Raw genomic sequence first — 67,703 nt, forward strand, 5'->3', positions numbered from 1 at the left:
CATTATTCAGTGTCTATGTCGATAAAAAATCTGGCGGTTGCCTTGGTGGCGTAGTGGCTATGGCGTTGTGCAGCTAAACCCGAGGGCGTGGGTTCAAATCCCGACCGCGGTGACCGTATTGCGATGGGGGTGAAATTCAAAAGCGCCCGTGCCGGGCATTGTGTGCACGCGTTAAGGAACCACAGGCGGTCAAGATTAATCCGTGGTCCCCACACTACGGCGTGCTTCCATGAGATTGCGATTTTGGTACGCAAAACTCCATAATGCAACAACTGGATGAGCGCATAACCCGTTTTTCAAACTTTTTATCAATGCGTGAAATTCTCTATGGTCCTCGAGTGTAACCCTCTTTACCAATTACTCTATATGACTTTCTGGAGGCCTATGAAGTATTCATGAAAGCATAAGTATCTCAAGAATACCGGTCAATTAGAAAAGAAACCCCTACATGTAGCCAGTTAAAGCGCCTAGGCCTGCCGGAAAAGAAATGGGCGCCAACACGCGGCAGGCGAGGAACAGGCTGTACATCTAACGACGGCGGTCGGCGTGGTCCCGCTCTGGAAAATGACTGCAAGGCTTCAAGGCTTAACGCAACTCACGAGAGAAAACCGGCGATCCAAGTAATCGGACAAGAAGCATCTCCGCGCCCTCTGCACGAAGGGTTCCTCGTGCCTCTGAACTGCGATCGTGCGCGAAGCGGCACCGCGGGGAGCTCCGAATGGGATTCTGTCGCGTCTCTGTGGCGCGTCGTACAGCGTCATCTAGGAATGCGGTACGTGCACGAGCCTGTCGGACGGCAATCACCGCGCAGGCCTGTCTGCGCTCGACGGCCGAGCACACAACAGGCGCAGCCATCTGGCACGCGAGGTGACATCGCGTCGCGCCGGGCCCGGGCTCGGAGGTCGCCCGCAAAACACGCCGACGTCATGCGGATCACTGCCGCAAACGCCTGGAAACTCCGTCACTCATTAGACCGACCACGCACTTGTCCCGCCCCTCTTCCCCAACGCTATTTTTGGTTGCTTTGTTTCTTCGGCAACTGTACTGACGCTTTTCTCCGATATTTTATGGCTGACTGTTATGATACTTTTTTTTTTGTAGTCGTTGTTTTGTTTCGAGATAGGAAAAATTCAAATCGATGCCACGGTGAAACTATTCCACCCAAATGTGATTGTTCTAGCTTTATTATCGTTTCACAGAAGTAAATAGTCGGAATTAAGAACAGCTATGCAGTTAAAGGCAGTCATGCATGGGGCACGTGCTGCGGTCGCGAAATACGACTATCACCGCTATTTGCAGACGTCGCGTAAACTTTCGGTCATATTAAGCCGTTTTTTAGCAAAGCGCTATCGGCCACCGCAGCACACGACTGCGGAGGACTAGGTGCGCATGAGCCTGGTCAGCTGGGCATGCGTAGATGAAATCGTGGTTCTGCTGATCGCAGTAGTGCAATGCGTACTGCGGTATGCGAAAATAGGGTGCCTCGACGCCTAATAGGTGTTTGGAATTAAGGCAGCCTATGCGAAAAAGTTCTCATTCAAGGCGCCGATTTTTCTTTCAGTAGGAAATAGCAGGGATACCTATGTAGCCTAACTGTGGTAAGATTTATTAGTATTATAATTATTATTATTATTATTAGTAGTAGTAGTAGTAGTAGTAGTAGTAGTAGTAGTAGTAGTAGTAGTAGTAGTAGTAGTAGTAGTAGTAGTAGTAGTAGTAGTAGTAGTAGTAGTAGCAGCAGCAGCAGCAGCAGCTGTTAATGTCGAGGCTGCTGGTGCTCTTACGTTGTGCGGTGACGAAATATGATAAGCGATCATGACGCGCATGTCCCAAAAATTTGTAGTAACCTACTGGAACAATGTTCTTTCGTTGAATAAAAACAAATGCAAAAATCGAATCCTTTCCTTAGCGACCCTTTCACTGCTTGCGCCCTAACGTGTTAACTGCACCTTCGTATTTCTGTAGCTTTGGCTTATATATTATTCCAGGAGATTTTTACAAATATTCCGCTACGTTGCATTTTAATCTACGTGTCTGTTACCACAGTTGAATTCTCACACCTATTACAATTACTCCGTATGTTCTACAAATAAATGGACAAGTAATTGCTCACGAAACGAAGCACCGTTTTCTTGGAGTCATCATCGACCGTGATATTTTTGGACGCCCCATATTTCATATGTGAAAAAGAGGTTGACTGACATAGCCCCTGTATTCAAATTTCTTGCCACAAGGTCTTCGGGTGCATCTGTGCAATCTATGCTGCAGCTGTGCCATGTATTATTTATGGGCTTCCTAAGGTACAGCCTGCCCATGCTGGGAAGCGCCAGTAAAACGAACCTTCGCGCACTCCAGAGTATACAAGCTCAAGTTCTACGGACGTGCCTCGGCTTCCCTAAGGGTGCATCCACAGCAGCCACAAGCTCCATAGCGCGTGCCCACCATATAACAACATACATTGCAGTCGGCGCTCTAAGAGTGCACATTTGACATCTTGCTCGCCTGCCAACAACTAGGCCGCATGCGAGTTTCAGCCGTGTCGTGACTACTCACGGAGCATCGCTACCATCGAATTACGTCCCAGCAGCATGGCCTTCGCTGCCACTGTGGTCTCTGCACTCACCTCGAGTATGCCTTACCATTCTAGGTATCAAGAAGAAGGCACGTCCACCGCGAGCGCTTACATGTTTACACCGAAGGTTCGGTCATGCACTCCAGTTCAGCAGCTGTAGTATTTGTCCCAGCAAAATCTACAGTGATAACGCTTAAGGTGAAGGCTTTGAAAGCGTTGTTGCGCTTCTTGCAGAGAACTGGTCTCAGAGACAGACTTTAGCACTGCGGCATTCTCCTTTCTTTTTTCACCATTTTTTTGCTCTTCTTTGCTCTTTTTGTAACATCTCTTTTGTATTACCTTTTATTGCGCTTACCACCTTTCCCCAGCGCAGGGTGACCAGTCGGCCTGAGGATGGGCTAACCTCTCTGTGTTTCCGTCTATTCCTGCTCCCTTCCTTCCTTCCTTCCTTCCTTCCTTCCTTCCTTCCTTCCTTCCTTCCTTCCTTCCTTCCTTCCTTCCTTCCTTCCTTCCTTCCTTCCTTCCTTCCTTCCTTCCTTCCTACCTTCCTTCCTTCCTACAGTGATGAAATTCAGGACATCGCACTTGACATCAACGATGGCTGTCGTACTTTCAGCTCTGCGTGCAGCAATTCAATTGATTGACCAGGAAACGCCCCAGGAATAGTCCATCTTCTGTGATTCCAAGGCCACCCTCCAGAGATTGCTCTCTATATTACGCCGTGAACCCAACGAGCGACTTGTCGCGGACACACCTGAAATTTACCAACGGACAGTTGAGGCAGGACATGACATCGTATCTCAATGGTTGCCAAGTCATTGCGCCATCCATGAAAACGAGTAAGCAGACACAGCGGCTCGATTTTCACTTACCAGTGCAGAGTGCGTCGCTATCCCGCTCTCAACAAGAGACGCAGCGGGAAAGGTCAGGGCGCCTGCTCGCGAGCTTACGTTCGCGCAATGTAATTGGGCAAACCTTAAAGACCAGCGCCTTTGTTCCCTAGATGCGATTCCCGCCACAGTGACCGCATTCCCTCGAGGGTGGAATACAAAAATGATCGCATGCCTTTCAATGGGTGCACGTCAAAAAAAAAAAAAACGTCAGGTGGTCAAAATTAACCGCAGCCATCCACTACGGCGTCCCTGTGCAGTTTCTGGAACTTTAAACCTTACAATTTACTGTGAGAGAGCGCAAGGAATTCTGATAGTTTCGCACTTTCTTTTGCTGATTTCCTGAACTCCATTTTACGCTTCTCTCGCTCGTATTAGAATATTCAAAAAAATAGTTATAGAATTCGGCATTGTCATTCTAAAAGGATGGCAGCCTCTTCAGAGAATCGTTTTCGGCGCGGGTTGAGGCGTGTAGGCATCGAGGGTATGTTTCAGCACTCTCGCTGCGCATAATTAGAACATTGCAAACAGATCTGGTCGCTTGCCGAGGCACTCGTGACGCGCATGTCTGTTTGAAGGGAGTGCGCGATTGTGTTCCTGGGAGAATAACGGTCAGCCTTGCCAATGACAGGACAAATTACATCCACGAGCCCGGAGAGTCCAAATGTACTACGCATTATTCAAATAGTCGTACTAGGACTTGAACAAATGTGCCGTACTTTTCATCATAGGTCTTTATGAAACTTCCTTCCCCTGTTCTCCCAGACAACGACGGCAACGCGGTTCCCAGCTTCGCATCGGACAGGCCTTGAGCACAAAAAAAGGGCTCGGATTGCCTACCCAGTGGGTCACTGAATATGCTGCGAATATTGTTTGACGACATGCCGACATCGAGCTACGCAGTGGATTTTTAGCCCGACCTCCTCGCTGATGATACAGTCAGGCGAAGGTTCTTCTACGTTGCTTCATTCATCTATGATGTGCTTAGTAGACGCAGCTGATTAGTGAAGACAGAATCGCATCTTGACATATTTATTTTTATTTTACAGAACTTAAATTTTACAGGCCATTTACGGAAGCAAAGGTCTTGGGAGCCTGGGCTCACCGTTCATTAGCCCAGAAAGCCATTGGAGCGCTTCTTCAGTACCTGAAGGCAACAGACTTGAGTGTCCGACTATAGACATTCTGCATCTAGCTTAGTGCATGTAAAAGTGCGATAAAGACTCATGTCTTCTCTCTCTCTTTCACACCCCCATCCCCCTCTCCACGTGTAGGGTAGCAAACTGAACTCAGTCTGGTCAACCTCCCTGCCTTTCCTCTCTCTCTCTCTCTCTCTCTCTCTCTCTATATATATATATATATATATATATATATATATATATATATATATATATATATATATATATATATATATATATATCTTGGTCTGAATCTTAGCGAGCGAGGTCATTCGAGGTAAATTTACGACGTTTCGGTTGGTGAAATTAAAAGCGTTTGTTGTACAGCGGGAAAGTTCCGTGCACTTGCTCGGGAGCTTACGTTAGCCCAATGGAATTCGGCAAACTTGAAAAACCAGCGCCTTTGTTCCCTGGATCCTAATCTGAAACTCCGCCTTCCACATGGCTCACCACGACAGGAAGTAACTCCCATTTGTCGCCTATGGCTTGGAGTAGCTTTTACCAATGCGTACTCTTACCTCATCGGAATTGCCACAAGTCCGGAAAGTGAAGTTTACGGGTGCAAAGAGACGATAGCGCACCTTCTGTGTGATTGTCGTCGTTTCTATGCACAAAGTCCTCAGCACAAAGTTCGACAAGATTGACAACTGTCCCATTACGGAAGGCATAATTATTGGACCCTGGTCCCAGCCGACGTCGGCATGAACTGCTTTAAAAGCGCTAGTGCGTTTTTTAGAGGAAACGGGACTCATGAAAAAAACTATAGAATGTGCGAACTGATGCGTTACCTTTTTTTTTCTGCTCTCGTTTTCCTACCTTTTCTACCTTATCCCCATCCCCCTGTGCGGAATAGCCAACTGGACACTTAATCTGGTTTACCTCTCTGTCCTTCACCCCTTGTTTTCCTCACCCCTATACCCCTATTTTTCAAGTTTAACTTTTGTTCGTTACAAATTTATTTATTTATTTATTTATTTATTTATTTATTTATTTATTTATTTATTTGTTTATTTATTTATAGCGTTTAATTTATAACTGTGGCTTCCGAGATTTGTAAGCAGCTAGTGGTATAAGTGTGTGTCAGGAAAGCAAAAATTCGCAGAATATTTGTTTCTTCATCTGGAAGCCTTAGTGAAGAGTACTGCCTTCGAACATATATCTGGATATATCTGGATACATATCTGGATGTATTTCTGAGAATATATCTGGATATTTCCTACCATAGCAAGGAAGGCACTTCTGCAAAAAGAACTTGCCTGATCACAACAACCCACTCGATCACTCGCAAGCGTTCGCGATCACACCGCTTGAATTCCTAAGGAGAGAGCACATCATCGGCTCTCTCTCTCACCTCCTCCTCCCGCGCATCTGAAACGTGCCTTTCTCTCTTTGGTTCCTTCTGTACTGCAGTTTCTCACACGTGGTGATGAATTCAAACCATCTGTAAGTAAGTGCTTCGCGCGCACTCTCGCGCTGGGCGCTTGTATGGTAGGCAGTACATTTTTGTGAGTGTACGGTTACATTCGAAGTGTGATCGGCGCCAGCAGCGCAGTTCTTTCTCGCCGGTCTTAGTTGCATCCCTGCAGCGGCTAAGCTTGGACGGTCCACGTGGGCAGCAAGGCGCCAAGAATGCGGAAGGCTGGCTTAGCGCGGTGCACCTGACCAAGCAGGCCAGTCCTGCAGGTAGGCTCCCCCTGCGACTTAGGAGTCCTGCGGGCGAACACGCTTTCCCGCCACGGGTGCCTGTTTTCGTGCAGTCGCCGGGCGCAACGGCCCGTCCGCAGACGACGCGCGCGTGAGTCAGCTGAAGCTGGCAGCAGCTGCGGCCGTCAGCGTCGCCGCTATTGGGCCCCGGCTGTCACGCAGGCCCCGGCGCTAGACGCAATGTTGTCAGTGCGCGTCGCCAGGACGTGCTGGCACGTGTGCGCGGAGCCCCAGGCGGAATCGATCGCGGTGCGTTGGTCGCGTGGCCCGGGACCTCATGACGCGCGCGTTTACGTCACGGACCCGAATCGATGCGTGACGTCGCAGCGCGTCTTATGTCTGCCTGCGCTTCCCCATTCAGGGCTGTAGAGACGTCACCGAACGCGGCGCTCGGGATTGGAGCCGTGACGTCACGACCCGTGGTTGCGTCATGACCGCTCCCTTTCGGCTCACGGCCGCTATAAAAGCTCGCCGGCGGCCGGTGCGCCCGGATTTTGACGCAAGTTTGCCGACCTCTCAGACACATTCATGCAGGCAGCCTCGTCTTCGCTCAACGGGACAGCTCGCGAGAGAGGCCCTCTTACAGCGTACGTCGGCACCGGTCATCTGTAACCAGCCTCCGGATACCAGCCATACCGTTTGCAAGCTCGTCGAGCACCGAGCACACTGCCGCACTGACCAGCAACCAGTGAGTCACTTCCTTCCGGCTATTCGGGCCGGCCCGGGCTGCCTCACCCGTGGTCGACCTGTGCGGCTGATCCTTGACCTCACGCTTAGCCGGTGGGCAGCGCCGAGTCCGCGCGACCCGCGGGACTCGTGGCGGCTGCTCGCCGGCGTGGGTTCTCTCTATTGCATCTTGCATTACGCGTCCACTGAAGTTCGCTGCTGCCTTGTAAATAGCGTCTAGGTTTGTAGGATTATCCAGATTTGTTGAATGCAATTATTCGCTTCTTCGGTTGACGCTCTTACGGCCGTGTGTGTTGTAGCTTGTTGACATAAGCTTACGGTCTAGACCAAAAGGCGACACTTAGGAACTTGTGCTGAGGATACATTCACTTGCGTGAGCCTCTTTTCGCGCTGGTACCCTTCAGTGGCTTTGCATCGGCGCATCAGTGAACATGAGTCTTGTCTGTTGTATATTTATGCCGAACGTTATAGTGTAGATGAGCTTGAGTGAGATCCGCAGAAGCGTAGTCGGAGCAGCTGCCCTAAGCAGCGCTGCAGTCACCGCCAGTGAGCTCGTGGCCATCTCTAGGTTGTGCGGCCGCACTGGGGGCAGCTGTTGTGGCCTGGTTGCCCGACGGCCCGGAGTTAGCTCGCCACTGCGCCCGCTGACGTCACGTTGACGCCATTGTGACGTCACGCGAGTATTGTGGGAAGGGAAGCGTCAGAAGGGTCCAATAATAGTGTAGCGCCGCGCGTGACGTCAGCGGCCGTTTCGATCGGTCTATTTCGGGATGCTTGTACGGCCTCCTCGGGCGCCCAAGCCTCGCCGATGACGTGCACACGCTGTGACCTAGTTCTGGCGCTGCGGTCCCTTTGGCGAGTCCGCCTCTGCGCTGCTTTCCCTTCCGGCCGACGTAGGCGCCCTCGCTCCTTTTCCTCCCGCCGCCGACCCTCGCGAATGCCGCGCGGAAGAGCTGAGCTCGCGCCCGCCACACTTTTGTTTATACCGATGCGCGAGAGGTCAGCGAGTACGGGTAACCTTGACCTTGAGCATTAGTTAGTGAACCTGAGGACACAAAATCCGATCGGAGTGTGCTGCCAGCTTTTCAGTGTTGTTAGGAGTTCGTGCAAACAAAAAGCTTCCTAGTACTTGTTTGGCTTACGCACTCACGGTCACATTTACGCACAATCTGGCATAGCTGCATTTGCTCCCCACCCCCCATTGATTATTGCAAAGCATTCGCTTGCATTTTCCGAACCATACAGATTTTCCCACTGTGTCGGTGACAGTTAGGGTATCTTATTATAGAGATTGAGGCGAATAACGTTCATACAGGTTTGTTACCCCTGCGGACGAGACGACATAGTGACGACCTTTTAAACACTGAAAGCGTCAACAAAGCGTCAACAACATGCCGTATGCTTTTCATATCGACGTTTATGCAAGCACTACTAAGATTCATACGTCCTTTTTCTTCTTCCCCTTGATTTATACTTATGCGTATACTGGCGCACCAAAACCACTGACTGTTGGCTTTCGATTTTCCGGCTGTATTTTCGTTCTGATATTTGCTAATAACTATGATAGCGCATGCGAAGGGAATTTCTGTCTCATTTATCGCTTCACGCGTGGCATGTTGATTGGTTGATCAAGTATTGGGGTTTAACGTCAGAAAGCAAAGCAAGAGCTGTGAGAGGCACCGTAGTGGAGCGCTCCGGAATTATTTCCATGACCGTCTGGGCTTCTTTAACGTGCACCTTAAGCACGCGACGCGAGGGTTCTTGTATTCCGCCCCCATAGGAATGCGGCCTCTGTGTACAGAAAATCAAGCTCGCGACCTCGTGCTCAGTAGTAGAACGTCACAGCCACTGAGCCACGGTGGCGGTTCAGCATGGCATGTCAGCAATGTGCGTCGGGATGTTACCGTAGTCATTCTTCACAGTGGGTGAACACTCAGTTCATAGCCTGTTTTCTTGACATCATATAGTTACACGAAAAATACATACTGCCCTGTTTATTGCTAGTACACTAAACTAGCCGCTAGGCTAAGAGTACTGGCACGCCTGCTTTGCAGGTATGTTGAGCACTTTTGAATTAAATACACCCCAACTGTTGACGTGATGCTATTGATCTTAGCCGACTAAAAGTTCGTGGTTACTTTCGCTGTAACGTAGCCAAGTGCTCAAGTTGTGAAATATTAGCTCAGACGGGAATGTCCTAAAGTTATTATGGTTAGCCTTAGTCAGGGAGCGTACCCACCGTGGTAGCTCAGTGGCCATGGCGTTGCACTGCTCAGCACGAGGTCGCGCGTTCGTTTCCCGCCACGGCAGCCGCATCCCCAACGGGTGGAATACAAAAACGCTCGCATACTTTTCAATGGGTGCACGTCAAAAAAAAAAAAAAGGTGGTCACAATTAACCGGTGCCATCCACTATGGCGTCCCTGTGCAGTTTCTGGAACTTTAAACCTTACAGTTTACTGTGAAAGAGCGCAAGGAATTCTGATAGTTTCGCACTTTCTTTTGCTGATTTCCTGAACTCTATCTTGCGCTTCTCTCGCTCGTATTAGAATATTAAAAAAAATAGTTATAGAATTCGGCATTGTCATTCTATATAAAAGGATGGCAGCCTCTTCAGAGAATCGTTTTCGGCGCGGGTTGAGGCGTGTAGGCATCGAGGGTATGTTTCAACACTCTCGCTACACATAACTAGAACATTGCAAACAGATCTGGTCGCTTGCCGAGGCACTCGTGAAGCGCATGTCTGTTCGAAGGGAGTGCGTGATTCTCTTCCTGGACGAATAACGGCCAGCCTTCCCAATGACAGGACAAATTACATCCACGAGCCCCGCGAGTCCAAATGTAATACGCATTATTCAAATAGTCATACTAGGACTTGAACAAGTGTGCCGTACTTTTCATCATAGGTCTTTATGAAACTTCCTTCCCCTGTTCTCCCAGACAACGACGGCTGCGCGGCTTCCAGCTTCGCATCCGACAGGCCTTGACTATGCAGCGAATACTGTTTAACGAAACGCCAACATCGAGCTACTCAGTGTATCTTTAGCCCGACCTCCTCGCTGATGATAGAGTCAGGCGATGCTTCTTTGACGTTGCTTCATTCATCTATGATGTGCATAGTAGACGCAGCCGATTAGTGAAGACAGAATCACATCTAGACTTTTTTATTTTTGTTTTACAGAACTAAAATTTTATAGGCCATTTACGGAAGCAAAGGTATTGGTAGCCTGGCCTCACAGTTCATTAGCCTAGAAAGCCATTCGAGATCTTCTTCAGTACCTGAAGGCAACAGACTTGAGTGCCCAACTGTAGGCATGCTGCATCTAGCTCAGTGCATGCGAAAGTGCGATGTAGACTTGTGTCTTCTCTCCCTTTCTTTCAATCCCTCATCCCCCTCCCCACGTGTAGGGTAGCAAATGGGACTCGGTCTGGTTAACCTCCCTGTCTTTCCCCCCTCCCTTCTCTCTCTCTCTCTCTCTCTCTCTCTCTCTCTCTCTCTCTCTCTCTCTCTCTCTCGGTCTGAATCTTAACGAGCGAGGCCATTCGAGGTAAATTTACAACGTTTCGGTTGGTGAAATGAAAAGCATTTGTTGTCGTATTTAAGTCGACACGCTTGGGCTGCCTCACCTGCGCTAGAAGATCGTACTCGCCTCTCTCTCCTAAGTGCCATTTACACCCTTCACACCTCTGTCGGTATCCAAGCAAAGGCACGCCTGGATTACGTCCAAGCTTATACGTTCTTCTTCCCTTCTTTCGAGCACGCCTGTCCCCGTATTCGCAAAACTTCTCTACTGCAAGTGCTGTTCGCGAGGGGCCATCGCCTCCGCGACGTTATCCTTATCGCGGCGATCGCTCTGACGAGTGGCGTGCGCTCAAGCGGCCGGCAGTGTGCAAGTAGTGTTTTACGTATGCGAATTTTTGTGAATGCGGGCCTTGGGACGAATTTCTTAAGCTTTTCTCTCGTGAGAACTTTTTGCCATTGGCCTGCCGCCTTAGCTAATCCGTTCGCCTTGGTGATTGGCCGACACTTGTTTTCACAAACAGTTTTAACGTGAGAACGTTTTTGTGAAGTAGTCACTTGTTCATTCTTTCAAACGCTCGGGGAGTAAGGGGAGAAGGCGCGAAATTATCGCAAAAAAATGATGGAGTTGCATATTTTCAGCTCATTCAGAACGGTCATCACTTTACCTCCCCCTTTTTCCCCAGCGTAGGGTAGCAAACTGGATCTACCCATCTGGTTAACCTTCCTGCCTTTCCCCTTTCTTCTGTCTCTCTCTCTTTATCAACAATGGCATCGTTGTGAGATACAACCATGCTCACAAACCTCTTTAGGCGGGCACTAGTGACGAAGGCTATGACGTTATAGTACCGTCAATTAACGTATTCTTTATTTATTTATTCTTCTGCCTAGTTAGTGCGTAGTTCAATGGTTTTCATTGTTCTTGTAATACTAATGTTGGACTAACTGGCAGCATGGCTGAAGAAATTAGCCCTGGCCAAGGTACTCTACTTTACACGCTACAAGCTTGCCCGGTTTTTAACTACTGGCCAATGCTACCGTTGTAAAAAAAGCTTACAGACCGTGAACAGGGCGCGGTAGCCTACCCCAGTGTCACTATGGCATCGACAGGAGTGCTGCAATATGTAATCAGTATGTTTCGTTTGGCTGCGTGCTGAAGAAAATCAGGGGGCGTATTTTGTAACATTTATTTTCATTTTCAGTTCTTATTCATATTCGTCGTTGGCACGCATGAAGACACGCGCCCACTGTCGCCAGGATTGGTCACTCGGCGGGACGTATGGTAAAAAATTAATAGAGTGGGAAGAACAAAATCTTCACAAAATACGGCCCCAGTACTCGCACTGCGATTGACCCGTCACGGCTCTCTACGGACTCGATCGAGTCAAAAATTGAAAAAGAGTTGTGTGGTAGTGGTAACACAGGTGATGCGAAAATTTGAGTGCCCGACCCTTGGTTTCTTAATACAAGGTATAGCATACGGTAATCTTCAAACCGAAACACGACCAGTTGTGTTCCGGAGCGACAAGAATGTCTCTAGGTGCCATGCAAATATTATATTACAAAATTTCTAGTCAAAGTTTCCTACATTACAGGATCATGGAGCAATGTGGTTCGTATATCCGGATTTTCTGACATGTGTGGCCGACAGGTGAGCACCACTAAACATTCGCTGCGAACAAAATGGCAAGTGTCACATTTACTACGATTCATCTATCCTAATAAATTTAGGTGCTCTCATGAGTTGAGTTATTGATAGCCGTCACATACTTATACTAATTGATAGCCAAGGACATTATTTCAATACAGGTAAAACTGCTACTTGGGGAGAGCTCGTTTGCATTAAGCCAAAAGCTTATTGACACTAGAACCCCGTGCACTTTGCATTTCTCTTTAACGGTGCACGGGCAGTAGCGTCTGGTATGATGATTTACTGATGTTCTAAGCTCCGTGACACCATTTATTGATGCTTCAGATCTTTGACGGTGGTAAAAACTGTGCTTAACTTAGCGTCATAACCCACCCAGCCAAGCATGAAACGTTTCATCTGGTGTTCAAATGGCGCTGAAAAATGTTTGTGGGCAGCTATAATCTCATTACCTTCGGGCGAAGCTGCAATACAGTTCTTTGACACTTGTGCACAACGACCAACTCCTGAAAGGCATAAATATTACGTTCAGTAACAACTGTGGTAACACGATTAATTGTTCCTTCCTCTCGAAATGGGGGACTCGCATAAGTAACGTGCATCTGGGAGCAGCGGTCAAAACTTTGACTGCTGCTCGTGAGTCGAAGGCTTCACCATTCTTATGGCTTTTTTGTCCAACACCGGTGCGGGATACATTGCACGATTATCAGCGGCCCTGCAGAAAGACAGAGATAAAGAGAGCTTACTTGAAGGAAGGCAGACAAGTCGGCATGAGCGGGAAAACTCTAGCCTGTTGCTCATGCATGGGCGCCAGGTTCGAGCAGTGCACCTTGAAGGGACACTTGATACTCATAATGTTCACTGAGTAACTAAGCATGACATACAATTCTCATTAGCAAATATATTCCGTTCACTTGACAGTGCATATCATAGTGCATATGTAGCGTGGCGCGGGACGGAGACAGAGATATGCTGGCTGGGATAAGAAACTGGGCACGAATTCACAAAAACTTCTTGCGCTAGAATTATTCGTAAGAAAAAATGGCAGGCAATCCGGATGCAAGACACATTATTAGCGATGGCGGGCGGCCAACGGCAAAGAACCCTTACGAAAGAAAAGCTTTGTGAATTCGGTCCCAGGAGCTGTTAGCGTTGCCAACGGCTTCGCATGGTGGTCACGATGTTGTGTGAAAGATGAAGCGACACAGATGGCGAACGCGCAAACACACAGGCGGTAGAAGCACGCACTCATAAGCACGTACGGCATTAAAGTTATACTCGCTTCGTTAAAACCTCTAACAACGTTAAAACACTAGTAGTGTCTCCGTTACATGACACGCACAGGCGGTGCTTAGGCGCGAGATCAACAGCGACACTTTGGCAGTAGGTCAACTAAAACGTTCAGAAGATACGGTGAGACATGGATGTCATATATAGCTGCAAGGGCTGGCTGAAAGTCTAGTGGTTGAGAATAGTGAACGTAAGATATGGTGAATAAAGTTGCACAGAATTAACCTTTCGGTCAGACAACTCCGCCTTACCATAAAGTGTTACTGATACAAAGTACAGCATGATTTTGGGGCAACGAAGAAGAACTTAAAGCATGAAACTGGTTACAGTAGTGAGTAGTGGGTAAGGGAGGAGGTATAGAGCGAAACTTACTGCCGTGTTTTGCTCGTCATCACGCGATTCTGGGACAAATTTCACGAAGCTTTCCACTGATGAGAAAGCTACTTTTTAAAGCTAGAAGCTGGTAAGTTGGCAGCGCCACAGGCCCAGCTTGAACTACGACATCTTGAGTCCTGTTCTTACCTCCCCTAGACTCCGAATATTTCGGCATTAAGAAGCTTGCCACATCTCGGCACACGGAGGGCAGCGGTGCTAGTTTTACGCTAGATGTTGGGTCTCTGTTTATCGAAAGAAAGCGTACGCGAGGTTGCTCTCTTCACGCTGCGTCCCGAGCAGGCGAGCCACAAGCAAGAACTTACCACCGCACATGCCGTTCAGTTTCTTTCGGATAATGTTAAAACGGAGGAGGCGACTACACTAAACGAGGAGAGCCAACTGTAATACGCTTTCCCGCTCTCAGAACTGTGCTTTGCTATACTACGAACCTCTGAATTTTAATGCGTTCTTCTTTGACGTGAGAGAAGCGCGGCGGCGTTTCCTGAGCCGATCCGCCTTCAGCAAGAAATGTGGTATTGTACTGAAGTCACATGTTCGTCGTCGACGACTCCGTAAGAGTGATGCGCTCTATTGCCATTCATAGTCCAGCTCTAAGAACAGCCTCCTAAATGTAGCCAGAAGGCGAAGCATGCTAGTAAATTCCTAGCACACTAGCTAGCCTGTTTGTTGGTATACTGGCTGCACAAGTGAAGCAATAATTTGATGAGTGGGAGCAACATGCTACAAACCGCTACGAACCGCATATCACCTTTAGAATCCGTAATTCTCTGGCAGCTTTCAGACTCTTCAGGCGATGGCCACCAAGACGTGCTGGTCAGTATTTATCATCGACTACTTCCTTTTAGAACCATGAGCCAATTTTATTATCTACTCAGCTAACCACAAACGGAAGCACTATTTAGAGACTCTGCAGTAGAGTGAGGCCAAAAATATCAGGGGCGGATTCGACAAGCTGCACGCAGGCAAGAGTGGCTTGTGATTGGCCCGAAACCTCGCTTTTGTTTCGTTGGCTGCCACGATTGGACACCGCCCACGCTGCAGCCAATGAGGTGCTCACGCGCGAATGTTGTCGGGAATCTGGCTCCCTTCTCTACGAAATGGGGAGAAGGGAGCTCGGACGGAACCGACTTGGATCTCGTAGTTCCGACGCCGGTTTTGCACTTCCGTCGCCGGCTCCCTTTTCCTTCCCGCGTTGTCACTTCCCACGCACGGCAGCAGCTACCGCGCATTTGCCGGTCCGCAACGGCGAGAGGGCGCCGAGGGAGAGAGATCCGCGACGCGCACGCCTCTCCGGTTCTAGTTTCGAAGTCGCGCCTGGAATCTTTGGGCGAATTCTTCTCGCGCTGGACGATCGCCTATCGGCAGGGACATTAGAGCAATGTGACTCCAGCGTGCTCGCTATCTGCGGCCGCACGCGATAAAGGTGCCGCTCGCGTGCTGATAGCGCTCGCTCGGCCGGCGCGATCGGCTCCACGCAGTCTGCCCGCAGTCGGCGCCGTTCCGAGGTGCCCCTCGCCTCTCGTGGCCCTGCCGCTGTCGCCGCGCTTTCTCGACGCGGCCGATTTTTTTGCTGGAGTCCGTACGCACAACAGTGTGAGTATGTGCGCGCACGTGTTGCACGCACCGCCGACGCTTCGGAGAGCTGTCCAGTGCTCGCGTTATGCGCGAGCCGCCGGGCTGTCGTCGAGTGCCAGGCGGCAAGCAAAGCGAACACCGCCGCTTAGTTGAGCGCAAGACTGCAGATTTGCACCAGCGGTCGACCACCGCAATGTTGGGCGTGTCTTCGCGAGACATTACGCGTCCGGGTCAGTTCGCGCGACGCAGATCGTGCAAGAGCAGGCGGCCTAGGGATGTCAAATGCGGCCACTCCTCGAGGAATAGCTTTTACGGACTAAGATCATCTTGAATTCCCCCCCCCCGCCCCCATCTGGTTTCCCGTTGAAAGCAGCTCATGTGAACTGTAGCGCCGGCTTTTCAGCATGGACACATCGATCTCACTCTGAATGCAACGCTTCATGAGATTAATTTGAACCCGACTGTGGAGAACGAAAGAAAAGTAATACGAATTAATGTGACGTATTTCTTGTGCTCGCTTAATGGATACACTCGCCAATGTGCTAGCAACTCTGGCGTTTCTTGCATGGGTAACGTAGTTGAAACGAAATTCGGTATGCTCGAGAAAAATTGTCATCGCCTGTCAGTTGCAGGCAATGGCAGTTCTGGAAGAGCTGGTCCAACGTCGCCGTTGGTCTGCTTTAATTCGGTTATCACAACGCAGCTTCCACCATTTTTTTTCTGATAAATTATGCTTCAATGTTTCTGTGAGAGGTCAGGTTTGTTTACGTCGTGCTTATCGCGATGTCAATATTTTACCTATTGTGTCGTCTATGTAGTGTGTCCTTGCTGACTGCTCGTCATGCTGTGTTCATATCATTATGCTGTTTACTTTAACACCCTGTTCATTATCTTAATAAACTCCCTGATGCTAAATAAACCTGGGGACTGTAAAAATGTCACTTATATTTTCTGCTCAGGTCATAGGTTGGCTGATTTATGAATTGTTTTGCATGAGACACGTTAATAACGTTAAACGTTATAGCGTTCTCCTCCAAATAAGGCAACTTCAGTAATTTATTCCTTTCATGTTTTTTTAGCCACATTGGTAATTAGACCTAAATGCTGTTGGTGGCTATAGTGCAAAGCATTTTTCAACGCACACAAATTTTTTTTGCTCTGAGCAGTGATGACGTCATACAACCGTTATTCACAGTGTGCCGTTTCTTGATAGTTATGCTGAGCGTATACTTCTAACATGTTATTTTTGTATCTAGATGCAAAGGTCTTTGAAGCTGATGTCACTTTTTTTTTTTTTTTGCAAACATACTGAATAGCCAAGGATGAAGAAATGCACACTGTGTTTTGTCTTTAGCGGTTTCTGCGCGGTCTTCACATAGCTTCGCTGACGCCAACCAACAGCTGTGTCAGAACAATGCTGTCTCAAAGTAGAAGAAAATGAAGAACAGAATACTTTGAGGGACTTTCCTGCTTCTATCGTACATCTCGACTGGCGCGCGGTACACCTTACTCAGCGTTTACGCGAGGATCATGCGCCTACAACGTTAACCACCTGCGCTCACTATAGATTTGAAAAGATAGCTACATTTTTTGCCAGGCATCTGGTACTGGTGGCTTATACGGAAGCTGCAAACCATTACAGTGAGATAAATATGCTCATGTTGTATAGACTACGTCCAAGTCCTTGAGAGAGTGCTTTTGCAATTGGCTACTCCTTTGCAGACGGACAGGACCGTATCTCTACTCTCTCAAACAAGTGGTGCGTCATGTGGACAATGGATTTCAATTATACAACAAGCCGAATCATCCCGTGTCAAAATGTTAGTAGAACGTTCTCGCATACAGCCACCACTCTGTCGTTACCATTACCGCTCCTCACGGTGCTCCGAGGTGGTGCCTGGCTGAAACGGCAATGAATGACCAGCATAGCAAATAACTAGCTCCAACACTAGTACTGGTGTGGTCAACGCCGTCTCTAGTGCTTACTCGTAAATTCCGAAGTTGTAATCGCAATGCTGTAAACTGATGGCTTGTTCTATGCGTTAGGCTCAGATAGGCCCGTCAGCGAAGCTGCTATGTCGTATCCAATACCCGAATTCACAAAGGCTTTTGTTTGCAACAACCTTTTCTGATTGGTCGGCGGCCTTCGCTAATAAGTTCGCTGTCACTGTTGGACGGTTTTTGTTCTTGTGAGCTTTACTAGCGTAATAACGTTGTGTCCCTATAGGTCCAGAAGTACATATGGTTGAAATTACAACTGTAGTGGTGGTGTACAAATTGTCTGTGAATTAAGGTCACCTCGCTCTTTCAGGCATTTTCAGGCTTGGAGTGACGCCTGACACCGGAAAAAAAAAATGCCGAGAGCCAGTGGGGCTATACTAGTCCAGGTGTAATCAAATTAGGAATGCCCACTAAGCTTCAACACACGACACTCCCTTCGCAGAACAGGAATTGGCCTCCCTGGTGCAGTATTCGGCCACGATATATATATATATATATATATATATATATATATATATTCAAGAATGGTCATGTGTACAACAGAATATCTGCCAATATTATACATGGATGGTTATATGAAACTGTATACTCAACATGTTACCAGGGGCAGGAGCCTCTGTTAGGCCTTGAGCCGTTAGCTCCTGCTCCACTTTCGCTGTAGAAAGAAATGAAATAAAGAAAGAAAGAAAAGGAAATTATCAGGCATTCCGTGGGATATTATTGGCCTTAGTGAGGCTAGAAGAACTGGGGAGGCTTATACAGTGCTGACTAACGGCCCCGTCCTCTGCTACAGAGGACTTCGAGATAAGAGACAATAAGGAGTACGATTTCTAATCCATAAAGACATAGCGGGCAATATTGGTGAATTCTACAGCATTATTGAGAGGGTATCAGTAGTCCTAACAAAGCTGAATAGGAGGTATAGAATAAAGGTAGTACAAGCCTACGCTCCAACCTACACTCACGATGACGAAGAAATAGAAGTTTTATGAAGATGTTGAATTAGCGATGAGAAAAGGGCAAACTCGGTGTACTGTAGTCATGGGCGACTTCAATGAAAAAGTGAGACTGGTGAGCAAACAATTGGCAACTACGGCATCGATTCTAGGCACACTAGAGGAGAGATGTTGGTAGAATTCACGGAAAGGAATAAGCCGAATAATGAATACCTTCTTCAGGAAGCGTAGCAATAAGAAGTGGACCTGGAAAAGGCCTAATGGAGAAACAAGAAATGAAATAGATTTCATACTCTACGCCGATCCCAGCATAGTGCATAATTAGAAGTGTTAGTTAGGGTAAAGTGCAGGGATCATAAGTTATGAAGAGAGAAATAGTCAAATTAGTGCAGAAGAAACAGGCTAACTTAACTTAAACGCAGTAAGGTTTAAAACAGACCAATCCAGGCTGCAGCTTGCAAACAAATATGCAGCTTTGGAACAGAGAGAGAGAGAGAGAGAGAGATGCAAATGAGGGAAAGGCGGAGAGGTTAACCAGAGTTAAAGCCTCCGGTTTGCTGCCCTGCACTAGGGAAAGGGAAAGGGGAAGTAAGGACGGAAAGAAGAGCGGAGACAAAAAGAAGGGCATGAAAAATAAAGCTTTGGAACAGAGAGATGAAAATGACACAGAGGTAATGAATGTAATCAAAACTAGGCTGATTTCAGGAGCAGCAATTGAAGTGGGTGGTAAGGCGCCAAGGCAACTAGTAGGTAAGCTCTCCCAAGTAACAATGGACCTAATGAAGAAGCGGCAAAGCATAAAAGTGTCCGATGCAAGAAATCAGATAGAATTTGCGGAACTGTCGAAACTGACCAACAAGAAGAAAGTAAGGGATATTCAAAATTATAACGTGAGAAAGACGGAGGAAGCAGTAAACAATTGGCGCAACATGAAATCAGTGAAAATAAAACTTGGCATAGGACAAGCCAAGATGTATGCATGAAAGCTAAGCAGGGTAATATCAGCAATTTCGAAAATAGAGTAAATGCAGCGCAAGAATTCTGTACTGACCTGTACAGTACCCAAAGCAGCCAAGCTATCTTCATTCGAAGTAGTAATGAACAAGATACAGAGGCTCCTTCTATAGCTAGCGATGAAGTTCGAAGTTCGATTGCAAGAGATGACTCAGGGAAAAGCGGCAGGAGAAGATGAAATAACAGTCGATTTAATCAAAGATGGAGGAGATATCATGCTTGGAAAGCTTGCGGCTCTTTATGCGCAATGCCTTACGACTTCAAGTGTACCAGAAAACTGGAAGAATGCCAACGTATACTAATTCACAAAACGGGAGACGTTAAAGAATCGAAAAATTATAGGCCCATAAGCTTGCTTTCGGTATTGTATAAAATATTCACCAAAATCATTTCCAATAGAATAAGGGCAATACTTGACTTCAGTAAACCAACAGAGCAGGCTGGCTCCAGGAAGTGATATTCTACAATGTATCACATGCATGCCATCAATCATGTAATCAAGAAATCAGCAGAGTACAAGCAACCGCTCTATATGGCTTTCATCGATAACGAAAAGGCATTTGATTCAGTAGAGGCACCAGCAGTCATAGAGGCATTGCGTAATCAAGGAGTATAGGAGGCATACGTGAATATCTTGGGAAATATCTTCAAATATTCCACAGTTCCCTTGGTTCACCACATGAAAAGTTGAAAGTTATTTATGAAGAAAGGGGTCAGCCAAGGATAGACAATCTCTACAATGTCATTCACTGCACGCTTAGAAAAAGCATTCGAGCTGTTAAACTGGGAAGGCTTAGGAGTGAGGATCCATGACGAACATTTCAGCAACCTTCGGTTTGCAAATGACATTGTTCAGCAACACTGGGGATGAATTACAACAAATGATTGAGGATCTTAATAGAGAAAGTGTAAGAGTGGGGTTGAAGATTAATATGCAGAAGACAAAGATAATGTTCTATAGCCTGGCAAGAGAAGAAGAGTTCAGGATCGCCAGTCAACCTCTAGAGTCTGTAAAGGAGTACGTTTATCTAGGTCAAACACTTACAAGGGACGCTGATCAAGAGAACGAATTTTACAGAAAAGTAAAGATGGGATGGGAGTGCATACGGCATGCATTGCCAGATCCTGACTGGAAGCTTACCATTATGACTAAGACGAAAGGTGCACAGTCAGTGCATCCTACCAGTGCTAAAATATGGGGCAGAAACTTGGAGACTGACAAAGAAGCTCGAGAACAAGTTAAGGAGCACGCAAAGAGCGATGGAATGAAAAATGTTAGGCGTCACGTTAAGAGACAGGAAGAGAGCGGTGTGGATCAGAGAGCAAACGGGGATAGCCGATATTCTAGTTGAAGTTCAGAGAAAAAAAAAGGACCTGGGCAAGCAATGTAATGCGTAGGATTACCGCATCAAAAAAGTATCGAGGATGATTCAATAGAAGATGAGCGTCGCCTTGCCTATGTTGCAATCACGGATAATCGGTGGACCATTAGAATTACAGATTAAGCGCCCAGAGAAGGGAAGCGTAGTTGAGGATGGCAGAAAACCAGGCGGGGTGATGAAATAAGGAAATTTGTAGGCGCAAGTTGGAATCGTTTGGCGCAGGATATGGGTAACTAGAGATCGGATGGAGAAGCCTTAGTCCTGCAGTGGACATAAAAATAGGCTTATGATGATGATGATGCTTGTCCAATTGTTAGTGTATTCATAGACGATTAATATTTGACTGGTTTATTCGTTGTCATCGTCAAGTACAAGAATCGTCAGGCCCAATGGAAAATAAGCTCCTCGGGGTTCACGCTCTGTATCTGTAGCTAATCCAAATACCCGAACGTGTTTAGCTCACGATAGAAAAAAAAAACTATGAAAAGGGAGGCGCAATGGCGTCATATTCGACGCGCGAAACTGTAAAGTGTTCTTGTCTCGATTGTGATGGCGGCGCCCTGCTCGACTCTCCCACGCAGCCCTCGCGGTGTCTGAGCCGGAAGACCAGCCCAGCCCGAGTGCAGCTGCAAGCTCAGCGGGATCGGAACCCAGCACGGAGCTCGAGTCTGCCTCCCAGGCTCTGGCGACAATTGGGGCTGCACCGTCAGAAACCATGCTGCTCCTTGAATCACCGCAGGTAAGGCGCCCCCTACTTTTACTGCCTGCGCTCGCGGGCGTCCTGCCAGCAGCGCCGTTCCTCGCGAGAAGTGTTTGCCGTGGCCTGATTGCGGATATTTTCATTTCGAGTGGGGTGTCTTTGACGCCTGGCAAGAAAACATTGGCTGGTCCTATTGCGAAGAAAAAGAAAAACATACGCGCTTAAATAGGCTGGGTTTGAGCGCGAGTGTAGATATACTGTGGTTTCGCGGGCTTGAAGCAAATTTGTTTAATTTGTGGGTCTCTTCTTTTTCTATTGGTGTTCTCATATTGTCGATGAAAGGTACTCCAGATTCCAAGCGATGGTATGAGGGATATATATATAGTAAGACTGCCAGGAAGAAGATATTATTATTATTATTATTATTATTATTATTATTATTATTATTATTATTATTATTATTATTATTATTATTATTATTATTATTATTATTATTATTATTATTATTATTATTATTATTCAGAGATGAAAGTGATGAGGTGGAAACACTGGATTTATGCGAAATCCCCCCCCGTAAAGTCGCGGGTTCCGGTACTTTGCTTTAGAGGGTGTCCTAACTATCATGCACCAGGATTTTAAGATATGCAAATGCCACGTGGCTGGACAGAACCAAGGTGATGCTGCTTGCCGTCGCTTGGAGGTACTCAGATTATTTGGTGCATTCCGCCTAATTACATAATTAGTCTTAATTAATCAGTCGGGTTCTCAAATATCGTAATTCGATTAGAAGTGTGAATGAGAGAATTGTTGAGCAAGAAGGAAAACTCGCGATACAGTTTTCAGTTGCTCAATACGTGCTACATAAACGTGTTTTTCCGAGCGTGAAAGAAGCCTGCGAATACACGCTAAATTGCCGCATCACTGGCCGCTCGAGGCACATTACGTGTATTCGTGGGCTTCTTTCACGCTCGTAAAAACAATACAAAGGGAAAATGAGACATCCCCCCAAAACGTAGCCAATTGCTACAAAGGAAACCCATACGGGTTCCTCGAAAGAAAAGCCTCGCAATTGAAGGAAAATTTGTCCTGATCCGGGACTCGAACCCGGGGCCACGGCCCTTCCGGGGCAGCCGCTCCACCTTGCGGGTTTCCGCAGATACTATCACGTAGCACGTATTGAGCAACAGAAAGCTGTATCGAGAGTTCTTCTTGTCGCTCTACAATTTCCTCATGGACACTTATAATCTAATTACGATATTTGATAAGTTGATTAATTAATTAACACTTTTTATTTAATTAGTCGGAATGCAAAAAGAAAGTAATCTGAGTATCTCCAAGCGACGGGAAACAACGACATCTTGGTTCGGTCCAGCCACGTGGCATTTGCGTATTTTGTGGTCTTGGCCCAAGACAGTTGGGACAGCCTGCATATCGCATGCGGGGGGGGGGGGGGGGGGGTTCGTTTGCGTGCGCGTATTGAGTCAAAACTTCGGTGCCTGCCTGCCTGATTTAGTGACGTCGTGCCCATGCGTGTGAACTGCAAGCCGGAACGAATGCCCCGCGTGCTGCCGCCCAGTTTCGTTTTCTGAGTCCTTGTCCTTGTCCTTTCTGAGCGCTTGTCCTTGTGTGTCTTTCTTGAGCGCTTGTCCTTGTCTGTCTTTCTTGTGTCCGTGGTTTTATTCGCGCTAAGCTACTGCTTCCGATATGGACGACCAACTAGCCCAACAGTCAACTCTTCTAGAATTCATTTTCTCGCACTGCGCGGGGACTGACGAGGCCCCTCGAAGATTGTTCTGCAGGCGGGTGCTGGAAGGCTTTCTGCAAGGGGCCGCCGCGCCTGTAGTTGGCCCCACGTGCCGCTAATGACGGGGCCCGCGGCGTAGGCGTGATATCGAACGAGCGGCATTCATATTGGAACATATCCAACGTGTCCGCCGATACTGCGTTAGGTGTGCGCAACCCCGAGTGCACCTCGTCATTGTTGCGCTATCGGCGAAAGCAGCGCAAACACGGACGCGCCGTGCGACCGCCCACTTCGATGCGCGTCACTCGAGTCCCCTTGGGTGTGGAGCAGCGATGCTCGAGGATGCCGCTGAGGCTCGTGCAAGCGGGGGGGAATCTCGGCGCGCAAAAAAAATCCGGACAATAGTTAGCAGAGGCGCGCTTCATCCGTATACGCGTTGCGCGCAGGGTATACCAGAAAAATTTAGAAAATTTTTACCAGGGTCACTAACAGTTCCATCTTCTATGTTATGAAGGAATCTGGAATTTCAGAATAATCAGACTGTCATGGAAAGAAAGATAAATCATTTTAAAGAATAAACAAAAAAAGTGGGGCACCGTGGTTACTGTGACTTGTCCGTCGCTCTAGGTCAGTGCTCATAGCCGGGTGTTGGACACCACTTTCATGCCGTGAGATCAGTCGTTTGCATTCAGTCACGCGCACGAACGAAGGACGCTGAAATGAAAAAAATCGTGGGCGTTTCGTTTTGCAGGCTAGGTGAGTGTACTTTAAGTGATGAGTAACTATTCGCAGCCAATAATAAACTAATGTCATGTGATTATATTGAATAAATTGTTTCCCTAGCCATTTGCGCCACGCATTTTTATAAGGAGCCTGAAGGTACATCTAGCCTCAAAACGAAAAGACGCTGTCGTGTTAAAATCGCTGAGGGAAAAAGAAATTGTGTGCGTGTGTTTTACTCCCATATAGTTTCTTCTTCGTGCCCCCCCCCCCTTTCTTCATTTGTCCAACAAAGAAACCCGATGATGAAGAGTGTAAAGGTATAACGCAAACTATAAAGCAGCAGACAAGGTGTCAGGCCGGAAAGGTGGCGCTGTGTAAAACGCATATTTTCAGGCTCTGCGGATTCTCAGATAGCAGGCGGGAACGCCAGTTTTCATGTCGCTGGTAAGATGGAGCGTAGATGTTACCATTGCAGTCGCGAAAACACCCCAGTCGTACTTTTCTTTCTCTTTCTTTTCCTATTTTTTTTTACTTTTTCTTTGCGTGAAATGTGCACCTGCATTCGACATGGGGAAGACAAATCGCTAGATAGCACGCATGTCTCGGCGGGAACCGTTTCTTAACGTTTACACCTGACAAGCGCTAAAACAATGTTTCGACACAGGTCATCCGGAAAGCCGAAGACGCGTTCGTAAAGCCTTAGACCAAGGCTCAAGATGCAGAAATTACTGCTGCAAGGACGCCCGACCGATTCGAACATAGACGGTCATGCCGGCGACGTGAATCTCCTCGTGGCTGTGTGTACGTGGTCATCTGCCCTTACGCACAGCCCTAGTTAATAAAACACAGCGTAAACTTTCGCTCTCATTTTCTCATGTTCCCGTACCCTAGCACGGGAACATCCCATAATCCAGTGCAGCTACTTGACAGATGTTTTATTTACTGCACTCACTCAGTCATTATTATTCACATTGATTAGATCGGGGTGTGTGTGTAGGCGGGGGGGGGGGGGGGGGAGCTAAGGGAGGGTTACCATCGTCGAGCCAGGCTGTTACTATGTGCCACTGTGTTTCGATTTTAATGATTCGGCACTAATGAGGGAGATAGTGCTTGCGGAGATGAACAGGCGCTATTTTCTGCAGCCCTTCAGGGAGCACGGTTCAGCGTCTTGTAGTAGCGAATGTGACGCTTGCTGATACGCACCACAAGGCATGATGCTCCTGCGTATGTCATTGACAATTTTTTTTATTATTATTATTCAGTTACTTCTCAGATTGAGCGCTCTCGGCAATTCAAGGCTCCTCACTATGTTTGTCACTGGACATGATCCCTCGTCAGTCTTGACCGTGCTGGGCACTCGAGTACTCCCATGCGCACGTCCACCTCAGACGCGCGTCAAGCGCACATCGCGTCGTATTGCCGCGGTGACAGCGCCCGTCCCTCATTGCTCACGGCAGGCACCTGCGGCTCTGGCCGCGTCGGAGATTCAGGGCGCCTTCAAACAATGGGCTGCCTTACGAGCAAGCGGTGCTTCGGTTTCCTGTACAAACGTGGCTCGAATTTGTGTCTTCTTTCCATTGTCGGGAGCTGTTCGTTTTATTCTCTGCCGTCAGCCGTCACGATACGAACGTCGCTGTCGCTGCCGCAGCGTGCGGAGCCGCGACTTGTCGGGAGTGAATTTTCGTCACACTAGATCGATGGGCCGATGCCTCTTTTCACTTTCTTCTCCGCACCTGCACATTTTGTTACGCACGAAAGTCGGTCGGAAAACGAGAAATCTGTTCCTTTCGTTGTTCGTCTTGATTTTGTTTTCGTCTTTCTTTTCCCCAAGGATACCGACGGGTTAAGTGACAATGGTCAGTGTCTCGGAAAGTCGGCCTTTCTTCTTGCTCGCCTTCGATCCCGAGGTTTGCCCGCCATATCGAAAGCGTTACTACCAAGTGCATGCGGTGCCCCCCCCCCCCCCCGCCCCTCCCTTCTAGATACAGTCTTCGACTTCGCCTATTATTTTTCTTGTGTCTATTTTTGAGCCGGTTGCATTGTCTTTTTTCCTTTTCCTTTTTTTGCAATTGAAACAATTTGACTGAAGGCTGCAGCCGCTGTTGATGTATGGGCTCCGCGCAGCGCAGCAAGCTCTGCGCTGGCAGCGTCGGCGACGCGGTAAATACTGGCTACGCCACGTGCACCCCCGCTGCTCCCTCTCCGAAAGCCGCCTTGCACAGCAAAACGCCTTCGATACAATGCGGCGCGATGAACAGCTGCACTCACTTGACGCCACGCCCAACGCCTTGCCAAAGAAAACCTCACAAATGAAAACACTCTCTCGGGGTGCTAAGCCAATGACGTCATGTACTGCCAGCACCTCTGATAGCATTACGATAGAAAAGTACCTCTCGAGCAGCCCGGAATCGCACCTTGTCTGACGCTCAACCATTGTAACGCCACCTGGACGATCGCTAGCTCAGTCTCGGGCCGTGAACCTTGAGGGAGTACTGACACCTATTTTAGAAGTTGTAAGAACTCTTCCACAAGCTTCTCGCGCGTAAAAGGACGACGCTTAGCAAGTACGAACGTTAGGAAACGCTTATAAAAAAATTTAATTTCACACTTTTGAAACGCCGGTCCTGACGTCATCGACATTACCGCGACATCATTACAGAGGTATGAAGATGTTGACCATTAAAGAACAAAAATAACGATACTAGTGTACACGCTTCTTGCGGCTGCTCTCGCGTGTGGAAGCCGCAGCTATCGCAGAAGCGAAGCGAGCCAACGTATCGTGACGTCACGACGCATCCATTACCTGAATACCGAAACTGGACTGAATTCACAAATCTTTTCGTGATCTTTGCCATTGGCCGGCTGCCTTCGCTAATGATAGGTCCAGCATTAGGATTGGCTGAAATTTTCTCTTACAAACAATTGCACCGTATTAGATGTTCTTGTGAATACGGGCCCTCGTTCGTAGATTTTCTTTTAAGGTGGTCTGACACTTGCCAGAGTTGTTTCTTTGGTGTAGCGGTTTGTGATCTTCAGGTAACGATGAAGTCGGAAATTTAGTGTCAGTGCTCTCTTAAAACTCTAACTTTATCTGGGAGCCCTGTTTTATTGGCGTTTGCCACATACTAAAGAAATTTTAGTCAGGTTCAAGTGAGTTATGTTTTTTTATTGACTACATATTTTTAAACAACTCACATAAGGGTCAAGTCTGGTTCCAAAAACCTTGATATGTAGAAATACGTATAGGGGTAATAAGTTTTGGCCGGCGTTTAAGAGTGTGTCAGGTGGGTGGTGGTAACAACTTTATTGAGACTGTGCTCAGTTATGATCTGGCAGGCCCGAGTCCTAGGATGGCCCCTCACGAGGAGCGACCCTTTCGGCCCAGGCAACGAGGGCTTTTTGTCGTTTTTCATCCGGCGTTCTGAGCAGCTCCTCCCACGTCTGTTGTGAGGGAGCTGGCAGGAGCGACCTGGGAGGGGGGTAAGCCCTCGCACCCCCAAAGAATGTGATTTTGGGTAGCCAATGTTTGATTTGTGCAGTTTTGACATATTGGGTTCCATTGCCCGTTGGTAATTATGGCTAGCCAGTGTGGGCTGGGGAGCGATTTAGTTTTGATACCGCTCTCTAATTTCCGCTCTCTGGACCTGCCAGCCAAGTCTCCATAGTACGCGTTTTTGAGCTGAACAAGTTTCTCAGGGTGTATAATAGATGTTATGCCACATTTGTTGACGAACTTTGATAAGCATTTTTTGGCATTTGAAAAATTGCAGCTCTTTCTTCTTATCTACCGCCATGAATGCGCACATCTGGAGTCATGCATAGCTATAGGTGAGCCCAATGCCCCTCTGACTTTTAGTAAAGGCACATTCACACCGGCGACTTGAGGAGGTCGCGCGACCAAGTTGGTCGCTTTGCGACCAGTTGCAAATGGTCGCAAACGGTCGCCTTTCTCGAAAAGCGACCATTTTGGTCGAGTCGCTCTCTGCGCGATTTTTCAGTCGCGCGACCATGGTCGCAAAACTGATAAACCAATCAGCGGCGCACCGGAAGTGATCTTTCGTGTGTCTACATCCGGCCTCCTCCGGCGTCGCATTCAAATTCCGCGTAGATTCCGAGAGTTCTCGCTGAGAACGATAATCTCCGGGATTGCGACTTGCGGGTCGCGCTCAGCCGGGCTTGCCGGTGTGAACATCAGTCGCCTTCGATCGCTTTTTGATTGCGAGTCGCAAATGGTCGCGCGACCTCCTCAAGTCGCCGGTGTGAATGTGCCCTAATGGTGAAACTGTTTTTCGCCATCGCTGGCACCATCGTAGTTGTCTCTTTGTATGTCTATCTTTGAGATTGTTACAATGCACGTAGAAACGTACAAAAGCGATATCCGATATCCGCGCCCGCCGAACGCGGTGGCAATGGCGGTGGTCGAGGAAGCGGAACTTGTAAAATTAGAGCCTTGATCGTGTCTATTCGGAATACATTTGCTGTAGGTGTGTCGTGATACATAGCATGACAGAATGTTTGACCATAACAGTTCCTGAACTACACGCCAAACCTTTTCTTTGTTACGACGTTTTCGCATGTCTGCATCTGTTGTGAGATCGCCACTGCCTCTCTCCCCCTCATACTTATTTTTCTAACTCCCGTTCCCCATGCTATAATATGGGGTAGCAAACCGTATTATATGTTCTGGTTAGCCTCCCTGCCATCCCCCTTTCTTTGCCCCGTCTACCTTTCCCTCCGAATCTAAAAAGTATGCATGTGCGCACCGAAAGAGAAAGTGGTTTATTCCTTCGGAAGGAGGGGGCTTCCACTGCGTCTTAAAGCCGCTATCTTAGTCTGCCGTAGATGGTGCATTAAAATTTTACGTACCCTGTCAACAGAAAAGAGCGAAAGATTATCCCTTTGGAGAAAGGGGGCTTCCACCATGTCTTACATATAGTACGTGTCGCCGCTGGTGTCTCAGTCAGTCATAGATGACACATTTAAGTCTTGTGGCTCCAAATGTAACACCACACTCATTGTGCAGATTTCGGAGAGCGTTTCGCAGCCATGTATGCTGCGATGATCAAAGAGCTCTATGACTACAACATATACCGACATGGGCCTCGCCAAAGGTTCTTCCGGAGGCACGTGGGAGGCTTACGGTAGAACCGACTTGTGAATGGCTCTCGTTTCAAAGCAATACGCCGATTGTAATTTGCGTATCTGCTTGAGGCGACCACCCCGGGTCGCGATTTCAGAGTCTTTCTACCCCAGCAGGTCAGGTAAGACATGCACAGGATGTTTACCAGCCTCAGCGTTCGGCCAGACATCGCCTTGCACTCGAGCGTGGCTTTGTATATGCTTGCGACGGCAGTTGTCGCAATCGAAATTTGTTTGACATCCTGGTGCCTCGGTGAAGGAGGAGTGCCCTCTCCTCCATTTATCCGTTCCCATTTCCTCGCTAGGCTGCGCGAGCCCTGAGAGGTAGTCTCTACGTTTGCGCTGGAAGGTCGTCCTCGCGGACGCCTCGCGCTGCTTATCTCCATTAAAATGCGCTCAGGAATAAGAATAGGGAGCCGGGACTGGAGAGGGTGCGGCCGCCGACTACGCAGGTGGGTTCACATCGCTTCGGACATCAGAGGTTTCACTATCGTTCTAAAAGAAGCGCATGGCTATCGAATGTTTACGTTGCCGCGGCGACGATAAGTTGAGCTGAAGTGAGAAATTCCATTCCCAGAACGTCAACAGATAAGCGTGCCGCGCACGAGTGCAGAGCGAGAGGTGTCACGCGTGCAGCCAGCGGGCGGCCGTGCCTGCTCGAACGCGTCCACTTGCATCACGCCGCGAGCGCTCGCCATGGAGTCCGCCCGCCACTCGAGGTCGCACGGAGCGCTCCGCTAATCGCCGCCCTGCCGACACCCGCCTCCGCTTCACAATTTACCCTCTCCCCTTTCTTGCGGCGGAGTCGCTTACGAGCGTGGTTCACCTTATCTACGCTTCATTCTACGTCCATTTTTGTCACGCTGAGTGCTGCAGAACTCCGAGCACTCGGACAACGGACGATCGTGTTGGTGACGACAAGCGATAAACAAAAGACACTTGTTGCCGAAGACGGGACACGTGGGTCGCAACCCTGCATTCGACCACAGGCTAAATGTGCGCAGTCCTTTCTTGCGCTTCAACAGCGCGTAATAGTCCATACACTCTTAAAAGAGTTGCACCCTTCGGAGTGCATAGTTGTCCCACAACGATAATCGTCATCTGCCTTGCTTGCGTTTCCTTTCTTCAAAACGCTGCGCTCGTTACTTTCCTGGCAAGAATGCTCTGTCATGCTGATAACGCGCATGCCGTTCGTGACTGGGAAGTACCTGGCTCGCAGCGTTTAAGAAAGGAAATGCGGACAAGACATGACGATTATCGTTGTGGGACAAGATACCACCCAAAGGGTGTAAACGTTTTTAAGAGTACACCCTAAAAAAGTTTACACCCTTTCGGGCTTATCTTGTCTCGAAACAATAATTGTCATCTGCCTTGCTTGCGTTTCCTCTCTTAAAAACTCGGCGCTCACTACTTTCCTGTCGAGAATGCTGTGTCAAGCTGATAACGCTCAAGCCGTTCGTGACTATACCGGGCTCGCAGCGTTAAAGAAAGGAAATGCGGGTAAGACACATGACGATTATTGTTTGGGTACAAAATACAACTCAGAGGGTGTAAACGTTTTTTGAGAGTGTAATATTCAGAATGGCATGCAAAGGTTTTACGTGCCAAAATCACGATCTGATTATGAGGCACGCTGTAGTGGGGTGCTCCGGAATAATTTGGACCACGTGGGGTTCTTTAGCGTGCACCTAAATCTAAGTACACGAGTGTTTTCGCATTCCACCCCCATAGAAATGCGGCCACCATAGCCGGGATTCGATTCCGCGACCTCGTGCTTAGCAGCCCAACACCATACAGCCACTAAGCAACCGCGGCGGGTTGCAGCCTCGTTGCCTAACCGTATATTAGGCCGTATGGACTTTTTTTTTTTTTTGTCGACTCGCTTTAGTCTAACGGACAGGCGCTCGTCATTATTTAATTAAAAACAAAGTTGCGCCCTAAATTTTTTAGAGGCGCTTGCATTAATAGATAACGCCGAGTATTAAACAGCTCAACAGTTTTAACGAGCAAGCTAATTCCACTCATGCCTACAAACTAATAATTTATAGTTGAACTCGAACAAAAAGACTTAGAAAAGCGCATCTGATGATCTGTTTTATTTGAATTGGCACGGGGTCTGTGCCTTAATTCTTTTCCTCGTGACTTGTCGAGTTCAACGATAATTTTGCCTTATTACGCCTATCATGACCAGATAGCCGATGCGGACGCGGTATATGCACCATTATATACTCCATAAAACTTACCAGGAATGTTTGCACCTGATCAGTCAAAGTTCACTGACGTCTGCTACAACGACCTGTATCAGTTAACACTCATTAACTTCAGTTCAACGCATCACGATGCTGCGCGAAAAGCTGTGAGTGGCAATGATCTTAAACTCACGAAAATTACTTGTTTATCTTCTGGAGAGTGTCACCTATCGCTACATTGCAACGCGCACACTGCATTATTTGGTTGGGGCCCCCGCAGTAAGATTTTAGAAAACCAATCGCTCACGAATGCGCGTTAGGACGGCTCATTGTTGACGACTGAATGTTCATTTCGGGTGCGGCTTCGCATTCCTGCACTTACTGCCTTCAAGCAGCGTGGAAAATAACTATAACCGGGCGTGAGAGCCAGTACCGTTTGAGCTCCCGCCAAAGCTGGATGTTAACGATAGAGGGATCAAAGATGTGACGACAACCGCCTCGTTGTCGTCGGCGGTTTGCAAAACGTCTCCACAGAGGCCACCGGGAAGGCAGGAGGTGCCCGCGCCCGTGCATCCGCGAAGGTCCACTCTCAGGGAAGTAGGAGTGTTCTCGAAGCCCACTCTCGAGCAGTAGGGGTGGAGGCTGCCGTTTCATCTCTCCCTCCCTCCATTTCGTTGAGCCGCTGAGTTACACCCCCGAGACAGCCGGCCCCGCGCTCTAGAGCAAGCCGCCCTCGGAGACTGCGCCGTTCGAAATGCAAAAGAAACTAACTTCATTTTTCTTTTTATTTTTTTTTTCTACCAGCACCGTCCCACGTTGGCGCAACATTGTTTGCTCCCGGCGAGTGGCTGCTTCACCACCCTACGTAACCTGTACGCCGGTTTGTGATTGGCTCGCAGAGGCAGTTTTCTTTTCAAGGCGGTTGAGAGGCAAGACGCGGCTGAGACTGATGAGAGCACCGGGGGTAGAACAGATGGTACCCAGCTTCTCATTTCTCGTAGCTTGCCTCTCTCTCTCTCTCTCTCTCTCTCTCTCTCTCTTTCGAATAGGGCGATGCGGGCTTGACAAGATAATGCGCACCCATAAACACGGCAGATGTCTTATTCGAGACTGGGTTATACCGCGTGTGGAAATAATATTCAGCGTGGCACTGCATCGTCGCATAAGAGGTTCGCGAATGCAAAGCATGGTCGCTATAGCCTGCGTGCACTTCGGCACGACGCTGTATTAAACAGCTCCACACAAGCAACGTTTTCGTGGCAAAAGATTCCCAAGGCGATACATGCGACGAAACACTTGCCTTATTTAGACTCGCCCAGCTGCACGAGAACGCGATCTCGTAGCTCGGGGCTCGCCAAAGCCGGCAGGGGGAAGCACATACCAAGAGCCTGTGTTGCACGCAGGTGACGCTCAGCTAATGCGTCAGGGAAATTAGAATTTGTCGCCACCCACTCACAACAGCTTTCATCACTCCCCTTCCCCCCTCTCGCTTTCTCTTAACTCCCTCGGATTGCTCCCACCGCTCAACTCGTATCCTTCTTGTGATTGATAGCTCAATTGTGGCTCCTTTCACGTGGTTATGCGTTTTCGACGGGCGTGGTAAATATTTGCACGTCCGTCAAACGCTCATTTTCGTGGCATTTAGCGAGCGTCGTCGCAGAAGCGAGAAGCGACTATACACATCACGTGCTTGCGCATATGGTCCTTGTAGCCGAGGTTGTTTACCTACCTACTCGCCGAAGCATGATCCGCGCCAACTGCGGCGCGCATATAACTCGGTTTGCAACCTTGAAGACGTCTAAACGTGAACGTGAGCGCGCACGTTCCTCGTCTCGGGTCAGAGAACAATTTCATTCCTCGTTAACCAAATAATCGTTCTGCCAATCAGACGTTAAACATGAGTTCTCGGAGAGTAGAGAGGAATATATATAACAGTTCTTTGAACCGAGCGCTACTTGGGAATCAGGACCGCTCGAGTTGGTCCTGCCAAACACTCGCTGACAGGCTTCAAGCAAGCGGTCAGTCTTTGTCAAAGCGCGCCAACGGCATTTCCCTTCTGGCGTTGCAAGACAGTCTTATAGCCGACTGTGGATATCGCACACATGAATTGCAAGATAAAGTTGAAATTCACCGTATTACGACGAAACGGAGCAGTCGACAGTTACGAAAGTATGCAAGATAGATGCACGCGCTAAGCAGCAGGCGGGCGTATTTCATTGTGACTCGGAGTCGCGGTAAATGCGATGAAATGTGATAAAGATCGACTACACGCACAAAATCTCTATGGCCGTAGAGTTCCCCTTCGTGGAAAATTTTGGCCGGCGAACGAACTTCGTGCATTGCTTGGAACTTCGCCTTTCCCCTTGAGAGACGCAAGTTGAAGCATTCGCTCTGGCGATCTGTTAAGCGCAATATCGTTAGGTTCACACACTTTTGCAAACGCCCCTCAAATTGAGTGACGTCATTCTAATGCGCGTGTACAGAATAGGATAGATTCATTGGCAGCCACAAAACCATTCTACACTGGTGCGAGAAGCGTCTTAATCTGGCTCTGCTTTGTGTGCTTTCAGATCAGCAGCAGCAGCTTTATTATTATTATTATTATTATTATTATTATTATTATTATTATTATTATTATTATTATTATTATTATTATTATTATTATTATTATTATTATTATTATTATTATTATTATTATTATTATTATTATTATTATTATTATTATTATTATTATTATTATGACAGCCGAGGCTGCCTACCATCGTGATCTGATGTGTCGCAGTGCGCCGCACTGTGACTTTGACGGACGCGCATATTCGCGACTATAGGCTGTCGTCTTGGATTACAACTGTCACCAGCGTAGGAAAGGGAAACGTGACAACGCTGTTCGGTGTGCCTGTACTGGGACTGCCTACTCACGCACTGAGTTACCTGCTGTACTGCAGGTCACGCCTGAGCAGAGGCAACCTACGCGCTATTTTTTTTAGCTTTCCTCGTGCCCCATGCTCCGCGTGTATGACCAGCTGGGCCCTTCACCTTGAGGGACCCAGCTGATGTCACCCATCGCTTTACTCATGATTGTCACATCTCCCGCGTCGGGCGGTGTTTTCACCGCATTCAAAGGGACTGTACACGGTTGAAAGCCATGGCCTTCGCCAGCGTGAATTAATGGCCAGTTTCACTGGATACTCTATCAGCCAAACTTCTTAATCCATCGCCCACGGCTCGTTGTGGTCAGGAGCCTTCCATGCATGACCAAAGCAGCACAGCATGGCCGTTTGCGCGTCGCGACGTTCCTCGCGGTCAAAACTTGTACCGCATCCACAAAGCTTTCCAATCGTAAGGACCGTTCGTCATTGGGGGAGATGGGGGAGAGGAAGAGAGATAAGATAGAGAGACACACACGCACACAATCACAGCACAGGATGACTTTCAACACCATGAACACCAAATAAGGCTAGATCTCAAAAGAGGCATCATTGCTTACGCGAATATGCGTACTGACCATTGTCCTCAGTCTAATTAAGTTAACTACAAGACACATACAAAGGAGCTCGTTCGCCCCAGTTCTGCTTTAACCGTACCACCTAGAACCTAAAACTTTCTAATATCATTACTTCATCTAATTATCTGCTGCCCTCGACTCTGTGCAGCGCAAAAACTCCCGATCAAAAATAACGTACAGCGCGGAAGACAAGGACTGCGAAGACGACATACAGAGCGCTTGTCCTTGTCGTTCGCGCTGTACGTTATTTTTGATCATGAATTACCAACTAGCTCAAGCAACCACCCTAGTGCAAAAACTCCGGCGTGGAAGTTGGTCTGCGCACTTTTTACGCGTCATTGTAGGCAAGTGATAAATGAGAATTAACCATTAATGTGGCTATTTGGGCTCGTTGGTGATCCATTAAGATCAGTAGACATGACAGTACTGTATTAACCAGTGCTGAATGAAAGCCGCGTACATGAACTTGTATGACGACATCACAGTGGATGTGAGAACACCTAGCCAATGCACTGGGGCAAAGAAAAAACAAAGAAACGAAAAGTAAGAAGCAGGGTTCTCGTAGATAAGCACAGGTATAGTGACATCCGAAATAATCGGACTGAAACTCGAAGCGTTGAATCTCAAGCATTTCCTGCATATTGCTCGTGTTCAGCCTGGGTAACCTGTTTGACGAACATGCAAACATTGCCGTCAGCGTTGGCCGTATTAAGGTTGTTTGGTTATTTGTACATTGTTTCAGAAGGATTTCAAATACGGGATTGTTTCAGAAGAGGTAGTATTCTTAATATAGCTTATCTTTCTTACGCGTATTCCCATCAAATTTTCTTACGACGTTACAACCATGCAGCGTTCCATTTAATGCGTTCTGCTGCTACAAATGCGACGTGGCGTTGGGAGATCCACATAATGGAACACGTCGAGCGCGTACGAAAGACCACGAAGGCTAACAATGCAGTAACGTTTAGTTGTTGCCTTACCCTTTAAGAGTAGACATTAGGAGATAGTAAACGATAGCAGAGTTTTTACGGCCAAACTTGAAGAATTATGAAGACCTGGGAAAGGCTTGCTCAGCTCGATTTGTCATTATCAAGCCTTAATGAGACCCTGTATTTGTTCAGTGCAACTTGTGTAAAGCTGGAAATCATTTGCAGACGGTTAAGCAATCTCCCACTTTGCCTCTGTGAGTGTAAAAGCGCATGGGCATGACGGTTCAATTCCCTCGATCAATAAAGGCAACAGTTTACCGAATCGAACAGTTTCGAGCCGTTGGGGTTTTAGACGCAAAATTCCTGTTTAAATATCATTCAGTGAGGGCCAAGGAACGTTTACCATGTTGTTGCATGGTTTCTAGCTTGCTTGCTACGTTTATTGCTCTCATCAAAATAAACTCATTAACATTATCGTCGTGTCGCGTGCTATTGGTGTCAGTTGCCTACATTTGATCTGTTACCGTACAATGGGTCTTCCGTATTAGGACGAACAGGTTAAGTGGACTAAATTTTATCCTTAATGAAAACGATCGACCGCTGATGTTCACCGTAGAAAACAGCGCACCAGCAGACACTGGATTGACGGTAGAAACGGACACACGCGCTTACCTCAAACTTATTATTAAAGCCGACTAACACACACACTCTCACACACACACACACATATATATATATATATATATATATATATATATATATATATATATATATATATATATATATACTGAGAGAAAGCATAAACACTCGCCCTGTCACACACCTTGCTGGTGTTCAACCATACACAGGCGTAATGAGTTGTCATGTGAGGGTGGCCTGCATTCATTTGAGTGCCATAGCCGTACCAGCTTATCAGCGCATTCCCATGTGGCACCGAAATTGCAGCGCAGATAGGAGATGGCTTTGCTGCAATCAGCGCCGCGTTCTTAGCTGGCACATTGCAGCGCTCACGTCCGTCAATCGAAGCAGGGGGCAAAGGAGGACATTGAGAACAGCGTCCAGGTGTGCACACTTTACAACTTCGTGTAGACCTGTACAGTTAAATGCGCGTTTAAGACGGAAATGGTGTCGCGTCGTGCAGCGCCTACGATTTCATTAATCCGCAGACTCAAGCAGAGATTCGCGTGCCACTCTTAGCAGGAGTCCTCTGTTTGCTCGGTTTGTTCACCCTGTAATTGGCATTCCTTTTTTCTTTCTTTTTTTTGGCACTTATCAATGACGCAGGAGCCACGACTGCCATAACGAAAAATTCACTTGCAGTGCAGAGCTCAAATATATACCAAACGGGAGCACAGATGAAATACTAAAAGGTAATGGATACACGTTGGAAAAAGGCTCGAGGCAGCTAAAAGTTCGGCGTCTTGCGCTTGCAGTTCTGCGTGACATCGGTTTGCTGGGAGCTTGATAAGTCACTTTTGTGTTGTTTTGATAAGTCACTTTTGTGGTGGAGTCATTTTCGACCCAGCTCGTCATGCTTGGGCGGCCTATAACATCATCTCAACCGCAAACACCAAAACCAATTGAAATTCTGATGAGACGGGAAAATAACGAATACACTTCACTCAAGTTTGCCGAAGCCAGAATGCACAAACATTTTCAAGATTCCGGAGCCATGTTTTATGCGTGCACGTCTGTTCCGACAGGCCTTCATGCTGCGTACGGTGGATCCCTCTGTCCGCAAGCTGAGAGTACACGTATAGACCGGACGTTGTTTGTATCGGTCGTGTCTCTTTCCCTTAAGTTACCCGGGAGCCATCGACCGAAAATTTCACGTTCATGCTCTGAAATGCCGATGGTCGAGTTAATGATTCTGTTCAGGTTTTTTAACGAGGGCGATTGGCCTATGTGAACGCCTGTGACTTGCTCAGGCCCTCCGCGTGCGCGAGCCCATCGCGTCTTTCCTGCCCCCCCCCCCCACCTCCCTCTCTCTTTATCATCTTTATATTCCCTCTTTCCCGTCCCCCAGAGTAGGGTAGCTAACCAGACGTATTTCCGGTTAACATCTCTGCCTTCTCTCTTTCTTTCCTCCTCCTCATTAACCATAGGCTAGCAACTAACTGAACAATGTACCAAGAAGCATCAATGCGTTTCGTCGTCTACATATTTTTGAGGTTCTTTGCTATAGTTTCTGCAAAAAAATCTTAAAGCATTATATTAAGTCTGTTCGCCGATAGTTGTCCTCATTCTGTTAATCTCGGTCTTTTCCTTATTTATTTCTCCCTTATCACATCCTGCTGCGTTGCTGCGTACGTAGCGCTTGCATAATACTACTACATGGATGGGCTTGCTTTTTGGTTCATCTCTTTCTCTAATAAAAGAGCGTAGTGCGCACTGAAGCTGAGTGTTTGTGCATGTCTCCTACTTCTGGACACAATGTACCAATCTACTGGTAGCAAAAGTAATCTTTGAAGCTGTTGATTTGTATACTTTGGCCACATGGGTTCGTATACACGCATATATCGGTTCGTATCTACACGAAAATACCTGCGCTGTCTGTCAATACTTACTGTAAATCGTGTCCAGCCATCGCTTCTTGTGGCGTCTCTCGTGGAACAGTGTCATATTGACAGACACATACAATAACGGGTTTGGCGACGGAGGGTGGAAATCTCGAAGTGCTTTCCTGTGTGATTTCCGCGGGCGCTTTGTTCCAGACAGTGTTCATATCTTGTCTCATTCATTGCTGCTCCAAGTGGCCGCTAACATTCGCGGTTCAGGGGAGAACGCTGGCTCTGGACTCGCTTGCATCACACTTAAAACCATCTAAAAGCCTTCGGTCGTGTGAACATGAAGCACTCGACAAGACTGAGTGTCTCTTTAGATAGGCGCTCCCCACTCGAGACCTGCCTCGACGGCGGAACATATAGGCGTGGCGCTCTAGGGGCGTACACGAAGCATGCCCTCACTTCTCGGGGAATCGCAAAAGAGTCAGATCAAAAGGAAGTGAGCGGGCGATCGGCCGCGCCGGGTGTACCTATCAGATGGCGCGGAATGGTATCCGGAGGTCGCAGCCGAGCGGGAAAAGGTTCAGCAAGCTTGGATAGCCAGCTTTGGATGTTTCCGTTGAACCTGTGTGCGTATACGCGCCGGTTCTCGCCGTCCCGCTCTCCCTCTGATTACTGTTTCCGCTGACCATTACGGCGTCACACGCGTAATTTGCATTGGTGTACCGCTGTTCCACACCCACCAACAACGGCGTCTGTCGTGTTTAATGCGGACGCGCGCTACGGGAGACGGAAGTCGTCCAAGGCGCTACGCGCTCGCCCTGCGGCAGCAGCGGCTGCGCGCAGATGACACGCCGAGGAGACGCGTGGCCCGATCCCTAAGGATGAAGTGCCTCGACCTCGTGTCAGTGTCATTTCGCGCGCATGCGGCGAGGGTGCGTAGCGCGCTGCTGAGTGGACACGGAGCGCTCTCTCCCCACGGAAGCAAGTGCCGGGGGAGGCGGATGGCACCCCATTGGCGCCGTTGACGTTGGTCTCCGCGTGACGTACAGAGTCGGGCGTGTGCACGCCCAGCACCTGCTGCTGCTCGCCCTGACCACGTCTAGCCTTTTGCGGATCGCTCGCTGTGCTCGCGCCCTTGCCTGTGGACATGCTCTCCCCCACCGCGCGCCCTTCCCTTCTAGCCCTCTTTCCTCGTCATGACATGCTCTCGTCATTGTCTCTGGCACCTGTGAACCGCGCATCACCACTGGACATGTAATCCTTGACGCGACCGATTATATGCAACCCACGGCTGCACTCGTGTTCATTGCGAAGACAGACTGCCGCGGATGGAATTGGACGCGGCTCTTAGCATCCAAGGCGCCTGGCACGGTCTCGTACGCAGAGCTCACGTAAGGCTCCAGAACCACTAGTCATGGGGTGGCGGCGATCGGACCCGCGCGACTGCCACGTATCCACTCGGCCACTGGCCGCGCGCGCAGTCCGACATTCGCCTGCCAGCCGTTCATTCGTTTTCATCCAGCTCTTAGCTGTTGAGCTGTTGAGGAGGCACGGCTGACGACGCGGGGGGTCTCGCGCCATTATACTTTGTGTATTTCGCTCGCTCTCCCTTGTTTCTCGACGTATTTCATGCAACTTTTTTATGTGCTGAATGCGATTTGTATGATTGTGGATCACTTGCATTGGGTAAGCTGCGTGATTAAGCAGTTGTATTTCGTGCTTCCTGCGCATGCATACCGGCGTTCAGTGTGATCTTGAGTTGCGATATTGAAGTATGTGCTCGCGCATTATTGCCAGAGTCATGTGGAGCGTACCATGAAGTGCCGTACTATGTTGGAAGCGCTGCGGAGAAGGGAGCCCACTGGCCCTCTTCTCCGCAGCGGCCGCTCTGCAATGCTTCCGGGAGCTGCTCGTAGACTCTCCAACCAAATTCGCCTTCCCCATGCGCGTTTCGCGGCAGAGCCATTGGCTTCGTGGGTTGCTTTCGAGCAGCGCCCATTGCAAGCGCGGGAAAAAAGCGCACGGGCCGGGCTCGGCCGAGGCCTGCACTGAGCCCGGCCTGTGCGGAGTTGGGGTGGGGGGGCCGCATTGCGTTGCCGGCGGACTCACATTGGATCGTCCGCTGTTCGTTTGCAGAGCGCGGCGTTAAGTTCCACAAGCAGCCTCTTACACGCCGACTACCTCTCATCCTCGTTCACAGCCGAGGAATCGTTATCGCTGAGCGAGGAGCTCAAGCTCCCCGGTCTCGATTTAGTGGGAGCGCAGATTCCTTCTGAGGTATTCGGCAGCACCGTGAGAGAAGTCTCCTCTTACCAGGAGATGTTCCAGTCGGGCTTCCCGGTGGTCAGCAGTCCTTCCCTCACCGAGCAGCCGACACCTTTGACTCCCTTGAGCATTTCACCTGCAAACCCCTCGGCCCTGCCCAGCTTCGAGGAGACGTACTCGCCCAGGTGGGTTGTGCGCGCCACTTTTGCACCAGCCAGACTCTTCATCAAAAACCCCTTGCTTCCAGGTACAGGCGGGACATCACACACTCCGGCGTGTTTTCCTTCAAGTTCGAAGAGCTGCGCTCGGACACCGAGCTGCCGGCTGAGGCCGGTAGCCCTGAGGCCTACCAGGTGTCCGTGGGCGGCTTCTCTCCTAAGCCTCACGCGTCGACCAGCTATCGGCCACCGTTCACGCCGCCACCTCCGCCGCCGCAGCCGATGGCTGGCCCCTCCCAGGAGTTCTACAAGACAGAACCGCCGTCGTACCAGAGCTCAAGCTGCTATGTGCAGTATCAGGCTGAGCAGGAACATGCCAAAGCCGGCTTCTCGGGCTACCTTCACCCGTCGCCACCCGTGTTCCAGAAGGGACTCGTGTTCCCGGGACCTTCAGAAAGCTCCAGCTTCAGCCTCGTTTCGGCCGGTTCCTCGTCCTCCCTCGCATCGTTCCCGGGCGACCTGACGCCGCCACTGCCCAGCCCTGGGGGCACGTGGCCGCAGGCCCGCAAGCCGGCGCTCCTCAAGGCCGCCGCTGCCGCTACCAGCGAGCCAGGGTAAGTCTGGCTTTGGTGCACCCGCATCATGTTTCACTTGCTGCTCGAAACCGCTTTAACATTGCGGTAAAACAGTACACAGTCCTTCAAAAGCTATGCTGTGGGCTCTAATGTGCTAGAGCGCTAGGAGTAAGAACGCACTTGTTTTTTACTAGGTAGGCTACTCAGGCGCGCCAGAAAACTGTGGATGCTTTCTTTATACTGATAAATTTTGATTTTATCGAATGCCTATTTTACCCGGCGCTTTTAAATGGACTTAGTGGCCAGTTAACGTTTCCAGTGCTCTCTGTCGTCTCTATGCATCATTAATACCGTTGTTTCAGGAAGCAAAGTGCCGCACTAAATGACATTTTCTGTCGTACGTCCGCAGTTCGCCTTGTGGAGTAATGTAATGTGTGTTTCCGGACTCTCATAGTATGTGCCCCCTGTCTTTTCCTATCCTGTTGGTAACCGCTGAACTAGCGCATTTTAATCATGAGATTGCTGCTGCGCCATCAAGATTACTTCGGCACCTCGAGACTTTTGAGACAAAAACTTGCTTATCGTTCAGGTAAAGCGAGTTCAGGAATTTACGCTGCCGTTTTTCAGGCACACAGCAAATTTTAGGCGCTGCGCCACAGGAGTTCGCTCGGAACGCGCATGCACACTTTCTCCTGTGCGGGCAGAAATCCATCCTGAATTGGTGCGCTGTGATTATGTGGTAAAGACATTGCCGAGAACATAATCTCTCGGCAGTTAAATGCATCCTTCCTCGCATACTCTGGTACCGCTGTATAAAGTCAAGCGCAAGGCCGAAGCGATACTACACGCCGTAAACAGCGGCGCACAGCGGAGTCTGGTTTCTGTGGCTCGGACGGTGGCGCATTGTGTGCAGCTGGTTCGAGAAAAAAAAATGATGAATAGCCGATTGGACAGTGACGACAGACAGATCTATACTGTTATTTTGCAAGCAAGTCTGCGCTTGCGCTAGTTCTCTTTTTTTTTTTCGGTAACATGACACAGAAGAGTGCCCAACGGCGCCTTTCGATTGTTCGCTGGGCGTCAAAGGCACTCTAGACTTGACGTGTGCTACATACAAACCTCTTCATCACTGTTGATGGTGTGTCGACATTTGTGAGGGTGGAGAGTTCTGTTAAACTGCATTTACCAATGGAGTCAATCATTTGACCTGGTCACCAAAGAAAGCCTTATTCGTGGTGCTATTGGGGCTTTGCGAGGCAGCTGCCGCAGGCCGCCTTCCGCGCAGCCCTTCGAAAACGTAATCATATCAGTGGCCTGATCCGAGCCCACTTACTTTTCTTAAAGCGCTAATTTGTGGACTCTGTATTACGCAGTTCCACAGCAGTGCAGTAAGGTTCTGTGAAATGTAAATAAAATGTCAGTGACAAAAAACGTCTGAAATAGTGCATCAAGACTATTTCAATCCTCGCTAAAACCGAATTACGGATCACTAATTCCGTATTGCTCGAACTCTTTGCAAAAAGCAGCTCGTTGACTTTGCTCTTCTGCCCTAAAATTGATATGTATGGCGCTTGTGTTCACGTCGCTATTGTTTTTAATATATTTACTACAGATGGGAAACTACGACGTAAAAATTTGAATTTCATTTATGAGCCCGGCCAGTGGCGACAGAAAGAAGAAATATATTACTTTCGTTGTCAGGTTACCATATATGATCGCCTTCCATTGCACAGTTTGTGTACCGTGACGCATCCGGTCCTCGTCAGAATTTCGAGACGGCCGCAGTTCAGCGTTCATAAAACGGCCATGAGCACCGCACCGTTGGAAATTAAAGCATGACCGTTAACAAACATACCCTGCGCGAGCAGGCTATATAGCGAATGTAGCGAATCCACAAGGTTGTCTCATGTATATAGGAGAAGGTAACCAGTAATAAGTGCGCCACAAATCTCAGGCTTCCGAACACTAAAAGAAAACTCATGGTACGCGAAGGTGGGCGTACGAACACAGGAACGGGCAGCAAAGTGTAAACGTCTTTCCTGTTCTTCTTATGTTCTTGTTTTGCACGCCTGCCTTTCAGTGCCATGAATTCCAACCAATGTTCCCAGCTTTTTGTCGCTCTGACAAAACTCCGTCCGTCCTCAGTCAATGGGTTGCATTCAGTTCACTTCAATATTTTCTCCTAAAATCACTCCATCTAGATCATTTCCTGTAAATCATGTCCCAAGAAATCAATCGCATTGGACATGCATGTTCTCAGGAATTGCCATAAAAGAGAGCGGCGGAAGGGCTATCGCGGGGTCATTCCTTGACGTGTGCGCTTATTCTCATTCCTCAGCTCTTTTGCTATAGTAGTTAGTGCTTTAGCTCACGCGCGAACAACAAGCAAACCTAACTGTGTAGAACGTCTTTTTCTTTTCTTTCTGTAGTGCCAAAAACAACCGAGTTAGTGCGTCAGTTCCCCTATGTCAGCATCGGACAGCTTGTGACGAGCACAACTTTTTGTGATCGCATTTTGATAAGGTCACATTCTTATCCGTGCACGGCAGCCGTCTGCTCTCGCTGGAGAAAAAAAAAACGTGCCCTCACTCTCATCGCTATAGTGAGGGAGCGGCTAGTGGAAGGCGAAACAACTCTGAGGAGAAAGACGAAAGCGCCAAGAAGTGACGTCCTCTTTCTCCTGCTGTGACGTCATCCACGCTAGTATATGAATATAACATTCTCATGGAAGATACCAGTACTTAAAATATAACTGTGATACTTTTATCACGGGATTGTGGAAGGAGTACGATTTTTTTTCTGCAGCCTGGAACACTAAGAACTCGGCAAATTACTTGACTGGTCAGTTCACTGGAGCAATATTCAAAAAGCTACCCTCCTCAGAATTCAGGGGATTATTAACTAGCGCCACACCAGTAACAGACTAGACAAGCCGCTGTTCGTAGCATTTGTTCGCTTATTCTTGTAACCATAGGGCATGGATACGCTCGGTGGCGCCTTTTAGGTGAAATATGCACGAAGCAAACCGCCCATATTACCAGATATTTCTGTCATTGTGATGCAGTGTATATACGTCACTTCCTATGGCGGTCATTTCGAGCATTGTTTGGCCGAGTTCCTATGGTATTAGTAGTGTAGAAAAACAAACGCCATACGCTGCGGGGTTTTATAGCCTCGGAGATAGGCTGGTACGTCGCAGTAGTATAGCTGTGGTAGTCAGAATGCCTCTACAGACATAAGGCAGTTGTATTTTTCCGATTACCTTTCGGTGTCAAGTAAGCGGTAAGAGCATTGCAATCTACTCACCATCGAACAAGTGTTTACATCTCGGCAATGGGACTGTCGATTCCGTGCTACCTCTGGCACAGCCCCTTCATGCTTCATCATGTCGTTGTCGTGCACTTCCTTTTACACGCAAAGAGCGAAGTCAGTACCGGCTGTCCTGACGCGTCGTTCCTACTTTACTGTGCATTCCACGTGGCAGGATTTGGGCGGCTTAATTTCTTGCTGCTGGGAGTCGTTCTCTGGCTTGCATGTTCGTATAACTGTGTTTGTTTCTCTTCGCAAGTCAACGGGTCGGAAGTATGTCTTCTTCTGAAACCAGAGTTTACTCACAGAGTTTACTTCTATATAGTATTTAAAACAACTACCATGCTCTAATAAACTGCAAGCTGCTAATTGCCTTGTCTGGTTCTAAAGTGTACGGCTACTTGCATAGCCATGCTGTGTTTTGTCATTGAGGACGGTTATTTGCTTTAGGATCCTTCCTGGAGCAACTTAAACGATAGCAAAGCAGCAGTAAGAACAAATTTATTCCTTTCTTTTTCTTTTTGATGCTACTGGAATAAAAACGCAGGTCAACGCATATGCAGATCTTCGTCGTAGTCTCTAGTGAGCAGGATCAAATTACGGATCAAAATTTACGCTAACCACTGGTTCTTGGTTTATGATATCATGCGCGTTTATTCTTGCAGCTAACAGAGACTACTTCCCATAAAGAACTTGTGTTTTTGAAAGAGCAGAAGAAGAAAAAAAAATGGGGTGGTGTCAATATTTCTATTTTGTGCTGCGTTACCTGCGATGACATTTCAGTTTAGGAAAGCGTGGGGAAAATAAAAGGGAGCCGGGATTTAAACGGGAGGATTCGTTACCTTCTGGTCAGAGTGCTTCGATGCGTGGCCGTGTTCGCATTGATTGATGGACGACGCGTGCCCCGTGCGCAGTGGACGGTTGGCCCCGCCGTCGGCCCCCGGGACGCCCCCGGCATCGGGATCGAGCGCGGCCTCGTCGCCCCCGCCCGCCACCCCGTCCTACCAGCTCTGTGCCGTGTGCGGCGACAACGCCGCCTGCCAGCACTACGGCGTCAGAACCTGCGAGGGCTGCAAGGGATTCTTCAAGGTACGGTTCTGCGAACGCGCGCCGACAGCCATCTACCGCGGTATACAGACGACGCTCACGAAAAGGAGTTCCACCATCTTGGACTGTTAAGCATTCCGAATGTGTGGACGCACCGAGAAAAGGGCGTAGCGCTGGCTACTCCTTTATCGGAGAGTAAACTGTTTTTCCCGTGCTTGGCTCCATTTCCGAGAGCTCTCGTGCAACCCGGTGGCGTAGGAGTATATTTCCCTCTAATTGAGCACGATCCGAAATGTAGCCATGATTTAGTCATGTAATTTAGGAATAAACAATCGCATTTGTTCTTACATAATTAACTGAGATTACTAATGACTTAATTATTGGCCAGTTGGCCGTCATAGTTTCTTAAATTCCAATAATGCAACATTGTACCGCCGTGTTTGTCTACGCTCCATTTCGTCCTATTCTTTGCGCTCTTTCCTTCATCTTCAAATTACATTTTCTTATTTTAATTATCTCTTTTGTGCAGAGGACAGTTCAAAAAGGAGCCAAATATGTGTGCCTTGCTAACAGAGACTGTCCAGTCGACAAGAGGAGAAGAAACCGCTGCCAGTTCTGCAGGTTTCAGAAATGTCTCGCTGTCGGAATGGTCAAAGAAGGTAAGCGGCAATTTTCCTTAGTTTCAGCTTAATTAAAGTGGCGTTACTTCGTTGCGTTAAACCACAAGAACAAGTACTAACACGCTTTGCAGCCTGCAAATTAATAATATCCTTCGCCCTAAGTAATGTTGTTGATTGCTGTGCCGTGTGACAATTTTTGTCAAAAAATTTATATGCAAGTCTTTTCTATGGAGTAATCACTAGCCCCTAAATCTATATTACTGCCGTTCTATCTCCCTTTCAAAATATATTTATACTTTTCCGATTTATTATCCGTGCTTTATTTTGTATGAGTATCCCTCCCCCATTTACAAAGATGTGTGCTGGTGCTGCAGTAGTATCTACGCAAATGAAAAACTAATATCTTTATTCCCAGCATTTCAAATGTGTTCGTACCTATAGTAGAGGTCGTTAAACCCCCTTTTTGTCCCGAACTATATCACTATCACAGACAACAACAACACGCCACCCACCGCGATAACTTGGTGCATTTGTTTCACTATCTTTAGTATTTTGTGTTAGTCATTTTGGGCAGGGGAAGCGATAAGCCGTCATTAAAGGGGCATGTAACGATGTTCATGTAACGATGTTCATGTAACGTGGGAAATATGTTGTGGAATCCTTTAAAACTGCTTTCTTTCGGGGCTCTACAGAACGGAAGTCAGAATCGTGAGACCCTGCAATGCATGTGTACCGTATGAATAGCATTACATTGCTGATCCTTTCGGTTTCTCGTGGAAATCTTGTATGCTGGCTTAGCCGGCGTGTTTCGTTCGCGATCGGTTTCGTTCACGTGCTGCGCTTCTTTCAGTTGTGCGGACGGATAGCCTTAAGGGACGACGGGGCAGGTTGCCTTCGAAGCCCAAGAGTCCCCAGGAGTCCCCGCCATCGCCGCCGGTCAGCCTCATCACGGCACTGGTCAGGGCCCACGTGGACACCTCTCCAGATCTCGCCAACAGGGATTACTCGTTGGTAAGCCTTCCTTCGCTGCTGCTGACGATCGTTAGCACGCGGCCTGTATTCCATGGAGGCTGGAACAGCTGAAGGCCAAAAGGTGTTCGCGTACGTGCAAGGAAAAAGAAAAAAAGAAACGAGAGTCGGTCTCATTTCGAAGTCGACGCTAAATCGCCTTTTCTGATCCCTTTTTTCCATCTTTTCAGCGGTGCTGTCTCTGTACCTGTCCAGTGATCCAATAGCTCATCTTCCCTCTGATCGCCGTTGTTTAGGTGTCGAGCTAGACAGTTACAGTGTGGCGAGCAGACAGACAGATTTATTCGACATCATTATTAAACAATGTCAGGAACATGGGCAAAAAGTCGAAAAAGTGCGGCTTGACAAAGACCCATTTTCCTTTTGAATACAGGCTACTTAATTTGTACAGATCTATGTAAAAGAAGAAAGATAGAGATTTGGCATTACAGCGATTAACAATATAAAAACAGCACTTACAAGCATAGTTTACGATTCAATTTAATAAGTTGTACATATCTATTTAAAAAGATTTGGAATTCAGCGATTAAGACATAATACAAGAGCAGCACTTACCAGCATGCTTCACGGTACCGGAATATGAAGCAGCAAACCGAAGCAAGAAACGTAACTTGACAAGATGAAAATGATACAAAAATAAATCACATAACTTTGCCAATGGATTTAAGATAAGTTAAGCAGAAATTTCCTTCCTATTCATTTACATATTTTAATCACCAGCCACTTACTACTACTGACTACTAGTTTGTAGTAGCAGGTGCGAATTCTGGAGTGTTCCGTACCAAAACTACGATTTTATTATAAGGCACGCCGTAGTCCGGGGCTCCAAATTAATTTTGTCGACCTGGGGATCTTTAACGCGCCCCCAAAGCACGGGACCACGGGCGTTTCTGCATTTCGCCCCCATCGAAATGCACGCCACGGCGGGGATTCAATCCTGCGACCTCCGTGCTTAGCAGCGCAACACTAAAGCCGCTAAGCCACCACGGAGGGAAGTAGTAGTAGTAGCAGTAGTAGTAGTAGTAAACGGTGTCTGTCTAATTAGTTCTTTGAGAGATAGTATTTTCAGTCACACTACAAACTTTCAGCCTCCGCACGTGCTGGAACAGCTCATCTTTGGCTAGAGCAGCGTGCAGATAACGAGGGTCAATATATGAGAAAAGATGACACACCAGTGCTTTCATTCTCTCTATCGCTCTCTGTCTCTCTATAATATATCCCTCGCCTTCTGCGCAGCATTCAAGTCAAAGATGAATTTTCACCAACCATCCCAAATGTCAATTCTGCTTAACTTTAACTGTCAGAAGTGAAATCGCCCTAATAGTTAGGGGCCAGTGGATCGTTCGTAACAATGCCATTTTTATGCTTCAGTTGTTTCCGAAGGTGACTTTCAGTTTGTGCTATAAGCTTCGGTTTTGTCAAAGCATGCACAATTGTTGTCGTAATCAAAAGTACCTAAGCCTCAAGTGCTCATGCCAGCTTCCTCCGGGTTGAAGGCTCTAAAGCGAAACCTTGGTCAAAAACTTCACTTCTTCCTGGGCAAGGACAGCGTCGCGTTTTCTGCGCACCTTCCTTTTCGTGACCTCTAAGGGCTCTTTCTTTTATTTCTCTCCTTTACAGTGCCAGGAGATGCCGGTCGATGAAAGCCGCAGGACTGCAGCTGAAGTTCAGCAGTTCTACAATTTATTGACCTCGTCGGTTGACGTCATCAAAACGTTCTCCGAAAAGATTCCGGGATTCAATGAACTGGAGAAAAGCGACCAGGACCTTCTCTTCCAGTCTGCTAGCCTCGAGCTTTTTGCACTTCGACTGGCATACAGGTAAGCATGCTACAAGAGACACGTGGCTGGCGTCGCTTCAGCAGGACGCGCGTAACCATTGCAGGAACTCACACGGAAAACAATAGACCTAGCTTCGCTTTTTTTGGCCTTCACATATTAAATAAACTTTTCGTAATGTCGTAATGATAACAGATAAAAATTCACCTGCCATCTCCAACTATTTCAAACCAGATGTATGTGAAAAAGAGAGGTGAAGCAGCACGTTGACGTTTTATGTTGATTGAATTTATAAGTTTGCCAATGACGAAGACGATTGTCGCTGAAATAAATTTCTTGACATTTCACCTGCAGTAAGAAAGGCCGACTTAGAGGTAGCTTGTCAAGTGTTAGGTGTATCTGTCTTCATTTTTTTTTTCAGCAAGCGTCCCGTCCATGAACCTCTAAACGTTGCAGTCCAAGCCGTGGTATCCTCTAGTAAAAAATCATGGCATGCTTGTTTATTCGACAACCGTTTAAAGCGGAGATGATCTTAAGAGCAAAAAAATTCGATGCAGATCTGCAACTTATTTACAAGCTCTTCGTTCTTTTTTCAATTGCGTGCTGTGCAGGATCAGGCAGGAAGATGACGAGTTCACTTTCTGTAACGGCGTCGTCCTCCACCGAACCCAGTGCGAGAGGATCTTCGGGGAATGGTTGGCTGCCATCTTCGAGTTCTCGAGAAGCCTGCACGCCATGCAGATAGACATATCTGCGTTCGCATGCCTCGCAGCACTGACGCTCGTGACAGGTAAGTTGACCTTCTTGGCCGTTTCTGCACGCACGTAAGCTAACTGGCAAATGCTAGCATTCGAGTCGAAGCAACTACACAGAATGCCGAATAGTGGGGGAGTCTAATCAGACTTCAGCAGCAGCCATCTGATTATGCGGAACAATTGTGAAATTTACGAATACACAAAGGGCAGTCTGAAGGGTCAAGATCAGAGCGCTCACTGTTGGCCACTGATCGTGTATGACGTATCCCTTAGTGATTGCATTCCCTCATTCTGCATGTGGTCCCTGCGTAAGAAGGATTGGCAGGGTGCTGTCATCGCGAGTAGTTGTGCAAGGCTGTTCCACTTTTGCGCTGTGTGCACGGCGGTGCGCTCATGCTTCGTTCCCGCGCCGCAGAGCGACACGGCCTCAAGGACGGTGCCAAGGTGGAGCGGCTGCAGATGAAAATCATCGGGTCGCTGAGGGACCACGTGACGTACAACAGCGAGGCCCAGAAGAAGCCACACTACTTCTCGCGACTGCTGGCCAAGCTGCCGGACTTGCGCAGCCTGAGCGTACAGGGCCTGCAACGCATCTTCTACTTGAAGCTCGAAGACCTGGTGCCCGCGCCGACGGTCATCGAGAACATGTTCGTCTCCAGCCTGCCGTTCTGAAGGCTGTGCGCCCGAACATTCGCCCTCCGCACATCGGATCATCCCCTCTTGTTTTGTCCCGCGTGGTTGTTGTCAATCTGCCTTCGGTACCCTGCCGGGGCCGTCTCACAATAATGATTGTGATAGCAGTCGCGTCGTCCGTTTTTTCGTGTGTCTTGTCGAGGCGTTTCTTTGTGATCCCACCCTCCTCACTCGCGCGCCCTTCCGGCGCTTCGTTTGTGTGTTCGTGTCCTGCACCCGGGGACTAGACCGGCGACCGCGAGAGCCACGCTCCGTAAAAGTGGCCGGCGCACGCCATAGTCCTGTCGCTCGCGCACTCTCACCGTGGTATGGCATTTGTTTGCATCGCACCCGTGAACATTTTTAGAACTTGTGTATTCCCCTTTGTATGTGGCTCACTATCACCTCTCATGCGCTATTTATTTGCGTACACCCTGCGTCACCCGAGAGAGAAAGAGAGAGGCCCGCCCGGGCCCTCCATACTTACACGAGTCGTCCGTGCTCCGCTAGACCGGCGTCCTGCCGCGCTACCGTTAGTCCCTTCGGCAGAGCCCATTCTAGTCAGCCAGCTCGCCCTCTGTTTCGTTCGCATTTCGAGTCAGCGTATTCCGAGATTGAGCGCATGTTGAAGCTGAGCGCCCTTTCTTTTTGGGATATATATTCATATACGTTATATACACGCCGTACATGATATACTGGTCCCCAAGGCGCACGTGTTGAAAAAAATGTTTCTCGAGTCTATTTTGCTGTTGGATCTAGTCAAATGTTATGTGTGTTGCCCGGTACACAGAAGCGGACGGCCCGTATTCCGTGTACTGTACCCTTATTTGCTCGATATGCTGTACTCGCTTTCTATTTCTTCTTGTGGTGTCCTGCCCATTAAACGATCGGCGGTCAGTCGGTTAGCACTTGTTGGTAATTGGTCTCGCAGACCCACCGGAAAGGAAGAAAAAGGCAGAACGAGAGAGAATGCCATGGGTACTCGCTCTTGACAAGTCATGTACAAAGAGAAGAGCCTGCCTTTCGTATTTTTCTGTACAGCAGACGCGGCGACACGATACACACACGAGACCCCTCACTGCCTTCCAGCAACATTCCCCGCTACTTCGTGGCTAGACCAACTTAGTTACTGCGCTCTCGTGGATGGCGCCCGGAGAGTATCGAAACATTCCACAAGCCGTTTGCTTCCTCTGTGCGCCCTTCATTTTGCTTTCTTTCACGCTGCCTCTTCGCAAACCTGCAATCGGCTCTCACGATGTCAGCTTATTTCCTCGAATATGTTTAGTGTTCATTTCTTTGAGCTTGAGCGCATATATGTGCATATATATACAGATATAAATAATATACCAACGCGTGTACATAAGATACATACATCAAAACCGCCAGACAAACAGGCACGTGCTTTTGGCACCGGCATCTTAAAGTCAAGGTTGCTCTAGTCTTTAGACAGTTTTATTTTTATCTGTCGACGTTTTTCACTTAGATTGTTGTTGAAGAGTGCGGCTGTTTCGGTGTCTAGGGAACCAATATATGTCGATAGTACAAAAAGATACGGGAGCTGCGCGCGGAATTCCCGAGGCAAGTACACAAGACAGGTCCGGCGTCGTCCGCGCCGTGCTTGCGCCCTGCCCGGTGCTCACGCTTCAAAAGCGCCGCGGCGGTCGCGCGCGCGCGGCGCTTAACTCTAGCCTTGCCCCTGTCGTTGCCCCTCCTTGCAGACGCCAAGTCCGCCCGTATATAGCGTCGCGACTTGGGGCCTGGATGGGAACGGTAACGGTACAGCGGTAACGGTATCAAATACCCCCATCCTGTCCGCGCACCGCCTCGCTGGTGCGGTCCTGCGAGCACGTCCCAAGCGAAACCCGCCTCGCCTCCGCGAGCGACTCGCTCACGGCAGGTCGCACCGGCCGGGCCCACACACCGCCGGCAACACGCCAAGGGTGCCACCGAGGCGAATATGTGACGGGGCTCGTTCCGTTCGGCCCGTGGAGAAAGCGACCTGCATATGGCGTGCAGCTGGACTAGCGTTACGGGTGACCGGATGTTCGCCCTTGGCGGGCGTCTGCGCCGGCGAGGCTCCTGGGACCGCGCCTGCGGCCCCCCAAAACCGACCAAACTTGCATGACGTGCGGTCCCGCCGTCGTCCACCACCACCGTTCGTTCGAGTCGTTGTCCGTTCTGTTGCCGTTCGTTAGGGAGGGCATCTGCCGGAGTACTCGTTTCCGTCACCATCCCAGAAATACTGTGCTGACCAGAAGACTGTAACATGGTTCACGGTTCTCTTTGTGCTTTCAACCGCCCTTTTTATGTTGTTGTTGTTGTTTTTCTTGAAAGACGTGAGTGAAATACAGAATTTGTTGCTGTTGTGATCGTTGATGTGTCACTACTTCTCCGTCTCGACACTTTAGTGAAGAGATGGGGATTTTAGCGATTGCTTTAGGACGCTGTACATCTCGTAATAAATGTCGATGCGTATGCTATTACGAAGCTTACGAAGAAAGCGCGAGAACCTGCCACGACCAAACATACAGGGAACACAGCTGATGTAGACGCGATTCAGACACTGTGGGCCATGCAATTGTAGCGCCAGCTTTTTTTTTTTTTTTTACATTCTTGTGTCAGCAACTCAGTTTGTGAGTTTTTAAGCTCCAACACTAAAGAAGCAGCCGGAAACCTATGCCGGAGCTTCCAGCCCCACCTATTCTCATCAGTTAAATTGGTGCTACATCTTGAAATTCTTTGTTGGCCTTGCGTCAAACTGTTTGCTCACACAAAAGAAAAGAAGAGCTAAATGGTCTAATCAAGTAATTCACCAAGTGTCAATTCCTACTTCTCCAATTCGTCAAGTAATTTTACGCCTCCAAGTCCATTCGCTGACGGGGCACACTTGCACTTATATCCCCGTGTGTCTGCTTCCTTCCCCGCAACCTTTCCCGTGCGGAAGAAATATGTCTTCAAAGGTTTGGTGCTGGGGTGGCCCTGACAGCTGCAGTCGCATGGGCCTGGGAACCGACAAGTGACAATCCAAAGAGCCCGGCTCATGTGTCTACGGCGGAAACTCATCACCTGCTGTGGCTAGCCATAGAACTGGGAATATTAGGCACAAGATACTCAAGGAAGCCAAACTCAAGCCTAATGTTCCCGGAGACCATCCCCACTGGATAACGGACGAGTGCGCAAAGTCACTACTGCAGTACCTGCGCCACACAGGGCTGCGTTCGTTTATTCGATGTCCTTATTTGTCATATGCCTCGTAGTGAATCGCCCGCATTAAGAAAAGTTCGCCAATTAAGCATTATGACTAAGAAAATCTCTAAACCTCTGAATGTACAAATCCAAACTTATGCAATGCACCGTAACTGCATTGTTGCGTATTGGAAAACTGACCAGATATAGGTTGAGAAAGTCGTAAGCATATAAAAACTTGAAAGTATGTAGAAGAACCCAAGTCCGCCATAGATTTGTGCACAGATAAATTGCATGGCTTATAATATATAAGTACAGTACGAATAATAAACGTGCCAAACATCGGTGTAAGAATCATCATTTCGGATTGAATCATTTGCTGTAGTGTGAAAGAGGAAAAACTAGACCTCCGGGATTGTCAATTCCCAGCTTTCTTTGGTGCTTTAACCAGTTGAAAAGGTAAAATCTCTTTTGACACGCATACCCTAGGTGAAAATTTGCAACCGACTACTACATACCTCACAAATAGCAAGGATGTATATTTATTAACTGGAAGTCCATGGTTCACACGCACAAAAGAGAAAGAGGAAATAATGTATCCCAAAAAAGATCTGTTCGCATTGAGAGCTGGCAACAAAAAAATGTTCACAGTCGGCTCGTTCAGTTCATAGTCAGCCCAAACTGCAACACCGTTCCCTCAGCGTGACGTTACGGTCAAATATAAGAGAATGATGTTAAATATTTTAGCGTACTTGGGACGTTAATGTGGTGGGAAACTTCAAAATTTGCTAGGTTTGCTCTTTTGCGCCGTTACATTGGGTTGTAATCCTCGTTTATTAGTAAGCAATGTTTGTACCACGCATACGCTGCCAAATATGTTACGTCACGGGAAGCTGGCATAGGGGAACATCAAAGCTGTGTTTTTTTTTTTTGCATAATTTGAGGGTTACCAAGTCTCTGCTCAAGGTAAGGCATGGTCTTGTTATTTTAGCGGCGTCCCTTTGGAATCCAGCCTAATAAACTTCTTTAGTATACATATAATGTATAATGTAGAGCGAAAGCCTCTCATCTTGAAGAGCCAGACCTGGTGTGGGGCATACCACGAAGTTGGCACGTGGTCTAAACTCTAGCCTAAAACTCTTAGTCTCGAAGTTTCTTTGTGAAGGCGAATGTGCGTGACTGGTCCAACACAATATGTCATGCAAGCTGAGGTTCTTTCTCTGACTTCAGGGCGGAAAGTTGTCGGCGCACTGTGAGCAGGCCTCTCGCAAGGTTAATCGCCTCATTATCGCAATACGAGAACACATCAAATGGAACAATAACGTAGTTAAAGACGTTTGCCGGTTAAAAGATATCTTCAGCGCGGCCAGTCATCTGCGTTCTTGAAGCCGATGCGCATTCAAAAGCAGCCTATCCACAAATAGTTTCTGCCATCACCTATATAAACTGAAGGAACCTAAGGCATATGTACTCAAGCCGCCAAAGCAGGTAAACACCCGTCAATCCTACGTTTCGGATGCTAATCCGGCTCACCTTGAAAGTATGCTTCGCAAAAACTGGACTTGGGTGTCGTCAGGATATCTGAACACTGAAGTTACCTCGATGAGATTAAAGGGGATTAACCGAGGGGCCCGATTTTTATTAATCATAGCATGAGAAGCCAACAAAGAAAGACACCAATGATAACATATGGGAAATTACTTGTGCTGACTAATTGAATTAAAGAAATGATAAATTAATGGCAATGAACGTGGATGAAAAAACAACTTGCCGCAGATGGGAAACGATCCCACGTCTTCGCATTACGCGTGCGATGCTCTAACTGGTTGAGCTACAGCCGGCGCCGTCTTTCCATCCACTTTCTTGGGTATTTATGTTTTACTGCCAGAACTAACCTTGCGAGTGTTAGCGCCACCACTCACAAACCATGGCGGTGGATGTGGAAAATCCGCCGCCAGCATGACCAGCATGACGCCGTGATGGCAGCTCTGCAAAAGTACTCTTTTTTTTTATTTGGGGTTTTACGTGCCAAAACCACTTCCTGATTATGAGGCACGCCGTAGTGGAGGACTCCGGAAATTTAGACCACCTCGGGTTCTTTAACGTGCACCTAAATCTAAGCACACGGGTGTTTTCGCATTTCGCCCCCATCGAAATGCGGCCGCCGTGGCCGGGATTCGATCCCGCGACCTCGTGCTCAGCAGCCCAACACCATAGCCACTGAGCAACCACGGCGGGTGCAAAAGTACTCTGAAGCGTCCGGAAGGTTGCGTTGGTATGGGGCCGACTATGGTGTACTTTAATTTTCAATACCAAAACTATGTTGTCCTAGTGCGTCTGTTACGCAACAAAGTGTGTTTGTGCGTGTGTGCGTGCGTGCGTGCGTGTGTGTGTGTGTGTGCGTGTGCGTGTGCGTGTGCGTGTGTGTGTGTGTGTGTGTGTGTGTGTGTGTGTGTGTGTGTGTGTGTGTGTGTGTGTGTGTGTGTGTGTGTGTGTGTGTGTGTGTGTGTGTGTGTGTGTGTGTGTGGCAGAATTGACCATCCAAATGTGCAGGCGGTCATAATATGTATATTGGAGAGGAAGCGTTTTTCTATCGGCGCTAAAATAGTCTTCGTCTGAACGCGGCAGGTGGCGAGTTCAGACTCACCACCAGGTACGAGTCACACCTGTAGTTTTCGTGTAAATAAGGCTAGCAGTATTACACGCAGCAAACGGCGTCCATCGCGTCAAAATTGCGGCATTTACGTAAACCCTGCGCTACATTTCTGGACACCGATGAGTAGCACGGCAATTCATATCAAAACAGCATTCACTCACGTCGTTGCCACAATTAGTGAGTGTAGATGAGGAGGTTGTTTACATGAAAAGGGCGCTGAAGAGAGTTCGCGGACGTGGGAGAAACATAGCCAGCAAATTGGATGCAAATAGTAGAAGCAAAAAAAAAAGAGCATGGAGATTTACAAGAACGACAAGAAAGAAATTAGAAGGGAAAATCTATACGGCTCTTTCTAAAGGCTAATCTAATGGCTATTTCAGGCTCGAGCTGGTTGCTTAAACATAAAAACATACCGGAGCAAATATTCGTAACAAGATGAAGCACGTGTCTGCTGCATCAAATTTCCCGAGGCCACTCAGCACATCCTAATGGAATACGGAGGTATTCATCCAGTGGACGGAAGCATCAACCGTCAGCAGTACAGATAAGCAAGAGACCTTTGGAGTTTTGGTGGAAAAAAAGATAGAAAAGAAAGAGATTGATACGATCGGGTCCATTACAGGCATAGGTCGCAGTACGAGGTAAATATAGATGTTTTTAGGAAGGTAAAAAAATATTAAGGAGATGTATACAGAATGTTAGCATAGAAAGCATGTATAGCTGACCTGATTAACTCAGTCAGGCTAGGTGGCTATTTTTCACCGCCCCGTTTCAAAGGGGCTGCCAATTAATAATAATAATAATAATAATAATAATAATAATAATAATAATAATAATAATAATAATAATAATAATAATAATAATAATGGTGATGATGATGATGATGATGATGATGATGATGATGATGATGATGATGATGATCAACACGGCATGATATCATATTGTTTTATGTTTGCCAACACCTGTTTTATAGCACAAGGTCGCGACATCGAATCCCGGCCACGGCGGCGGCATTTCGATGGGGGGGCGAAATGCGAAAACACCCGTGTATACTTAGATTCAGGTGCACGTTAAAGAACCCCAGGTGGTCGAAATTTCCGGAGTACTCCACTACGGCGTGACTCATAATCAGAAATTTGTCCGCGTTGAATGATCTAATGGATGCCGTTTACAGAATCGTGATATCTCTTCTTGATGCAGAGCTATTAATTTGTAAACTTAGTGCTTCTATTTTTTTTTTTTTGTCGAACTTCCGAGTTCTTGAAAATTCTTTTCACAAAATTCAGGCCCTAAGCCGAAATTCCGCTTCAACAGTCACTAGAATTTACTTTTCTCTCTCAATTGCAACAAATTTCATTAAAATCGGTCTAGGAGTTACCTCAGAAAACCGTTTCTGCGTTTAACATGTATTTTAATAGGCCGCGTCGGAGTTGGGCCCGAGCTAAAGCTTCTTCTTAAGCCTCCTCCAAATTTTCTCGCGGGCTTTCTTTAAATGCCGAAAAAATCACCACGCAGCATATACGGTGCGGTCATTTCCGAAGCTCCTCTAGAACGTGACGAAACACTTAGTCCTAAAGTGAATATTGAAAATTTAGAATGTAAGTAATCTCAGTTATTTACTAATTAAGCGGAACATTAAAAAAAATATTGTGGAGCGTCACATGACGGCAAACCATATGTCGTTGCTTTCACCAGCTGCGGTTAATCACTTTCTTTTTTTTTATCTTTGGTTCGAATTACGTGAAACACCTCGTATATATACCATTTGAATGCGCTTTGTTTGCTCTACAAGCTTCTTAACATCGTATTTTTTTTGCGCATAACTAAATTTCGCCTATGATTCAGGCTCCACAAATGGATGCTCCAGGCGACGAAAAAACTCCCCTTTCGACACCTTCTTCGTTTGGCCCTTTGCCGAGGTCAGAAAGCCGACCGGGGCATTCGCGCTGCGTACGGAGAGGACGATATCAGGGGCGAGGAGTTACGGAGTCGCCATCTATCGGAAACGTCTCTCTTGCGTAATATAAGGGATAACGCGGCGTGCTCCTCCTCATAGGTCAGGCAGTCGGCGCTGCATAAAAGCATCACGCGGAGCCTTCCTGCACATTTCTGCGAGCACTCGTTAAACGAGGGAAGCTTTTTGCTGTCAAAATAATAATCTTGGGCAAACAGAAAGCACACAATGGTTTAAAGACGCTACCTCTTTATCGAATACGTACAGTGAACGCACACTGCGCGCCGTGGGCGCGATGGAGTCACCCGAACCTCCTCCTTGCGTGAAAGGTCGGCAGTCGCTGAGAGCGAACTATGTGAAATATGTTCTTATAGTAAGCTATCTGTAAAACTAAATGAAGCATACCAGAATGAAGCCTCAAAGCAGCGATCTCACGGGTTCGCGGCGACCGACTGCGCGTCTGCATGCATGTCCGCGCACAATGTTTTGCTTTCTCTGCGAGCACGTTTTCGCCCCGTGCCATGAGCTTTAGGCTGCAGCATATGAACATTTCACCGTACACAAGCAACCACTGTTGCGTGTACACTATCAGAGCTGTTTAAAAATACTTTCGTTATAAATAGGAATTTCGACGCCTATATAGCGGTGTCTTATGTGCCGTCACGACGATTCAATTTTTTTTTCTAAAGTTTTGCACTTTTCAATGTCATTATTTCTCAAGTTGCGTCGCACTGCATGCTTATCCATCTTCTGAGCGAATTTCCCACTGCTTCTTTTTCTTAGTCCCGAACATTCATTCTTTGGTGCTAACACAAACGCATGAGCTTATGCCAAGCCTTTTTTCAATGTGCATCTTACCGTTCTCTTTCCAATTCAGTTAACTTGCCATTATCTGGCATCAACTAATTCGTAGACCAAACCTTCATGACATTAGCCGAGCAGCGCGTGCGGGCGAGCGTCTCATTGCGCGCTTTCTGCTGCTCACCGAACATCGCAGCCCCGGCGCCGTAGCAGAAATCTTCCTCGCGGAAGTGCTTGCTGCACACCCGAGTTGTAGCCGATGGCTGCTTGCCGGTTCTAGGTTTTGCGATCCAAACTTCACGCAGCTTCTTGTCCTGGGGGTGCGTGTGAATAAGGCTGACACCGGGCTCAGTTGCGTACGTCTGGCACCGAGCAGCAGCCTATATACAATGTTGGACGTCTTCAAAGGCAGCCACTACCTATTATAGGGCTTTCAAATGTTGTCAAGTACACACTAGAAGCGGGAAAACCCCCCACTTAATCAGAACCGCAGCGTAGGTGGCACTTTGAACTTTCGGTTTCAGCTTGCTACAGCGCTTCCGAAGTAGCCGTCGCGGCCGCTGTGTCCACGTGATCCCTCATATTACGTCACGCCGACGGCGGCGCCAGCTTTTCCAGTGGTGGAGCTCACCGCCAATATAGCTGAGAGGTCTTCCATGCTCTCCAAACTCCCTATTCTCCGTACTACATACTCTCCGGACCTTGCGTTTGGTGGGACTCGGAAGGTCCGGTGCACTGGGAAATGCTCGAGAAGGACAAGACGGTCGAGAAGAATTTCTATGTAGCCCAGTTGCATCGAGTAAATGAGGCTATTAAGCAGGAAAGACCCGATCGGCAAGGCCAAGTCATCCTGCTCCACAACTACCCCAAGCCCCGCACTGCAAACATCGTTAAAGCCGTTCACCAAAAGACCGATTGGGAGGTTCTTCAGACTTAAGCATCATCCATATTCTCCGTGCCTATAAATGCACCAACGGATTATCACCTTTTCCGTTCAGTGTCGAACAAAATGAGCAGCGTCATCATTGGCAATGAGAAGGGCTTCTAAAAATGGCTCAACAACTTTTCGGGGCCAGAGCAGCCGATTTCTGGCAAAACGGCAACCATAAATTGGTCGAGCAACGGTTCATAAACAATAATGAAGAATACACGATTTATCAATTTGTTGTTTTATTAAGTGGTGTAAAACGTTATAATTTTCCATTTACAACTGCGGCAAGTTATTTATTCCCACTATTCCTATCACTGCAGAACGTTTTTTTTATTTTTTTCTCCGTCAATACCACATAGTACATGCAGCTTATGGACTTGGCCACGGAAGATGCCCTTTCTGCGCAAGTAACTATAGACTATGACACCAAATGATGTTTAGAAGAAAACATTTATCACCCAGCATTATCAAGCGCTGATAGGCAGCCCGCTAGAGAACGCGCTGCTTGCTCAACTTGTCATCAGCCTATTTTTATGTCCACTGCAGGACGAAGGCCTCTCCCTGCGATCTCCAATTACCCCTGTCCTGCAACAAATAATTCCAACTTACGCCTGCAATTTCTTTTTAATTTCATCACCCCACCTAGTTTCCTACCGTCCTCGACTGCGCTTCAATTGCAGATTCAATTGCAGTGGCTTCAATTGCAGATTAAGTCAACTGGACCCCACGCTACGGCTACAACTGCCACCTAGCCTTTCCCGCGGCGAAGCAACCTTGTTGTGTCGCTTGTGGTTGGGAGTGGCGTTCACGAACGCATACTCCTACCGTATGGGAATGGCCGAGAGCCCGATGTGCTACTCCTGCGGGTGCGAGGAGTCCATCGAGCACGTATTGTGTACCTGCCCTCGCTACGATGTCCACCGCCTCCCTCTGCGGGCAACTTTACACAGACTAGACTCGAGACCATTCACCGAGTCAAAGATACTCGGACCGTGGCCACAACCGTCACTGGCTCGAAAAGCGATTCGTGCACTAGTGCGGTACTTAAAGTGCACGGGCTTAAGAGACCGCTTATAGTGTCATTGTGTAAGGTGTCCCTCCCACATGTACTCAGTGCTGACTCTCTCCCTTTCTTCCTCTTTCTATTCCCCTTTCCCCCACCCCCAGTGTAGGGTAGCAAACCGGATGCTGTTCTGGTTGACCTCCCTGCCTTCCCTACCCTTGCTTTCTCTCTCTCTCGACTGCGCTTTCCATCTGTTGGCACCTATTCTGTAACTCTAATGGTACACAGGTTATCTGCAACTCTAATGATACACAGGTTAGCCATCCTATGCATTACATGGCCTGCCCAGCTCCATTTTTTTCTGTTGATGTCTATTAGAATAACGGCTATCCCCATTTCCTCTCTGATATACACGCCTTTCTTCCTGTCTCTAAACGTTACGCCTAACATTTTTCGTTCCATCTCCCTTTGCGCGGTCCCTAACTTGTTCTCGAGCTCCTTTGTCAACTTACAAAGTTTCTGCCACATATCTTAGCACAGGTAAAATGCAGTGATTTTACACCTTTCTTTTCAATGATAGTGGTAAGCTCTCAGTCAGGATCTGGCAATGCCTGCCGTAAATTTTCTTCTCTTGATCAAGGTCCCCTATGAGCAATTGACCTAGATAAACGTACTCATTCACAGACTCTAGAGGCTGACTGGCGTTCCTGAACTCGTGTTCTCTTGCCCGGCTATTCATCATTATCTTTGTCTTCTGCATATTAATCTTCAACCCCACTCTTATTACCCTCTACCTATTAAGGCCCTCAATCATTTGTTGTAACTCGTCTGCAGTGTTGCTGAACAGGACAATGTCATCTGCAAACCGAAGGTTGCTGAGAGATTCACCATCGGTCCTTAATCCTAAGCCTTCCCAATTGAATAGCTTGAATACTTCTTCCAAGCACGCAGGCAATAGCATTGGAGAGATTGTGTCTCCTTGTCTGATCCCTTGCTTTATTGGTATCTTCCTACTTTTCTTGTGTAGAATTAGGGTAGCTGTGGACTCTCTAAAAGGACTTCTTCTTGGGCAAGTTGGTGCTTAGATTTCCTAGGTATACTTTGTGGCGCAAAATACATTTCTGGAAGAGGGACAGAAGAAAGGGAGACAGTGAAGCGCCAAACTACCAACTGTTTAATGACAGTTGGTAGTTTCCAAGATATTTCCAAGATATATCTACGTAAGCGACCTGTACTTCTTGATTACGTAATGCCTCTATGACTGCTGGTATCTTTACTAAATCAAATGCCTTTTCATAGTCTAGGAAAGCCATGTAAAGAGGTTGATTATGTATGTGCGTATTGTTGGTGCTGCTTTGCAATATTGCGTTCGTTTGCGTGGTTATAGTAGTAGTGCATGGTCGTAGTACATAGTAGCTTTATTTAGTTAGTTAGTTAGTTAGTTAGTTAGTTAGTTAGTTAGTTAGTTAGTTAGTTAGTTAGTTAGTTAGTTAGTTAGTTAGTTAGTTAGTTAGTTAGTTAGTTAGTTAGTTAGTTAGTTAGTTAGTTAGTTAGTTAGTTAGTTAGTTAGTTAGTTAGTTAGTTAGTTAGTTAGTTAGTTAGTTAGTTAGTTAGTTAGTTAGTTAGTTAGTTAGTTAGTTAGTTAGTTAGTTAGTTAGTTAGTTAGTTAGTTAGTTGCTTGCTTGCTTGCTTGCTTGCTTGCTTACTTGCTTGCTTGCTTACTTGCTTGCTTGCTTGTCCTGCAACCGCCACTACAGGGGTGTTGGCAGCGTGAGGATACCGATTAACAGAAAATAGAACATAATGGCACGCAGGGTTTAGCGCAGATTACAAAATATGCATGGAACAGGTACATCAAAGTAGAACCAGTATTAGCTAGACAAAACAACCTGTAAGACTACACTCAGGAAAGGAAAGGAAAGGTTGACAGTCACTTTATCATGCACTACAAAGAATGAAGGCGAAACCCTTGCGCGCTCACAAGACAGACATTAAATGACTTTGACATTCTCATTCGAAGGCGTTGTTACTTTATATGACTTGTTTTCTCTTTACTTGTCTTTCTCTTGTTCTCTATATCTTGTCACCTAGACATCGCCACTGGCTATGTATGGTTAATGGCACGTTAGAACGGTCGTAGCACGTCTATGAAGACCATTAAGACTCATGCGCAGGTGTTCGAAGACAGGTGTTTCTTTGGTAGCGCGCTGAGCTGCCGAGGATCTTGGATCTTGGATCTTGGATCTTGGAGGATCTTTGGCTCTTTTGGCTGCGTTATTTGCCTCTTTCGCCTCGGCAGCCGTGGCATACTTCCGTGGGCGAGCTACGCTTTTCGCTGTAGGTTTAGATAGTTCGTCCTCCGAGGGCGTACTTTCCATCACGTGACAGAGAGCATTCAGTAGGACGAGACAGACTCAATCGCCAGTGCTTGGGCTTTTTTTTTTTTTTCGCTTCTGCCCCCTCGCCACGGCTTCATGTTGTCGTATTTCAGCATCCTCTTGACGCTTCTCCTTTGCCTATAGGCTTCACGCTTTCTTATAAATTGATGGCTTAGTGGTGCATGCGCTTGAATTTTGGTGCCATAAAGCCGGACAGTCAATTTTTCAAGCAATGAGCCAATTAATTATGTCTTAATTAACTTTGCCTTAATTCACCCCAAATGTTTCTACTCTCGACCTTCACGATGTCAATTGGAATCCAACTTGTAGATATGGACGGTTCGCCCATATCTCCAAATAGGGTTGTAGGTTCGATGCCTTAATTAACTTCGGCTTAATTAACGTCAATGGTCGTGGGTTCAACTCCCACCAAAGGTCCAGGGTTCGACTCTCGAGCATCACGATGTCAATCGCAATCCAACTTGGAGGTATATGGCCAGTTCGCCCATCGCTAAAAAAGAAGAGTTCACCAAAAGTTGGACAGCAAGATTGGACAGCAAGGTTTTGCAATGGCGTTGAATCCTTCTTTTCTCATTTATTTTGTTTTATTGCGGCAGCAGCTAGAAGTTAGAACTACAAGGTATAAATCCTGACCATACGGCAGTGAGCAGTCGGGAGCTGGATGTGCAAAGCATCGCACTATTATGCAACTTTGGAACCATGGTGCGGGGTTTCGCGCGCAAAGCATGATCTGAGAGTGCTGGCGTCTGTACATTTATTTCGGAGGTCACAGCAAGCACTACTGCATATCCTAGCGGACGAAGACGACGTTATGCCCAAAGAACATAATGGTGTCCGCCGTAAAAGCCTGCTGCTGTCGCAATAAATGAGGTCGGAGCTGGGGGAATCACTGAAGTCTGCTGACGCTTTCTACAGCGAATCTGTTAGAGCTAGTTCCCCCAGGATCGTGTCCATGTGTAGACACAAAATCCCAAAGATAGTGCAATACCGGGCCGACCAGCGGCGGAGGTGAAGCAGGCGTTAAGCACTCCCCATACGTGGGCCGACCCCGAAGATAGTGCAATACCGGGCCAACCCACGGCAGAGGTGCATTTCCCCATTAAGGAGCCCCCATACACAGCTTCGCTGATCATCCTTCTTCACAGAATGGAAGGGCGCTGAGATTTTTTGTTATGCCTTAATCTTCTTCGCCATGTGTAGGGTAGTGAACCGGACACGCGTCTGGTTCGATGCGATGCTTTTCTGTTGTTTTCTGTCTGTTTATGCGATGCTTTCGTTGAAGTTGTCCCGGGCTGACCTCGCGTTGACGTCCGCATTACGCACTGAGATTCTGGTTTTCCAAACACTGTGCATTACTAGAATCATTAGCATATCGTACGGCACACCTTCTCTTTCGACGGGAAGAAATCGAATGCCGTAGGGTGTAAGCGGCAGTTCCTTTTTCAGGGTTCTTTGCAAGATGTCCCATAAGAATACGGCATCCCAGCAATCGAGAAACATGTGCTCGATTGTTTCAGGCCTTTTGCATATTACACAGTCAACCGACCATGGTACCAACAACCCTTTTTCCTTTAGCCACGGTATTGTAGAAAGTGTGCCACTATGGAGCATGAAAAAGAAAGTTTTGACTGACGATCGGATAGTCATACTTTTAACCCTTTTTAACACATTGCTGCCTGGCCCAGGATTGTACATCCTTCGATACAAGGGAACAGGCATCATCACATCAATTAGGTCTTAGTAGAGGCGTTTTCTCTTGACCTCGCTGAGATATTCCATTGAAAATATTACTTTCAGAAACTGGACAGCCGCAACAATTTCATGCATGTATCCGCGGACATTGCGTTGCATATGGGCGCATGATGACACAATGACATCTGGCAATGCGTTCGCCAATCTCACTTGCATAACACTTCTTAAAAAAGGATTTCTTTGATTGCGATAATATACGAACCTAGAGACAATTTGTCTCACGAACAAATGAATCAAACCCAGTCCTCCCGATCGCACTGGAAGGAACAAATTTGTGCGGCTCACCCTTTCCCATGATGAGTTCCATACAAAAACAGCCAACACTCTGTGCAGTCGTTGAATACTCATGCGCGACATGTGTAACGCTTGCAAAACATACCATACTCGAGCAATAATAAAAATGTTGCACACTGTGGCACGGGAAAAAATTGATAGGTCTCGTCCTCCCCATTTTTGTGTTTTCTCTCGAGCCTTGTCTGTCTGTTCTTTCCAGTATTCCTTTGTGTCCTTGTAGTGTTGTAGTGGTACGCCTAAGTATTTACTTGGAGTAGTCGTCCACTGAATGTTGGCGTACGTGACTGGCACACTTTCCCATTCACCATGCCAGAAACCCTGACATTTATTCCAGTTTATTCTGCTCCCTGTGTATTGACAGAAGGCTGTGGCATCTTTTATCGCATTTGTTACACTTTCTCTATCGGTACAGAAAACAGCTATGTCGTCGGCGTAAGATAATATTTTGACTTCACAAGCCATAATACGAAAGCCTCTTATTTCCTCATTTTGAATAATCTTTAAACAAAATGGCTCTAAATAAATGCTAAAAAGTAGTGACGACAGAGGACACCCTTGTTTCACTGAAGAGACGACATGGATGCTTTTGCTGACTTGTTTGTTAATTATAAATGAGGCAGAGCATCCAGTGTACGACATTTTGACACCTTCCAGTATTATTTTCCCTACATTTACATATTCCATAATGGCAAACAATATTTCGTGCGTAACAAGGTCAAAAGCTTTTTCCAGATCTATCTGGAGCATTGCCACGTGGTTGGAAAAAACATCACAACACTCCAAAATATTTCTTGCTATATGAATGTTCGTCGTTATGCTCCTACCTTTAATTCCGCACGTCTGGTGTGGTCCGACTATATCTTTAATAAAACCTTGTAATCTTCTTGCCAAGACCTTCATGAATATCTTGTAATCTACGTTAGAGAGAGTAATTGGCCGGTAAGAACCTACCAATAATTGCTTAAGTCAGTCGTCCGTTTTAGGGATGAGAATGATATGTGATTGACGGAAGGAAAGGGGAAGCTCTTCTACGTCATATGCCTCTTGTATTACCGCATGCAATGCCTTAGCTATAGGAGTTTTAAAATTCCTTATAAAACGCTAAACCCAGTCCATCGGGACCGGGCGACTTTCCGGGGTTCAAATCATCGATTGATTTTTCAATTTCCTTTAATGTAATTGAGGCTTCTAGGACTGATTTTGCATTTTCATCTAGTTGCGGCATAAGTGGAAGAAAAGCGTTTACAAATCCCTTGTTTACTTCTTTCCTTTCACCAAACAATTTCCGAAAGTGCTCTATGAAAGCGTCTTCTATATCACTTTTCTTATCTGTGACCACACCTCGGTACCTTATTTCTTTGATTTCTTTTTTGGTCGCGTATCTTTTTTCGTCACTAAGGGCGCGTTTGGTGGGCGTTTCGCCAATCCACAAATGCTCTGCACGAGCCCGTATCACTGCTACTCTATAATTTTCGACATCGATAAGCTCAAGTTGTCGCTTGACGTCTCGAATTGCTTTACTGCGCAGGCCGGGGGTAACACTGGCCAAGATACCACGGCGGCTCCGTGGATATGGTTGACAAAAGTTGTGCCTATAGTGCGTGCGTCATTGCACACGTCACGTCGCTGCCTGAGTCACTGCCTCCCACGTGTCACTTGTTTTTCGGATTTCATCAGTGCTGTGTCTACTGCGATACACTCTCGACGCCAAATCATGAGTGCATAAAATGAGATGTGCCTAGTGTGTGATTGATTGCACACATCACGTCGCTGCCTCCCGCGCGTCACTTGCTCTTCGGATCTCGTCGGTGCTGTGTCTACTGCGATGTATCTCCGAAGCGTCTACCTCAGCGACAGCTGTGAAACGTGGTCGCCCACGGGAACACGCCTCAGAAGACAATGCAAAGGAACACAGAAGACGACAACCAGTGGCGTAGCTAGGTCGTCTGGCACCCGGGGCCCATAGGTCTTCTGTCACCCCCCCCCCCCCCGCTGTAGTCGAGGAAAGCGAGGATATCAAGTTCCGGGTGTCTTCAGACGTATATGACACCCCCCACTGGCCCCTTGCACCCGGAGCCCACGGACCCCCGGCCCCCCCTGTTACTACGCCACTGACGACAACACATTCAGGACAGGCCTACCATTAGGCATAAAATAAAGTTCATCGTTCTGCAGCAGAACGGTCCGAATTTTTCCAGCCTGTGGCCAAGGTATACGCAAACACACACACACACTCACCGATTCAGCGGAAGGAACTTTAATGCATGTCGA

At 47.7% G+C, this 67,703-nt stretch overlaps 1 protein-coding gene across 1 annotated transcript; it reads left to right on the plus strand.

Moving 5' to 3' along the window:
• The first annotated feature begins 15,331 nt into the window (after positions 1-15,331).
• Positions 15,332-52,825, plus strand: Hr38 (Hormone receptor-like in 38). Its single transcript, XM_065425846.1, has 10 exons — positions 15,332-15,477; positions 21,394-21,551; positions 40,385-40,698; positions 40,761-41,285; positions 45,470-45,644; positions 46,132-46,261; positions 47,073-47,233; positions 48,872-49,071; positions 49,641-49,819; positions 50,200-52,825. Exons 2-10 carry the CDS (start codon positions 21,528-21,530, stop codon positions 50,454-50,456), a joined length of 1,965 nt encoding a protein of 654 aa, XP_065281918.1. The 5' UTR covers positions 15,332-15,477; positions 21,394-21,527; the 3' UTR covers positions 50,457-52,825.
• Positions 52,826-67,703: the final 14,878 nt, after the last annotated feature.

This window comes from Dermacentor albipictus, chromosome 1, assembly GCF_038994185.2.
Source record: "Dermacentor albipictus isolate Rhodes 1998 colony chromosome 1, USDA_Dalb.pri_finalv2, whole genome shotgun sequence".
In the NCBI taxonomy this organism is placed as follows: domain Eukaryota; kingdom Metazoa; phylum Arthropoda; class Arachnida; order Ixodida; family Ixodidae; genus Dermacentor; species Dermacentor albipictus.

What these genes read in the sequence shown, in the direction of transcription:
- Hr38 (XM_065425846.1), top strand. Translation starts at nt 21,528, where the DNA reads ATGCTGCTCCTTGAATCACCGCAG. An exon ending in CCAACAGGGATTACTCGTTG is followed by an intron (nt 47,234 to 48,871) that starts GTAAGCCTTCCT and finishes TCTCCTTTACAG; the next exon opens with TGCCAGGAGATGCCGGTCGA. An exon ending in AGCACTGACGCTCGTGACAG is followed by an intron (nt 49,820 to 50,199) that starts GTAAGTTGACCT and finishes CCCGCGCCGCAG; the next exon opens with AGCGACACGGCCTCAAGGAC.